At 43.1% G+C, this 58,206-nt stretch overlaps 1 protein-coding gene and 1 pseudogene across 1 annotated transcript; both read right to left on the minus strand.

Moving 5' to 3' along the window:
• Positions 1–10,036: 10,036 nt before the first annotated feature.
• On the minus strand, positions 10,037–28,391 carry LOC115142829 (3'-5' exoribonuclease HELZ2-like; annotated as a pseudogene).
• A 4,891-nt stretch (positions 28,392–33,282) lies between these two features.
• On the minus strand, positions 33,283–42,187 carry LOC115142828 (3'-5' exoribonuclease HELZ2-like). The gene is made up of 4 exons (XM_029682594.2): positions 41,318–42,187; positions 40,884–41,067; positions 40,349–40,456; positions 33,283–33,564 (listed from the first exon to the last, which is right to left on the minus strand). The coding sequence occupies exons 1-4, from the start codon at positions 41,617–41,619 to the stop codon at positions 33,394–33,396; spliced, it is 765 nt and encodes a 254-aa protein (XP_029538454.1). The 5' UTR covers positions 41,620–42,187; the 3' UTR covers positions 33,283–33,393.
• Between the last annotated feature and the right edge of the window lie 16,019 nt (positions 42,188–58,206).

Consider the following 58,206-nt stretch of genomic DNA (forward strand, 5'->3'; position numbering starts at 1 on the left):
AGAGAAGCATGCTACATGGCAGACCAATCTGAACTCACCTCTCGGCATGTCCAGCCCATCCATTATTTCAGTCAATCGTGGGTAGCGGGAATGTTCCTCTCTTTTTCTGTGGCTATACCAACTAGGCCCATAATTTAACAATTTTATTTGTCTTTACAAATGGCATACAAGTTTATTATTAAGGCACATGAAAGTACACATGTTCCAGGAAGCATTTCTACCATAAAACGTATTTTGATTTAAAAAAAATACATGTTTACGTTCAAATGCCTCTCCTTCGAAGTAGTGACACACGACATACGCCTAGTTTCCTGAAACGAGTAACATATACAGCATGCTGCTTTTGCTCCCTTTATTGATTTTGTCTGTCTTGCTTAGGTCACTCATAGGAACACAGTATTTATTTGAAGGCAGTCAAAGCAACAGCTCATCATCCTCCTCAGCATTGTGCATTGTGCTCTAAATAACTCAAACTGGCTAGTTTGCCTGTTTGTAAAGAGAAGGACGGGCTGTACGCTGACCTGCTACTCTGATTGGATATAGCGAAGCAGTCTCTTCACTCGCTTCATATTTCACCCCAAGCTGTCTAGTACACTCGTTTCATATTGACCCGACTTCTTATCGCATGTTTCGGTCTGATCATTTAGTTTACTGCCACATCCTGTTAGCCTGCTAGTATGATAAATCAATAGGCGAGGATATTTGCTAGCAAGCTATCAATGTGCATAATATCTAACAAGCAAAGTGAGAATAAGTAAAGAAGAAACGCTTATGCGCTTTCTGACTAAGTGATAGCAAACTTGTCTGCCCGCTGCCAGTTTTGGGGACAGGACACACACACAGTCACACACACACAGTCACACACACACACACACACACACACACACACACACACACACACACACACACACACACACACACACACACACACACACACACACACACAACACACACACACACACACACACACACACACACACACACACACACACACACACACACACACACCCTGCTCCTAATCTGCAGCTTTTTTGTCTATAAACCTGCATGTCCAGTAGATCGTTTTTTTTACATCAACAACTAACCTTCAATTCATTGCATTTTCATATCTTATCAAAATGATGAAAAAAGTATATATTTCACTAACAGATTTTTTTCAAATATAATTTTTCTAATGATCTTTATCAGAGAAAATGGTGTATTGTCCCATACAATAACCTGTGCTCTAAATGATTTGTTCCTAAAATGTACCAGGATTCTGATTGGCTGGCCTCATCAACTGTGATCTTCATACCGTAGCCGGCTCTCGATAGCTTGTGGAGTTCCTCGTTGTACACAGTGGCTAGCTCAGGGTTGTGCATTAGGTGACGCTCTATAGCTCCCAGGAGGGCCATCACAGCTGTGGGAGGTGCTTCCAGACTGAGTAGCATAGCGGGATACTCCATCCACTGGAGTCTTGGCCTCTAGCACATCCACTGCAGCTTTGCTTAGAGCGGGTCACCTTCTAATTTCTGTATGAGAGTGTGTCGAGCTGCCACAGTGTCTCAACATTCTGGTGGGAGTTATTTGAGAGGGAGAGAGGAATGTAGTGAGCAGGCATGAGATCTCACCTGACAGATGCTGTAGGAAGCTTATGAATCCCTGCACAGCCCAGCTGTGTGCACACAAATACTCAGTCTTGCCACTTCCACACTGCCATATTGTAGTCTCTGCCCAGTCAGTCCATGGTTCTAGCTGTTTGATCCTTTTGTGCCTGGTTTCCCTTGCCTGATGCTGTTTTCCGATCCGCTACAGTTCTGCCCGCTTTGACTCTGGTCCCTTTCTCCAGTCTGACTTATCATCAGTCCTGCTACTCTGTCCTGGATTCATCCCACTCTACGCTCCCTTGGATTACCCTCCGGACCTGCTTACCCTCTCCCCACACCTCTCGCTCCAGCCTCAGCCTCCGCACCTGGTTTCCAGCAACCCGCCCGAGCTTCCCCTGGCCGGCAATCAATCCCCCCCCCCCGTGTTTCAATAAATACCTTGGTTACCTTGGTCATTCCAGTCTCCTCGTCTGAGTCTTCTCTTGGGTTCAACTGTTCCGCTCCATGTGACAACTGTAGGTCTGTCTGCTGCCTTTTTGTTGACATAGCCTAAATGGCAATCACCAAACGAGAGGACTAATGTGGATTAAATCAACTAGTGTATGCTGGCAAAAGGCTGCATTCTACAACAGGGATGGGAGTAATCGAATTTTGTTGACACATAAAACAGTTCTACCATGCTGCTCTTTTTACAGTTTTATACACTGAGCAGAGAAAGGTGTCTCTTTAAAACATGCATCCAATCCCCTTGATTCCTTACATAACTAGACCAATCATATGATTACGTGTGCCGTGGTTCAGTGCTCTGGCAAGACAGGAAAATGATTGAGTTTCCGCTCGTGATGTTAAACTGCAGGCGCAGATGCTCTGATTTCAAAACCATTTGGAGCATATTTGAAAAGTTAACACGCTGACTATACAATGGACCAATTAGGAAAATAAAAGCAGTACTTTTCAATGCGTGTCATATAAGAGATGTGCTGTGAGATTAGGGTCAAATGCATGTGTCTTGCGACCAATGTGTGAGAGTTGGCAGCTCTGCATTGGGGCATGCAACGCTGAATGTGTGTTTTCGACATCAGCCAACTAACTAGCTAGCTAGCTAACATTGGACACTAGCGATAGCTAGCAAGTGATCTCGTCAGCTGTTTAGACAAACAACCAATGTTAAACTAACTAGTTAATTCAGGAATGTGTCCATTATGAAGACCCGCACAGATTTTTAAAATCCTGAATTGGTGTTCTGGCTAGCCAGCTAATGAAAATTATGCAAATCATGTTTTTTAATCTGTTTTCTATTAGGGACTAAACAGGGCAATTCATGCTTTGGCAGGAGACAACAATCCTTTACGTGGACACAAAAAAATATTAAATACTTAGGATGCTTAATTGACAACGAACAACAAATATATATAAAGTTAACTTTATTCCATTACTCAACAATATGAAAGCAGATCTAATTAAATGGAATAATCTTCCCATAAATCCTACAGGTAGCATAAACCTCTTTAGAATGGCATGGTCCCAAAGATTTTCTATTTATTTTTGCTAATACCAATTTAAAGACATTCTTTAAAAAAGTATACTCGGTCATAAGATTTTATATGGGAAAATAGAATTCATAGAATCAAAGGAACATTTGACATCTTCCTAAGTTTGAGGGTGGTTTTAACCTTCCGTACTTGGAATTGTATCAACTCGCCACCCAAGGCTTTTACTTCCAACAAATACAGTGCATACAGTGTATTCAGATCCCTTGACATGTTCCACATTTTGCTACATGTTACAGCCTTATTCTAAAATCGACTAAATTGTGTTTTCCCCTCATCAATCTACACACAATACCTCATAATAACAAAGCAAAAACAGGTTCTTGATTTTTTTTTGCAAATTTATTACAAATAAAACATGTAAATATAACATTTACATAAGTTACATCAGACCCTTTACTCAGTACTTTCTTGATGCACCTTTGGCAGCGATTACAGCCTCTAGTCTTCTTGGGTATGACCCCAGCTAACAAGTAACTGAGACATTTGTAACATTCCCTTTAAGTCTTCAAGAGGTACTGAATGTCATAGCCCGTTTGGGACATTATAGGCACATTCATAATGTTTCCAATAAGTATTATAGAGGTTATAAATATCCTGTTGCAATACAGACATCATGGGAACATTAAAAACGTTCCTTGGTAGTCCATGAAAGGTTCTGAATATCATGTTATTTTGGAGATATCCTTGGAACATTTCATTACGTTAGATTTAGAGCTATGGTTTGTCTTCATATAACGTTACAATCGTAATGATAGAAATACATTTTGGAACGTTGTCTGTAAGTCAAGTGGTGGTACACTTGTAAAGTTGTCTTTCTAAGTGTGTAGGAACATTTGCTACGTTCTAAATAACTAATCTAGACGTTCTGAATGTCTGGCAAATTGGATGACATAGTAGTATTTGTAAAGTTCACAGAAGGTTCCTGAAATGTACTGAATGTCTGGTCACTTTGGCAATATTTTACATAACTTTCCCAATGAGTCTAGTAGATGTTGTGAATGTCAGATCCCTAAAAGTCAGGTAAATTTCGGGATATCGTAGTAACCCAGCTAAGAAAATTACGTTTGAGGACGTGACCACAAAGTAATTTTAGTCCCCACATAAGTCAAGATAACGTTATTGTGAAATGTGCCTTGCAGCTGTTGTGTCAGCTGACAAAAGTTACTTCCCAAGGCTTTTCATGACGTTGAAATGTCATGGATCTTCCCTGGACGTGCACATGTTATGTACCTTATTACTACTGCAGGTACACACTGACAAAAGTTACTTCCCAGTGGATACCAGAAACTGCATTTTGTGGGGTTCTCAATGCACTTTCTGACATTTAGCAACGTGATGTGGTTGACGTAAAAATAATGTTTTCATGAAATGTCTCCTAGATGTACCTGTGGTGTAAGTTGACAAAAGTTACGTCCCAAATATCTTCAAGACGTTGAAATGTGGGGGATCCTGAAAAGCTGAATATATTGTTAGTTATTAACGTTATAAGAGATGTCCTTGAATCTTCCCTGAAAGTGCACACTGTTACATGCCTAATTGCTACTGTAGGTACCCACTGACGAAAGTTACGTTCCCAGTTGTTACCAGATACTGCATTTTCTGGGGCTTTCTGACGTTTAGTAATGTTTGGAGATTGACCTAAAAATAATATTTTCATATAACATCTAATTTAAGAATGTTTGCTAAAGAGCAGCGCATAGTTATCTAATGTTGCAATGACAATTATAAATAGACATTATGGATCATTGTCAGTGAGTCAAGTGGTGGTGTATTTGTAACGTTGTATTTCTGACTACAAAAAATCAAATCAAATACAATTTTAATTAGTCACATGCGCCAAATACAAAAGGTGTAGACCTTACAGTGAAATGCTTACTTATGAGACCCCTAACCAACAATGCAGTAAAAAAACATGAATAAGAATAATAAATAAAAGTAACAATTAGATAAAGAGGAGCAGTAAAATAACACTAGCGAGACTACATACAGGGGGGTACCGGTATACAGCCAATGTGCGGGGGCACAGGTTAGTCGAGGTAATTGAGGTAATATGTACATGTAGGTATTAGTTATTAAAGTGACTATGCATAGATGATAACAACTGAGAGTAGCAGTGGTGTAAAAGGGGGAGGGCAATGCAAATATTCTGGGAAGAAATTTGATTAGATGTTCAGGAGTCTTATGGCTTGTGGGTAGAAGTTGTTTAGAAGCCTCTTGGACCTAGACGCTCCGGTACAGCTTGCCGTGTGGTAGCAGAGAGAACAGTCTATGACTAGGGTGGCTGGAGTCATTGACAATTTTTAGGGCCTTCCTCTGACACCGTCTGGTATAGAGGTCCTGGATGGCAGGAAGCTTTGCCTCAGTGATGTACTGGGCCGTACGCACCACCCTCTGTAGTGCATTGCGGTCGGAAACCAAGCAGTTGCCATACCAGGCAGTGATGCAACCAGTCAGGATGCTTTCGATGGTGCAGCTGTAGAACCTTTTGAGGATCTGAGGACCCATGTCAAATATTTTCAGTCTCCTGAGGGGAAATCGGTTTTGTCGTGCCCACTTCACGATTGTCTTGGTGTGCTTGGACCATGTTAGTTTGTTGGTGATGTGGACACTAAGGAACTTGAAGCACTCAACCTGCTCCACTAAAGCCCTGTCGATGAGAATGGGGGCATGTGCGGTCCTCTTTTTCCTGTTGTCCATAATCATCTCCTTAGTCTTGATCACGTTGAGGGAGAAGTTGTTGTCCTGCCACCACACGGCCAGGTCTCTGACCTCCTCCTTATAGGCTGCAGAGGGAGGTGTTTAGTCCCAGGGTCCTTAGCTAAGTGATGAGCTTTGAGGGCACTATGGTGTTGAACGCTGAGTTGTAGCCAGTGAATAGCATTCTCACATAGGTGTTCCTTTTGTCCAGGTGTGAAATGGCAGTGTGGAGTGCAATAAAGATTGCATCATCTGTGGATCTGTTGGGGCGGTATGCAAATTGGAGTGGGTTTAGGGTTTCTGGGATAATGGTGTTGATGTGAGCAATGACCAGCCTTTCAAAGCACTTCATGGCTACAGACGTGAGTGCTACATTGGAACTCAATTTGCTGATTTCCACTCAGTCAGTGTGGAATTTGTTGGCTTGTGTTTCGGTAAGGTGACTGACGGTGTACAATAAGAAAAAGCTACGTGTCTTGCACAGCTTTATTCCACTGCGTAATCACAGCCTGTATTAAAGAGTTCAGTAATCATGTTCTTAGGTCCTGATGAACAACATTGACAAGTGTTCTTGGTCTATTACTAGCATAAGCACGTAAAAATATATAATGCAAACGATGGCTTGATATATACATTTTTACTGAAGGGCTGTCTAAATTTGCACAATCCAGATTATGAAAAGTGCAATTTATACGTTCTATAACACCAACGTCAACAAAACAAATGATCGTGGACTTCAGTAAACAGAAGAGGGAGCAACCCCCTATCCACATGGATGGGACAGCAGTGGAGAAGGTGGAAAGTTTTAAGTTCCACGGTGTACACATCACGGACAAACTGGTACACCCACACAGGCAGTGTGGTGAACAAGGTGCAACAGCGCCTCTTCAACATCAACAAATGATCATGGAACCTACATGGTACAACCCTCAATCCGTAAACAAGGGTACCCTCATAGATATCATCCTGACAAACCTTCCCTCTAAAAACACCTCTGCTGTCTTCAACCAGGATCTCAGCGATCACTGCCTCATTGCCTGCATCCGTAATGGGTCCGCGGTCAAACGACCACCCCTCAGCACTGTCAAACGCTCCCTAAAACACTACAGCAAGCAGGCCGTTATAATCGACCTGGCCCAGGTATCCTGTAAAGATATTGACCTCATTCCATCAGTAGAGGATGCCTGGTTATACTTTAAAAGTGCTTTCCTCGTCATGTTAAATAAGCATGCCCCATTCAAAAAATGTAGAACTAAGAACAGATATAGTCCTTGGTTCAGTCCAGACTTGACGACCCTTGACCAGCACTAAAACATCCTGTGGCATACTGCTTTAGCATTAAATAGCCCTCGCGATATGCAACTTTTCAGGGAAGTCAGGAACCAATATACACAGGCAGTTAGGAAAGCAAAGGCTAGCTTTTTCAAACAGAAATTTGCATCCTGTAGCACAAACTCCAAAAGGTTCTGCGAACACTGTAAAGTCCATTGAGAATAAGAGCACCTCCTCCCAACTGCCCACTGCACTGAGGATAGAAAGCACTGTCACCATGATAATCGAGAATTTCAATAACCATTTTTATACGGCTGGCCATGCTTTCCACCTGGCTACCCCTATCCCGTTCAACAGCTCTGCACCCCCCACAGCAACTTGCCCAAGCCTCCCCCATTTCTCCTTCACCCAAATCAAGAAAGCTGATGTTCTGAAAGAGCTGCAAAATCTGGACCGCTACAAATCAGCTGGGCTAGACAATCTGGACCCTCTCTTTTTTCACAGAAATGGTTGCAACCCTTATTACTAGCCTGTTCAACCTCTCTTTCGTATCGTCTGAGATCCCTAAAGATTGGAAAGCTGCCGCGGTCATCCCCCTCTTCAAAGGGGGGGACACTCTAGACCCAAGCTGTTACAGACCTATATCTATCCTACCCTGCCTTTCTAAAGTCTTCAAAAGCCAAGTTAACGAACAGATCACCAACCGTTTCAAATCCCACCGTACCTTCTCGCTATGCAATCTGGTTTCCATGCTGGTCATGGGTGCACTTCAGCCACGCTCAAGGTCCTAAACGATATCATAACCGCCATTGATAAAATACTGTGCAGCCGTCTTCATCGACCTGGCCAAGGCTTTCGTCTGTCAATCACCGCATTCTTATCGGCAGACTCAACAGCCTTGGTTTCTCAAATGACTGCCTCGCCTGGTTCACCAACCACTTCTCAGATAGAGTTCAGTGTGTCAAATCGGAGGGCCTGTTGTCCGGATCTCTGGCAGTCTCTATGTGGGTGCCACACGGTTCAATTCTTGGGCAGAGTCTTTTCTCATCAATGACATCAATGACATCAATGATGTCATTCTTGCTGATTGTGATTCTCTGATCCACCTCCACGCAGATGACACCACTCTGTATACTTCTGGCCCTTCTTTGGACACTGTGTTAACAAACCTTCAGACGAGCTTCAATGCCATACAACACTCCTTCCGTGGCCTCCAACTGCTCTTAAATGCTAGTAAAACTAAATGCATGCTCTTCAACCTATCGCTTCTCGCACCCTTTCTGACTTAGAATATGGGGACAACCACAAATACCTAGGTGTCTGGTTAGACTGTAAACCCTCCTTCCAGACTCACATTAAGCATGTCCAATCCAAAATGTAATCTAGAACTGGCTTCCTATTTCGCAACAAAGCATCCTTCACTCATGCTGCCAAACATACCCTCGTAAAACGAACTATTCTACTGATCCTTGACTTCGGCGATGTCATTTACAAAATAGCCTCCAACACTCTACTCAGCAAATTGGATGTAGTCTGTCACAGTGCCATCCATTTTGTCACCAAAGCCCCATATACTACTCACCACTGCGGCCTGTATGCTCTTGTTGGCTGGCCCTCGCTTCACATTCGTCGCCAAACCCACTGGCTCAAGGGCATCTATAAGTCTTTGTTAGGTAAAGCCCCACCTTATCTCAGCTCACTGGTCACCATAGCAGCACCCACCCGTAGCACGCGCTCCAGCAGGTATATTTCACTGGTCATCCCCAAAGCCAACTCTTCCTTTGGCCGCCTTTCCTTCCAGTTCTCTGCTGCCAATGACCGGAACTAATTGCAAAAATCACTGAAGCTGTAGTCTTATATCTCCCCCACTAACTTTAAGCTTACCGATCTTTGCACCTGTACACAGCCCATCTGTAAATAGCCCACCCAACTACCTCATCCCCATATTGTTGTTTATTTTTTGCTCCTTTGCACCCCAGTATCTCTACTTGCACATTCATTTTCTGCACATCTATCACTCCAGGGTTTACTTGCTAAATTGTAATTATTTCGCCACTATGGCCTATTTATTGCCTTACCTACCTAATCTTACTACATTTACACACACTGTATATTGATTATTTATATTGTGTTATTGACTGAACATTTGTTTATCCCATGTGTAACTCTGTGTTGTTTGTGTCACACTGCTTTGCTTTATCTTGTCCAGGTCGCAGTTGTAAATGAGATCTTGCTCTCAACTAGCCTACCTGGTTAAAAAAAGGTGAAATTAAAAAATGTAAAACAATACATTTGAAAAACAGTGTTTTAATAAATTCTTTAGTGAAGTGAATATATTTAGTTTTATCTAAAAAGGCAAACATTTAATATTTTACCATTTTTATGAAATTCACAGAGGAGGATAGTCCTCCCCTTCCAACTCTGAGGAGCCTCCACTTATTATGTTGCTATTTATTCCTCATTGTCATGTCTACTCCCGCTCCTCCCCTCCTGCATTCGACGTCACCGGTTTACTAAACACCAGTCCTGGAATTCATCATTACGCGCACCTGGCATTCATCTGCATGCGCACCTGCGCTTCATCATTAGGCACACCTTGACTCCATCACTTCATTGATTACCTCCCCTATATCTGTCACCTCCTTAGTTCCATTCCCCAGGCAGTATTGACTGGGTGTTTCATGTCTATACGCTACTCGTGGTTGTTATAGTGGTCCGTTTATTATTAAACTCACCTCCTGCACTTGCTTTCTGACCCTCAGCATATACATTACACTTGTGTTATTATTTTTCAATGTTTGTACTATATCTTTTTTTTTTCAACATTGTTGGGAAGGGCCTGTAAGTAAGCATTTGACTGTTAGTCTACACCTGTTGTTTACGAAGCAATTGTATCAGGATAAAGGTAATACCCAGATGTAGACCATGTCAAAGTAACAATGTTTATTACAGTAACAGGGGCAAAGGTACAGAACGGTTGGCAGGCTCAGGGTCAGGTCAGGCAGAGGTTGGTAATCCAGAGGTGGGGCAAAGGTACAGGATGGCAGGATGATCAGGGATAGGCAGATTGGCCAGGCGGGCTCAGGGTCAGAACAGGTAAAAACCAGGAGGATGAGAACGAGAAACGGCAAAAGCTGATACAAAAATGCTGGTTGACTTGACAAACAAGATGAACTGGCAACCGACAAAAAGAGAACATAGGTATAAATGCACAGGGGATAATGGGGAAGATGGGCGATACCTGGAGGGGGTGGAGACAATCACAAGGACAGGTGAAACAGATCAGGGCGTGACAAATAACATTTATTTTTTATTTATGAATTAAAAAACCCGGTTTGGAGAGCCTTACCACATAAAATATATTGATGAATCAAAAATACAATACAGATTCATTCGGAAAATTGCCATACTCAGTTTTCAACTCATGGTAATGTTAGAAGATTACTGTACATAGAAGTATAATAGTATACAATAGTTGGCTATACTCTCGTCTATTGCCTGCACTAACTATCAGCTTCAAACTGTTATGGCTTCGTCTGCGCTCCGCGCCATATAGATTTAATTAGCTTGCATGTCCATGTTTTCTATGTTATCAACTGTTACTAATGACCCTCAGGAACACCCACATGGCTGTGATGGTGTTTACAGAGGAAGCAAATTAAGGTAAATGAAACAGTGTAATTAAATGGAATGATAATGTGTGGTTATTTAGGCCTGCTTTAGGTCGATACTGATAGTAGCTAATACACTACATGGACAAGAGTAAGTGGACACTCTTTCAAATTAGTGGATTCGGCTATTTCACCCACAACCATTTCTGATGGGTAAATACAATTTAACACACGGCCATGTAATCTCCATAGACAAACATTAGCAATATAATGGCCTAACTGAACAGCTCAGTGACGTTCAACGTGGCACCGTCATAGGGTGCCACCTTTTCAATAAGTCAGTTCATCAAATTTCTGCCCTTCTAGAGCTGCCACAGTCAACTGTAAGTGCTGTTATTGTGAAGTGCAACTGTCTAGGAGCAACAAAGGCTCAGCCACCAAGTGGTAGGCCACAGAAACTCACAGAACAGGGCTGCTGAACTGCGTAGCGTGTAAAAATCATCTGTCCTCAGTTGCTATACTCATTACTGAGTTCCCAACTGCCTCTGGAACCAACGTCAGCACAATAACTTTTCCATGGCCGAGGAGCCGTACACAAGACTAAGATCACCATGCGCAATCCCAAGAGTTGGCTGGAGTGGTGCAAAGCTCGCCACCATTGGACTCTGGAGTGTTCTCTGGAGTGATGGATCACGCTTCACCATCTGGCAGTCCGATGGACGAATCTGGGTTTAGCTGATGCCAGGGGAACACTATATGCCTCAATGCATACTGAAACTTTAAAGTTTGGTGGAGGGGGAATTATGGTCTGGGGCAATGACATTCTAGACGATTCTGTGCTTCCGACTTTGTGGCAAAAGTTTGGGAAAGGCCCTTTCCTGTTTCAGCATGACAATGCTCCCATGCACAGATCGAGGTCCATACAGGAATGGTTTGCCAAGATCGGTGTGGAAGAACTTGACTGGCCTGCACAGAGCCCAGACCTCAACCCAATCAAACACCTTCGGGATGAATTGGAACGCCGACCGCGAGCCAGGCCTAATCGCCCAACATCAGTGCCCGACCTCATTAATGCTTGTGGCTGAATGGAAGCAAGTCCCCGCACCAATATTCCAACATCACATGATCTTGGAATGAGATGTTCGACGAGCATGTAGTGTATTTAACATGATTGAAATAGTTAACAGAGAAAGTCGGGTAGCATATACAGTTGAAGTTAACACACTTAGGTTGGAGTCGTTAAAACTCATTTTTCAACCATTCCACAAATGTGTTGTTGACAAACTACAGTTTTGGCAAGTCGGTTACGACACCTACTTTGTGCACGACACGAGTACATTTTCCAACAATTGTTTACAAACAGATTATTTCACTTATAATTCAATTATCATAATTCCAGTGGGTCAGAAGTTAACATACACTAAGTTGACTGTGCCTTTTAACAGCTTGGGAAATTCCATAAAACGATGTCATGACTTCAGAAGCTTCTGATAGGCTAATTGCCATCATTTGAGTCAATTGGATGTGTACCTGTGGATGTATTTCAAGGCCTACCTTCAAACTCACTGCCTCTTTGCTTGACATCTTGGGAAAATCAAAAGAAATCAGCCAAGACCTCAGAAAAAAATGGAGACCTCCACAAGTCTGGTTCATCCTTGGGAGTCATTTCCAAATGCCTGAAGGTATCACGTTCATCTGTACAAACAATAGTACGCAAGTATAAACAACATGGGACCACACAGCCGTCATACCGCTCAGAAAGGAGACGCATTCTGTCTCCTAGAGATGAACGTACTTTTGGTGTGGAAAGTGCAAATCAATCCCAGAACAACAGCAAAGGACCTTGTGAAGATCCTGGAGGAAACAGTTACAAAGTGTCTATATCCACAGTAAAACGAGTCCTATATCGACATAACCTGAAAGGCTGCTCAGCAAGGAAGTTACCACTGCTCCTAAATCGCCATAAAAAAGCTAGACTACGGTTTGAAACTGCACATGGGGGGCAAAGATCATACTTTTTGGAGAAATGTCCTCTGGTCTGATGAAACAAAAATAATGACCATTGTTATGTTTGGAGGAAAAAGGGGGAGAGGGCAGCACGGGGGTGGCAGCATCATGTTGTGGGGGTGCTTTGCTGCAGGAGGGACTGGTGCACTTCACAAAATAGATGGCATCATGAGGAAAGAAAATGATGTGGATATATTGAAGAAACATCTCAAGACATCAGTCAGGAAGTTAAAGTTTGGTTGCAAATGGGTCTTCCAAATGAACAATGACCCCAAGCATACTTCCAAAGTTGTGGCAAAATGGCTTAAGGACAACAATGTCAAGGTATTGAAGTGGCCATCACAAAGTCCCGACTTCAATCCTATAGACAATTTGTGGGCAGAACTGAAGAAGCTTGTGCGAGCAAGAAGGCCTACAAACCTGACTCAGTTACACCAGCTCTGTCAGGAGGAATGGGCCGAAATTCACCCAACTTATTGTGGGAAGCTTGTGGAAGGCTACCAGGAACATTTGACCCAAGTTAAACTAGTTAAAGGCAATGCTACCAAATACGAATTGAGTGCCTGTAAACGTCTGACCCACTGGGAATAAATGAATGAAATAAAAGCTGAAATAAATCATTGTCTCTACTATTATTCTGACATTTCACATTCTTAAAATAAAGTGGTGATCCTAACTACCCTAAGACAGGGAGTTTTTTACTAGGGTTACATTTCAGAAATTGTGAAAAGCTGAGTTTTTAAATGTATTTGGCTAAGGTGTATGTAAACTTCTGACTTCAACTGTATGTATACAGTGTATATATTAACAAACAGTATAGTTAGCAATAAAAAATATACACACTAATACAATTGACAGATAATTTAAAGGTCACTTAAAAATGACAGTGAGTGCGGATTATAACTCATTTGATTCAACATTGCAATATAGAAATTAAAAGCACATAATACATTTGTCTCTGAAAACTAATTTTAATAATGCTATTCATAGTGCACTGATCTGCGGCCGAGACCATGTCTTTCAATGTAGACCATGCTAACAGGATGCTTTGCGCACAGAGATCTTGTCAGCTTCTGTGACAAAGTTCCTTGCTCTATAATGTTTGAGGAGCTGTCGCCAAGCGCCACTGCGGCTCAACAACTCTTGGTTACCTTTTAAGAAAGGAAGAAATGACATTTTAAAATGCCACTAGTTTAGATTAGGCTTACTCTAATGATCTTAACACTAAGCCCTGGATGAAAAGTCTTGCTCACCGATAATGCACAGTCCCTCTTTGGCCCTGGTGATGCCCACGTTGATCTGGTTGGGGTCGCCAACAAAGCCCGCATGTTTAGACCTCCAGGCCCTGTCCGGCTCGATCTCCATCTCCTTGCTGAGTAATGAGCGCACAGTGGAGAGAATGACGTAATTTTGTCCATTTTGTGTTCATGAAGTTCTTTCTTAAATTCAGACACCTGGGCGTTGTAGGGTGATAGAATTGCAATATTCTGTTGTCTTATTTGGGATTCTGTTACCAGTGCTTTGGCGAGCCGGATCTGTGATGAACAAAAAGAAAACCATAAATCATACCTTTTAGAAAAGTGACTCACCTGACTATACCAGTAGAGTGGCAAGATTTGAGCCGTATGTGTTGAAGTGTGAGTTATGTTTTAAGACAAAACAAAAAGGGTTCCTTACCATTACATCTCACTCCGCCCTATTCGCTTTGGAGTTTTCAGTTCCCTTTTCTGTGCTCACAACCAGGCTGACCTCCTCTCCAATGACGTTCCCGAAAACAATGTGCTTCTGTTGGCTGTCAGCCTGAAGGACACTGCTTGAGTGATTCACTTCAGTCTTCAGTTTTCCTCCATAATATTCCTCCGATGGGAACTTGCATATATCTTCATGCTACAAAGAGTTAAACAATGGATAATACTATGGACTTTGTCATTGGATGTCACATGTGCTGAATACAACAGGTGTAGACCTGACAGTGAAAAGCTTAATTACAAGCCCTTAACCAATAATGCAGTTTTAAGAAAATTAAGTGTTAAGTAAAAAATAGATAAGTACGTTAAAAAATATATAATTAAAGAGCAGCAGTAAAGTAACAGTAGCGAGGCTATATACAGGGGGTACCGGTACAGAGTAAATGTGCGGGGTACAGGTTAGTTGAGGTAATTGAGGTAATATGTACATGTAGGTAAAGTGTTAAAGTGACAATGAATAGATAATAAACAGAGAGGGGCAGCAGCGTAAAATGAGGGGGGGGGCGCAATGTAAATAGTCTAGGTAGCCATTTGATTAGCTGATCAGGATTCTTATGGCTTGGGAGTAGAAGCTGTTAAGAAGCCTTTTTGACCTACACTTGGCGCTCCGGTACCGCTTCCGTGCGGTAGCAGAGAGAATAGTCTATGACTAGGGTGACTGAATTTTTAGGGCCTTCCTCTGACACCGCCTGGTATAGAGTTCCTGGATGGAATTAAGCTTGGCCCCAGTGATGTACTGGGCCATACGCACTACCCTCTGTAGTTGGAGGCCGAGCAGTTGCCATACCAGGCAGTGATTCAACCAGTCAGGATGCTATTGATGGTGCAGCTGTAGAACTTTTGAGGATCTGAGGACCCATGCCAATTCTTTTCAGCCTCCTGAGGGGGAATAGGCTTTGTCGTGCCTGCTTCATGACGATCTTGGTGTGTTTGGACCATGATAGTTTGTTGGTGATGTGGACACCAAAAACCTGAATCTCTCAACCTGCTCCTCTACAGCCCCTTCGATGAGAATGGGGGCGTGCTTGGTCCTCTTTTTCCTGTAGTCCATAATCATCTCCTTTGTCTTGATCACGTTGAGGGAGAGGTTGTTATCCTGTCACCACGCGGCCATGTCTCTGACCTCCTCCCTATAGGCTGTCTCATCGTTTTCGGTGGTCAGGCCTACCACCGTTGTGTCATTGGCAAACTTAATGATGGTGTGGGAGTCGTGCCTGGCCATGCAGTCATGGGTGAACAAGGAGTACAGGAGGGGACTGAGCACGCACCCCTGAGGGGCCGCTGTGTTGAGGATCAGCATGGCGGATGTGTTGTTACCTACTCTTACCACCCTAGGGCGGCCCTTCAGGAAGTCCAGGATCCAGTTGCAGAGGGAGGTGTTTAGTCCCAGGGTCCTTAGATTATTGTTGAGCTTTGAGGGCACTATGGTGTTGAACACTGAGCTGTAGTCAACAAATAGCATTCTCACGTATGTGTTACTTTTGTCCAGGTGGGAAAGGGCAGTGTGGAGTGCAATAGAGATTGCATTATCTGTGGATCTGTTGGGGAAGTATGCAAATTGGAGTGGGTCTAGTGTTTCTGGGATAATGGTGTTTGTGAGCCATGACCAGCCGTTCAAAGCACTTCATGGCTACAGACGTGAGAGCTACGGGTTGGTAGTCATTTAGGCAGGTTAGCTTAGTGTTCTTGGGCACAGGGACTATGGTGGTCTGCTTGAAACATGTTGGTATTACAGACTCAGTCAGGGACAGGTTGAACATGTCAGTGAAGACATTTACATTACATTTACATTACATTTAAGTCATTTAGCAGACGCTCTTATCCAGAGCGACTTACAAATTGGTGCGTTCACCTTAAGACATCCAGTGGAACAGCCACTTTACAATAGTGCATCTAAGTCTTTTAAGGGGGGGGGTGAGAAGGATTACTTTATCCTATCCTAGGTATTCCTTAAAGAGGTGGGGTTTCAGGTGTCTCCGGAAGGTGGTGATTGACTCCGCTGTCCTGGCGTCGTGAGGGAGTTTGTTCCACCATTGGGGGGCCAGAGCAGCGAACAGTTTTGACTGGGCTGAGCGGGAACTGTACTTCCTCAGTGGTAGGGAGGCGAGCAGGCCAGAGGTGGATGAACGCAGTGCCCTTGTTTGGGTGTAGGGCCTGATCAGAGCCTGGAGGTACTGAGAGGAGGGAGTGAAAGGATGCCAGGTCCGCAAGGAGGCGAGTTTTCCTCCATTTCCGCTCGGCTGCCCGGAGCCCTGTTCTGTGAGCTCGCAATGAGTCGTCGAGCCACGGAGCGGGAGGGGAGGACCGAGCCGGCCTGGAGGATAGGGGACATAGAGAGTCAAAGGATGCAGAAAGGGAGGAGAGGAGGGTTGAGGAGGCAGAATCAGGAGATAGGTTGGAGAAGGTTTGAGCAGAGGGAAGAGATGATAGGATGGAAGAGGAGAGAGTAGCGGGGGAGAGAGAGCGAAGGTTGGGACGGCGCGATACCATCCGAGTAGGGGCAGTGTGGGAAGTGTTGGATGAGAGCGAGAGGGAAAAGGATACAAGGTAGTGGTCGGAGACTTGGAGGGGAGTTGCAATGAGGTTAGTGGAAGAACAGCATCTAGTAAAGATGAGGTCGAGCGTATTGCCTGCCTTGTGAGTAGGGGGTGAAGGTGAGAGGGTGAGGTCAAAAGAGGAGAGGAGTGGAAAGAAGGAGGCAGAGAGGAATGAGTCAAAGGTAGACGTGGGGAGGTTAAAGTCGCCCAGAACTGTGAGAGGTGAGCCGTCCTCAGGAAAGGAGCTTATCAAGGCATCAAGCTCATTGATGAACTCTCCGAGGGAACCTGGAGGGCGATAAATGATAAGGATGTTAAGCTTGAAAGGGCTGGTAACTGTGACAGCATGGAATTCAAAGGAGGCGATAGACAGATGGGTAAGGGGAGAAAGAGAGAATGACCACTTGGGAGAGATGAGGATCCCGGTGCCACCACCCCGCTGACCAGAAGCTCTCGGGGTGTGCGAGAACACGTGGGCGGACGAAGAGAGAGCACAGTAGGAGTAGCAGTGTTATCTGTGGTGATCCATGTTTCCGTCAGTGCCAAGAAGTCGAGGGACTGGAGGGAGGCATAGGCTGAGATGAACTCTGCCTTGTTGGCCGCAGATCGGCAGTTCCAGAGGCTACCGGAGACCTGGAACTCCACGTGGGTCGTGCGCGCTGGGACCACCAGATTAGGGTGGCCGCGGCCACGCGGTGTGGAGCGTTTGTATGGTCTGTGCAGAGAGGAGAGAACAGGGATAGACAGACACATAGTTGACAGGCTACAGAAGAGGCTACGCTAATGCAAAGGAGATTGGAATGACAAGTGGACTACACGTCTCGAATGTTCAGAAAGTTAAGCTTACGTAGCAAGAATCTTATTGACTAAAATGATTAAAATGATACAGTACTGCTGAAGTAGGCTAGCTGGCAGTGGCTGCGTTGTTGACTTTGTAGGCTAGCTGGCAGTGGCTGCGTTGTTGACACTACACTAATCAAGTCGTTCCGTTGAGTGTGATAGTTTCGACAGTGCTGCTATTCGGGGGCTAGCTGGCTAGCTAGCAGTGTTGATTACGTTACGTTGCGTTAAAAGAACGACAATAGCTGGCTAACTAACCTAGAAAATCGCTCTAGACTACACAATTATCTTTGATACAAAGACGGCTATGTAGCTAGCTATGTAGCTAGCTACGATCAAACAAATCAAACCGTTGTACTGTAATGAAATGAAATGAAAATGTGATACTGCCTGTGGAGCGAAGCGGAATGCGACCGGGTTGTTGAGTGAGGAAGTTCAGTTCGGTGGACGTTGGCTAGCTGTTGGCTAGCTAGCAGTGTCTCCAACGTTAAGGACGACAAATAGCTGGCTAGCTAACCTCGGTCAATTAAGATAATCACTCTAAGACTACACACTCTAAACTACACAATTATCTTGGATACGAAGACAGCAAAGACAACTATGTAGCTAGCTAACACTACACTAATCAGGTCATTCAATTGAGTGTAATAGTTTTTAGTGCTGCTATTCGATAGACGGTGGACGTTAGCTAGCTGGCTAGCTGGCTAGCTGCTGGGCAGATAGCAGTGTAGACTGCGTTAGGACGACGAAATACGATAATTACGCAATTATCTTTGATACAAAGACGGCTATGTAGCTAGCTAAGAAGAAATAGCTAAGATTAGACAAATCAAACCGTTGTACTATAGTGAAATGTAATGAAATGTAATGAAAAGTTATACAACCTGCGGCCGAAGTGCGAATGCGACCGCTCGCTCCAACCCCAAGACACTTGCCAGTTGGTCAGCGCATGCTGATTTTAATCAACATGCATCTTAAAGCATATCTGTGCAGTCAAAGGCACAGTTTTATAAACATTTGTCGAATTAGATTATATGATGTGAATTAGGCTGTGATAAATTCATAGCCCAAACATTTCCGGACCTCTTACCATTCTGTACTGGGTATCCAGCATCACTGTCTGGGACCGGTACTCAAAGTAACGCTCAAACAGAGACTTTGACATCCCCAACTTCCTCAGAAGTTCATTCTTAACGATGGGACGTAGCTGTTTGTGGTCACCGAGCAACACAATCTAGGAAGTGAAAAGAGGTTATTTAGCCTTTATCTTCATCACTTGCAAATGTGGTGATGACCTTTAATAAACATATAGGATGGCTGGAATGGAATAAATGTAACACAGTCAAACATGTGGTTTCCATATTTCATGTGTTTGATACCGTTCCATCTGATCCATTCCAGCCATTACAATGACCCCATCATACTAGAGCTCCTCCCACCAGCCTCCTCTGCTTGGGATGCAGTTGAGAAAACAGGGTTGCTGTTAAGGCTTAGTTTAACAGATTCTGTGTCAATGCAGTCTTTATATGCCCAAAATCAATGCAAAAAAAAAAAAAATCGACATAATTTTTACGGAAATGCTCACAGTAACACATTCTTAAAATGTAATTTCATAACACTACACTTTTAGGGAAAAAAAGGTTCCAAAAAAGGCTTCTTCTGCTGTCCCCATAGGAGAACCCTTTTTGGTTCCAAGTAGGACCCGTTTGGGTTCCATGTAGAACCCTCTGTGCAAATGGTTGCACATGGAAACCAAAAGGGTTATACCTGCAACCAAAAGGGTTATTCAATACATAAATAGGCAGCATCACAAATATACAAAAATAATTTTAATCTCAGAATCCAAACCGGTGGGGTGGGGTGGGGGGGGTTCTACTAAACTAACATATGGAATTGTTTTAAGATGATCATACCATGGATCATTTTAGCTATTTGATTTTGAATTTTAGGACCCCTTTAGGAACATCATTTTATTTAAATTTTGTATGATTTGATAAAATATAGAATTTTGACTATAACTATAGGCCATAGAAACGCATTGAATAACACAATCAAAAATGTCAAAAAATACAGAAAAAAATCAACCATAAAGAATAAGGTTTTGAAGTGTCTGTCCTAAATCTAGAAAGCTCAGGAAATATTGTAGACCCATATTTAACCTCTTATTTTTGTTGTCACAAAACTACCTCCATACTTCCATTCATTTACATTTGTTACCTACAGATGAGTCCCTTGACACTTGTAGGGGTCGTAAAGCCCAGTCAAAACTGTTCGCTGCTCTGGCCCCCCAATGGTGGAACAAACTCCCTCACGACGCCAGGACAGCGGAGTCAATCACCACCTTCCGGAGACACCTGAAACCCCACCTCTTTCAGGAATACCTAGGATAGGATAAAGTAATCCTTCTCACCCCCCCCCCTTAAAAGATTTAGATGCACTATTGTAAAGTGGCTGTTCCACTGGATGTCTTAAGGTGAACGCACCAATTTGTAAGTCGCTCTGGATAAGAGCGTCTGCTAAATGACTTAAATGTAAATGTAAATGTAAATGTAAAGCAAAATGGAGAGTCTCCCCTTTCCACAGTTGGTTCATATTAATTTGTAGCCAAAACGGTTCGGACACTACAGACAGAAGTTGGCACATCAGTGTTACCAACTTCAGAGTCCCATGGGGCATGTGGGGGTCGTAGACACTACAGATTTTAGGGATGTCTCCTGGTGCTGATGTGACAGTTTCAGATATCACTAGCTTAAATTTACAGATTTTGATGGGGATTTTTTTGTTATTTATTAGATTGACACATGGGTGCATCAATTGACTCTTAAGGATTTTAAACCATCATACATGGAAACATCATTCTATAACAAAAAGTAAATGAATACATGGATTTCAACACACCTTTTCTGGTTTGTTGCTGACCAATGGGATGAGGGCCTGAGGTTCTGTTGCCATGGCACATTCATCAATAAGAATCTGGCGTGCACTGACTGTTTTAGTGAGGTTAGGAGAAGAGGCTGCTGTACAGGTGCACAGAATGACATCGTGCCTCTGCAGCTCATGCACACGAGCTTTATTCAGAAGACTTTTGTAGCTCGAAGAAAAAACAAAAAATGCACGCACTTATATATGTACGTCAGTCAGATGTAGGTTTATATATTTATTTTAATCAAAATTGCATTACAGGAAAATTCTATACTTACTCCTCAACTTCTTCTGCTGTCAACTCCTCTCCCTTTGATTCTATTGCTAACTTTGTTCTGTGGTCAAACTCTTTTATTTCCGTGGAATGTGGATTTTGTTCTTCCCGTATGCGATGATGCAAGGTAATATTTCTACAAATGGTACAGATATGGTAAAATACTGTGATATGTTGAGTTTGTGTAATGTGAACAATTTGACAAAAACATGCTGAGACACTGGTCAGACATGATAAAGCCAGCCCTACGATCAGATGATCAAAGACAAGACAGAGATTCTCTGAAAAAGTGGCCACAACTGCAGAGTGATGTGTGTATATTTTATACCGGAGTTCTGCCTTGGACCGCTCATGGCGAAGTGACCTGGGAGAGAGCTGAAGGACACTCCCTGGGTAAGGGTACTCCGCCATCTCCAGTTGTCGGCTGTACACCCTGAGGGGCTTCAACTTGTCTCCAAACTTCACCAGGCACTCTACAGAATGTTCAGAATGAATAGAATGTTACCTAATGTTCAGAACTTGGATCATGTTTAAGCTGTGGTTGTGTTATACATTATTTTGTGGAGACAATTTCAATTAAAGTATGAAGTAACTTGCCAGCAACCACATCGACAGACTTATTGGAAGGACCACAGCAGAGAATAACTTCTTTCTTGTCCTTGTCCTTCGGATTTTCAAATATCCTGGGGTTTTTGGAGTTCATCACAAGGAACCAGTACACAATGTAAACTCCCAAAACAGTCTTTCCAGTCCCTATGAAACAGGTGTGTATTTTTTACTCGAGTAAACATAGCAATGGGCAATAAAACAGCTTCAGGTATTCTGGTAGTAGTACTGTATTTGTTAACTTACCAGGTGGCCCTTGTATGATTGTGAAGTTGTTATTCATTCAACTGAGACTGCTCTTCTCTGTATCACGGAGGCCCTCCGCACTGCTAAAGCTAACTCTCTCTCCTCTGCTCTCATCCTTCTAGACCTATCGGCTGCCTTAGATACTGTGAACCATCAGATCCTCCTCTCCACCCTCTCCGAGTTGGGCATCTCCGGCGCGGCCCACGCTTGGATTGCGTCCTACCTGACAGGTCGCTCCTATCAGGTGGCGTGGCGAGAATCTGTCTCCTCACCACGCGCTCTCACCACTGGTGTCCCCCAGGGCTCTGTTCTAGGCCCTCTCCTATTCTCACTATACACCAAGTCACTTGGCTCTGTCATAACCTCACATGGTCTCTCCTATCATTGCTATGCAGACGACACACAATTAATCTTCTCCTTTCCCCCTTCTGATGACCAGGTGGCGAATCGCATCTCTGCATGTCTGGCAGACATATCAGTGTGGATGACGGATCACCACCTCAAGCTGAACCTCGGCAAGACGGAGCTGCTCTTCCCTTCCCAAGTTCTCTCACGTCACCCCGCTCCTCCGCTCTCTCCACTGGCTTCCAGTTGAAGCTCGCATCCGCTACAAGACCATGGTGCTTGCCTACGGAGCTGTGAGGGGAACGGCACCTCAGTACCTCCAGGCTCTGATCAGGCCCTACACCCAAACAAGGGCACTGCGTTCATCCACCTCTGGCCTGCTCGCCTCCCTACCACTGAGGAAGTACAGTTCCCGCGCAGCCCAGTCAAAACTGTTCGCTGCTCTGGCCCCCCAATGGTGGAACAAACTCCCTCACGACGCCAGGACAGCGGAGTCAATCACCACCTTCCGGAGACACCTGAAACCCCACCTCTTTCAGGAATACCTAGGATAGGATAAAGTAATCCTTCTCACCCCCTTAAAAGATTTAGATGCACTATTGTAAAGTGGCTGTTCCACTGGATGTCTTAAGGTGAACGCACCAATTTGTAAGTCGCTCTGGATAAGAGCGTCTGCTAAATGACTTAAATGTAAATGTAAATGTAATTCAGAGCTTTCTCCACTGCATCAATTTGACTCTTATTCAGCTCTGGGAGACCCTCTGGTGCCTTTTCCCTAATGAGTTGGTACCGTGGTGGTACAACAGATTGCGAAGCTACAATCCCAAGCAAGACCACAAAACAATAGTTTCAAGCATATAGCTTAATTAAAAACAAGGTTGTTGTATATTCCCACAGATGTAAAATGGGGTTACTTTACCTCCTTTTGGAATGTGTTGTCCTAGGGCTATTTTCTGAACAAGCTCATTTGCAGACACAATGTTGTTCACAGCCATTTCTTTACGTCTAGACAGTAGAAATGTTAACAACCATTCATTATGTATACTGAATTAATTATGGGAACATTATGTCCATCCAATAAAAATATGAGATTTATTTTACATTATCTTATTTTAAAGAGTGCACTTAAAAATAAATCTTATTTTAAAATGTGAGTAGTACTTTATATTTAACTGAAGCAATTACCAGGTATTTACTAAAAATGGTAGTTACATTTGAAGCACCATTTTGAAGACTTAAATGAGACTTAAATAATAACGGTAATACATTTGTTCAATGACAATTGTTCAATCTCTTTTTTTTGCATACTAATTTAATAGTTGCACGTCTGTCAGAAGCTTTGGGATTATCTCAACCGTGTATGTTGTCTTTCTCTGGTAGACACACTCTGGAATGGTATCCATTGGCAAGTGGTTGATGTAGAAGTGCACTTTTCTGGCTTGATTGTGGTTGTTTTTTGGTTCTTCAAAGTTGGTTGTAAACACCATGTGCCACCCATGTGTAATTCTTAGGGTCGACTGCTTCCTCTGATTGGTCAGGGATTGAAGTCAGTTTCAATCCCCTTTTTCGGATGCACAGAAAGCACTTGCTAAGGTCACATTCAATGGCCCATTCTTTAATGTATTTGAGTGGAAGTTCGAAACTTCCTTTCAGTCTGTTTTTCCCTTGCTTCAAGTTCAGCTTCAGGTCCTCAATTATTATGCTGTCACTTTCATCCACAGCATTGTCTGCAGACTCCATCTCACAAAGTGGTCGCCAGATCTTCACATACTCTCTTGCGTTGCTATATTCACTCTTGGATGGACAGTCTGCACGTTTGGAAAAACATGTGATATGACTGTGGGCATTGTCTACACACACCTAAAATATTGGTTTGATGCACACCAACTGAACAGTGGGTGTCCAATAACCTTTTTTTCCTTCAGATGTCATTTGGACTTGAAGTGTGTCTCCCGGCTTCAAATGTAGGGTAAGATCAACATAGTGCTCCATTTAAATTTTTTCAGCTTGTCCATGTGCAGTTCTATGGGAGTCATTCCCAGCTTCAAGCAAATACACCTTGGCATGTTTTGAGAGACTCTTTACATTTTCTGTTTGCTTTGTTGTGGCATCTAGTATGAGAGACCTTGCTATGTTCCATTTTTCATGGCCCATTGCATTAACAATGGCTTGCCAAGTCTTTTGTGGGAGCTTGATGCAGGCAGCTGAATTTTGCACCTTTTTTAGCTCTTGGTGAATTTTGGCAGTGTCAATTGAGTACACTCGTCTTCTCCATGTCAGAATCATTTGGTTCTCACTTGAATCGTACAGTGGTTGATCCTTCGGTTGCAAATCTCTGTACCTAACAGGCAAACACTCTGGAAAAGAGTGCCTGTCGAACGGAAATGACAGCTTGAAACTGTCTCCTGCTGCTACACCAACAACAAATGCTAGCTTCAGAGAATTTTGTTTCTTCATGTTGATGGCGAAAGATATCATCGCAGCCTTCTTTTCATACTCATTGGCCTTCTTGTAGCTGTCTTCAATCTTCTGACACAGAATGTCAATCTCTTGTGGAGAATATTGGACCGGAGTGCCGCTTAGGACTGAATGCAAAAGCCTTTGCAGGATAATGTCCATGTAGCGACGTATGGGCGAGGATGCTTGTGTATATGACTCAAGTTTTAAGGAATAGTGCCCAACCTTTTCCCGGGATGAATTGGAGCGGATGACGTAGGCTTCGTCAAGACACTTCCTAAACTGTCATCTGTGCCAATCAGATCAATCATTGTGTCAGTGTCAACTTCCTCTTTCTTGGCAGCTGACAGGATCTCATTCCATATTGATGTTAGCACGTAGAAGCTTTTGCTCTCCATGGCCTCCTGGTCAAGTTGAATGTCATGGTCAAGGTTGTGCCTCAGGTGTAAGGACAGTGGTATGATGTCTTTGTATCGCTCTTTCAAGTCTTCTAACATTTCAGGGTCAGGGCAGAACATGGTTTCATTTGCATTGATCAAAAATTCAGACACAGAATGGTTGAACAGTACACTAAGCTCCTCAATCATCTGACTGGATCTCCTCTTCCCTGGCTTCTGGTGATCGTCCAATTGTCTATAGTTCCAATCCTGGCCTTCCTTCCTTTGCACTTTGGCAAAACGATATGCCACAGAAACACAGTCTTCTAAAGTATCAAACTTGGCCTCTTCTCCTGAACGCTTACTGATGATGTCCTCTGCCTCGTCATAAGACAACTTTCTATCGGACTTGATTTGCGAAAGCTGGAATTTCTTTTCAGTGATTTTGTGTGTTGCCTTGTCCACTTTTATCATTAACGAAATTACCTTTCGATCTATACCAGGCAGGAGACTCAAGTGGTAGATGCTAACTGGTTTTGGGAACATGTAAACGGGTTCTTCTCTAGGGCTGTAAAATGTTGCACCATGTTTTTGTGCAGCATCATCCAACGAACCGCCAAGATTCACGAAACTTGCCACATCTGCTATGTGGACTCCAACCTCATAATGGCTTTCCATGTCAATGACACTGATTGCATCATCCAAGTCTAGGGATTTCTTTTGGTCAACAGTGAAAGTAATAAACTTTCGGAGGTCCTTTCTGTTACTATTTTGGGTGTCTTTCCAGGTACATGGTTCAGCTAAAACATGGCTGGGAGGCAACGGTTGAACATTAAATTCTGCATCCAAAATCCTTAAGCCCTCCTCCAAAGATGATCCTATGGAAAGAATGTCTATCACCTTCCCTAACGGATAGGCATAGTTTCCTTTGTTTTCTGTTTTAGTTTTCCAACAAAACACTTCCACCATAAATACATGATTGCGTTTGATTTCTTCATCAAGTTGTTGATATCTGACAATCTCCCATTCTCCATCATTGTGCTTCCATATTGGAATTAAATTGTGGCTCTTCTTGCTGACCAAGGTACATATTTTGGTGGTGTTTGTGTTGAGTGGTACCATAATTTTTCTGAGGAATTGATATTCAGTCTTCGTTTTGGGTTTCTGGTAACCTTCAACTTCAAGGGTACAAGCAAACACACGACGGGATTCAGCTGCCTTGATGGTGCCTAACACTTTTCCTTGTGGAATACCCTCACAAGGAACTACTTTGGCCACCACTTCATCACCACTGAAGGACTTGCCGAGGTTACCTCTACCTTTGATGATAATGTGGTTAGTTGGGTTGTCAAATGGAATGATATAACCTGCATTATGTTTCTCCATGACCAATTCACCTCGCTTGTACACATTGGGCTGCTCTCTCAACAACTGCAACAAGGCATCTCTTTCAACTTTGGCACTATCGTATAGTCTGTTTCGTTCCAGTAGTGTGTAGTGTGCCCTGTTTTGCTCCTCTTGTAGTTCTTGGAGAATAGCATCAATGTTGTTCTCTGTATCGAACATAACTGACTGAGTGCTGCTCTCATCCAGGTATTCTGTCCTTTGGAATCTTGAGATTTCCTTGATATCGCCATCAATGAAGTCATTGGTAAGGTGTTTCGGTTCAGCACTTCCCTTGCTAATACAATGGTGAATGTAGCTTCTCCAGATTCTTGAGCACTTCCCAAAGTAGCAAAGCGCAGCAGCATCTCCAACCACAACAACCTGGGATTGAGCCCTAGTCATGGCTGTGTTCAGCATGCGAGCATCGTTGAAAAACTCCACACAATATGAGTCAGGAGGGTGAAGGCTGTCACGGGTTTGAACGGCAGTCATTACTATTGCTCTGAACTGTTTGCCTGTCAAGAAAGAATGAAAGTGTTATATGGTTAACAACCCATTATTTTGATGAATAGAAAGGTTTCAATACAAAGATCAAAATAACATAAATGAAGTCAACAAAAATATTTAAAAAATCAAATCAAATCATGTGTTAATTTCTGATTGAGTCGACATATGCAGCTACTGTGAACGACGTTTGCTCGAATGCAAGAACATTGCCTTTTAAAGCTGCATAGTTCACAAAGCGCGATCGGAATAAATTCCAGACCAAATCTTTGAGTTGTTTTCATGATAAATACCTTGAACATTGGATATGTTCTCCACAGTCACTCGGCCAAGGAATCTTTTCTGAAGCTCTTTTCTGATCATTGAAACCTATGAATACATAAATAATGTCAACCAAAAAAGTTATGGACATAACACAACATTGACTTGAGAGGTTTTTCCTCATTTTCTCAACAAATGCATTAGAATTATTAAACTGTGCATGGTAATTGATTAAAAAAATTAAATGAGGAACAACTGTTTCACCTGGCATCGTTCAGAGAGAACACAGATTGAGCTTTGGTCATGATTCCCCCATGCGATTGGCCCATCTCTGAGCAGATTTTGCACTATTTCAACCACGCATTCAACCTCGTCAAGATTAAACCATGACATGGATGCGGTGTCCAAGTGGGATTCTCCTCTGACATGGTGAAACCTCAAAGGGTGCCTGCTCGGATGAGCTGGAACATTACCAACAGCCTTGATGGCATCCGACTTGCCAACGTAGAAGTGAGTGGACACAAATTCTACTATCTCTTTTGTGTTGCGATAGTTCTCGTGAAAAAATATTCTGCTTTTCAAAGCTGTACTACTTTCACAGCCTTGATAGAAGTGGAACAGGCGGTTCAGCAAAGAGTGATTGGAGTGTTGGTCATCGTCCGTTGAAAATAGTTTTGGTCCCATCTGCATGTGATCTCCAGCTAGAACCACCCGAGTTACTGGCCCTGCCAGACCAAGGGGCATTAGGGCTTCACATTCGAGCATCTGGGAGGCTTCGTCAATCAGGATGTGGGTGAAGTAGCCATCGGAAAGCTTTAGGTCATTGAAGTGTCTTGCCATTGCAGTAGTTGTTATGACTATTCTGTGGTGATCCAAAGCAGATTTGGTAGGAGGTAGAAAAAACTGACCGTCTTTGGATAGAAGGCAGTACTTCTGTGTGATCTCATCCGTAGAACTTACTAGAACCCCTTGTTTATTTGCTTTGATTCTCAGTGGCTTCATCTCAGGGTGTCCAGAGTTGACGTATGGATGGAAATGGTCTTTGATATACAAATCTGCAGAGCTGACCAGAGAAAGAGAGGGGTTAACTATGCTTACCATTTAACAGTTCCACTAAAATGTGACTGTCCTTAAAACCAGAATGGAAAACTGGTCTCCCTACTTTTTCATGAAATGTATGTTGCACTAGTAATTAAAAAGCAGGTACATTGCAACTACAAGTGTGTGTGTGTGTTAACATTTGGATTCAAATCTGTGTATTAACATTGGGATTAATACATGGCATAATACTTATAAATGTTAATTTATAACTGTCAAACCCATATGAGGCTTACACAATTCAAATGATTGATGAGCAAACTCATGATAGCCCTATGACCTAACTGTGCTATCTTAATCATTACACAGAGGTCAAATAAAAGTATTTTGTTGCAAATCTAATGTTTTAAAAAATCTCACATATGTTATTAACAGTTTTAAGCACTATTATGTAACAATGCTTGCCTGTCAACTCAGAGCTGGGGTCAATTCAAATTGAAGAAGTACTGTAAACTTGAATACATATATTTTCAATGACTTCTCAATAAACTTAGCTATTTATTTGAAATGTTTTTTAACTTGAATTGTACATTAAAATAACTTCCTGAATTGACTGCATGTCAACTAATTGCATAATGTAAGACTGAACATACACAGCGCATTCGGAAAGTATTCAGACCCCTTTTCCACATTTTGTTGCGCTACAGCCAATATTCTAAAATATAATATTTTTTTCTATCATCAATCAATAGCTTATTATGGAAATAATATAAAGACAGGTTTGAACATGTTTCTGCACATTTTCTAAGTACAAAAAAAACAGAAATACCTTATTTACATAAGTATTCAGACCCTTCGCTATGAGACTCGAAATTGAGCTCAGGTGCATCCTGTTTCCATTGATCATCCTTGAGATGTTTCTACAACTTCGTTGGAGTCCACCTGTGGTCATTTCAATTGAGTGAACATGATTTGGAAACGCACACACATATCTACAGAACAAGTCAAAAGTTTGGACCCACCTACTCATTCCAGGGTTTTTCTTTATTTTTCCATTTTCTTCATTGTAGAATCATAGTGAAGACATCAAAACTATGAAATAACACAGAATCATGTAGTACGCAAAGAAGTGTTAAACAAATCAAAATGTATTTTCTATTTGAGATTCTTCAAAGTAGCCATCTTTTGCCTTGATGACAACTTTGTGCACACTTGGCATTATCTCAACCAGCTTCAAGTGGTAGTTACCCGGAATGCATTTCAATGAACAGGTGTGCCTTGCTGAAAGTTCATTTGTGGAATTGTTTCTTGCTAAAGTTAATTTGTGGTAAAAGACCAAGTCCATATTATGGCAAGAACAGCTCAAATAAGCAAAGAGAAATTGCAGTCCATCATTACTTTAAGACATGAATTGCAGTTGCAAAAACCATCAAGCTCTATGATGAAACTGGCTTTCATTAGGACCACCACAGGAAAGGAAGACCCAGACTTACCTCTGCTGCAGAGTATAAGTTCATTAGAGTTACTTACCAGCCTCAGAAATGACAGCCTAAATAAATTGTTCACAGAGTTCAAGTAACAGACACATCTCAACATCAACTGTTCAGAGAACACTGTGTGAATCAAGCCTTCATGGTCGAATTTCTGCAAAGAAACCACTACTAAAGGACACCAATTAGAAGAAGAGACTTGCTTGGGCCAAGAAACATGAGCAATGGACATTAGACCGGTGGAAATCTGTCCTTTGGTCTGATGAGTCCAAAATGTATGATTTTTGGTTCCAACCGCCGTGTCTTTGTGAGACGCAGAGTAGGTGAACGGATGATCTCTGCATGTGTGGTTCCCCCGTGAAGCATGGAGGAGGAGGTGTGATGTTGTGGGGGTTCTTTGCTGGTGACACTCTGTGACTTACTTAGAATTCAAGGCACACTTAACCAGCATGGCTACCACAGCGTTCTGCAGTGATACGCCATCTCATCTGGTTTACGCTAAGTGGGACTATCATTTGTTTTTCATCAGGACAATGACCCAACACACCTCCAGGCTATTTAAGGGATATTTGACCAAGAAGAAAAGTGATAGAGTGCTGCATCAGATGATCTGGCCTCCACAATCACTCAACCTCAACTCAATTGAGATGGTTTGGGATGAGTTGGACCGAAGAGGGAAGGACAAGCAGCCAAGAAGTGGTCAGCATATGTGGGAATTCCTTCAAGACTGTTGGAAAAGCATTTCACGTGAAGCTGGTTGAGAGAATGCCAAGAGTGTGCAAAGCTTTCATCAAGGCAAAGGGTGGCTATTTTGAAAAATCGAAGGAATTGAAGAAGAGCTCCGAGACAGGATTGTGTTGAGTCACAGATCTGGGGAAGGGTACCAAAAACGTTCTGCAGCATTGAAGGTCCCCAAGAACACAATGCCATCCATCATTCTTAAATGGAAGAAGATTGGAACCATCAAGACTCTTCCTAGAGCTGGCTGCCTGGCCAAACTGAGCAATCAGGGGAGAAGGGCCTTGGTCAGTGAGGTGGCCAAGAGTCTGATGGTCGCTCTGACAGAGCTCCAGAGTTCCTCTGAACGCAGCATCAAACAGCAATGGAAGGCATGCTTCATCAGCACGTCACATACTACATTGCAATGAGCTGGAGGCAGTACTCATTTTGAAAACATATATCCTACTTTATTGTTTGGAACCTGAATGCTGTAATATATTGAACAAAAATATAAACGCAACATGTAAAGAGCTGATCCCATGTTTCATGAGCTGAAATGAAAGATCCTAGAAATGTTCCATATGCACAAATAGCTTATTTCTCTCAAATATTGTGCACAAATTTGTTTATGCTCCTGTTAGTGAGCATGTCTCTTTTGCCAAGATAATCCATCCACCTGACGGGTGTGGCATATCAAGAAGCTGATTAAACAGCATGATCATTACACAGGTGCACCTTGTGCCGTGGACAATACTCTAAAATGTGCAGTTTTGTTAAACAATACAATGCAACAGATTTCTCAAGTTTTAAGGGAGCATACAATTGGTATGCTGACTGCAGGAATGTCCACCAGAGCGGCTGCCAGAAAACTATCAGAAACCATCTCGGGAAGCTCATCTGCGTGCTGGTTGTCCTCACCAGGGTCTTGATCTGACTGCTGTTCAGTGTCGTAACCAACTTCAGTGGGTAAATGCTCATCTTTGATGGCCACTGGCATGTTGCAGAAGTGTGCTCTCCATGGATGAATCCCGGTTTTAACTGTACCGGGCAGATTGGTTTGCTGATGTCAACATTGTAAACAGAGTGCCGAATGGTGGCGGTTGGGGTATTGGTATGGTAATGTCAGGCATAAACTACGGACAATGAACACAATTGCATTTTATCGATGGTAATTTGAGATCCTGAGGCCCATTGTCATGCCATTCATCTGCCGCTATCACATCATGTTCCAGCATGATAATGCAGGAACCCCTGTTGCAAGGATCTGTACACAGTTCCTGAAAATGTCCCAGTTATATTATGGCCTGCATACTCCGATGCTGTTGGAAGTGGTGTTGGATGGCCATTAGGAGGCACCCTTTCCTCTGTTCCCAAAAAAGAATATCCCAATACCCCAGGGAAATGACTGGGGACATTGCTCTGTGTAGGGTGCTGTCTTTCGGCTGGGACGTTAAATGGGTGTACTGACTATCTGTGGTCACTGAAGATCCCATGGCACTTATCGTAGGGGTGTTAACACCCTGGTGTCCTGGCTAAATTCTCAATCATGCCCTCATACGGTCACCTAATCATCCCCAGCTTACAATTGGCTCATTCATCCCCCTGTAGCTATTCCCCAGGTCGTTGCTGTAAATTACAATGTGTTCTCAGTTAACTTATCTGGTTAAATAAATGGTGGTCGGTCACACCAGATACGGAATGGTTTTCTGATCCACACCACAACTTTTGTTGTTGAAAGGTATCTGTGAGCTACAGATGCACATCTGTATTCCCAGTCATATGAAATCCATAGCTTGGGGCTTAATTTATTTATTTCAATCGACTGATTTCCTTACATGAACTGTAACTCAGTAAAATCTTTGAAACTGCTGCATTTTGTTTATATTTTTGTTCAATGTACATATTATGAGGCATGTCTCACCTTACATCAAAGTAGCCAATTAGACTTAGTCTCTCAACAGTTCGAACAGATTGTGTGCAGAGCCCTTCTGACAACTATTTCCCCCATAATTGCATTATGGTGCAAACATTCGCACCTAGCCTATTGCCTTGTGTGCATTGCTGCGCTTAGAATGTGAAGAAATAACCGTTTATCAACCTTTTAAGCTAAATCTTCTGATCTGTTGCATCACTCATTGTTTTTAAAGTTGTTGTTTTATGTAGCCTAGGCCTACTAGTTGTATGAATTTGTGGGACAGTCCAAGTCTGTTTGGAATAGGCCATTTCTTTCTTGACAAGCTGACCAATAGAATAGGTAGCCTAAACTTTTCTACTATAGTAAATTGACACAGGCTAGTGATTTGGCTGTGCGTTACTCATCTTGTTGGCTGAGAAAAAAGTAAACGTGGACAGCCATTCTAACATGTTCAAAGTGCACATCAGAATTCGGTAAGAAGAGCCGCACATCGGTCTATCCTCGACTTGCATGTTCGGTTAATATAAATGAACATATTCTAAATGTGATTGCTGTCATTCTGAGCACCGTGGGTGGACACCCTAATCAGGTTACGCACCCAATGCATGGGTCTGGTAAATTTAAATTAAAATGTTGTCGGTCAAATGTCCAGCACCACACATGTTCCTAATGGAAACTCTGGTTGAGAGAAATTTGAGCACCTTACGCTTACTAACTAGAGCTTCAGATCAAGCAAACGTTGTTTGAAAACTGCATTAAAACCATCTTGTCTCTGCTGTTAGATGTGAACTGGACTTTACAGGTAGTTTATTTGACATGTATTTATAATAGTGTTGGAGATGATTAGTTAAAAAACAAAGCCATGGAAATAATGATGTTATTACCTTGAAACTATCTGATCTTCTGCCTGCTCCTCTGTGTACAGGAAGCTGTGCATTTTCTTCTTGTAGTTCTGGTGATTCATGGCCGTGTTGCTGTCATCAAGTGGTTTATACTGAAAGCTAATCTGAGGGGGCTTGTACTCCTTCAGAAGCTCTTCCTGTACTTCTGTCTTGTCCATGCATGGGATGATGACCCTGTTCCCCCGATGCCAGTGTTCCAGGACTGTTTTCATCCAGGGAGAAAGAGGCTCCAGGTTCCTGTTTCAGTAATGCTACATGTGCAAGTAGTCTCTGTGAAGACACAGGCAAAATGCACAGGTGAGCAATGACATTAAATAAACAATGAAAGTGGAGACATCACGAACAGTAAAATGTACACTTAGCTGGAGCCACCCCACTGGGCACATACTGGTTGAATCAACGTTGTTTCCATGTAATGTCAATGAAATCCGAGATTTCATTGACATTTGTGCCCAGTGGGACCTCATTATTATTATTATTAGAGGCATGACCTCATTATTGTTAGTGGTTAGAGCGTTGGGCTAGTAAACGAAAGGTTGCAAGATTGAATCCCCGAGCTGACAAGGTAAAAATCTGTCGTTCTGCCCCTGAACAAGGCAGTTAACCCACTGTTCATAGGCTGTCATTGAAGATAAGAATTTGTTCTTAACTGACTTGCCTAGTAAAATAAAGGGACCAGGAAACATTCCCCCGCCATTAGACCAGCATTACCAGCCTGTGCCATTGACACCAGGGAGGATGGGGCCATGGACTCGTGCTGCTTACACCAAATCCTGACTCTGCCATCAGATGGTCACAGAGGTGAATGTTAGGACTCTCGTGAAGCAGAATTGATAGCAGTGACAAACGTATTTCTACAATAGAATTTGATCTTGAGCTGTATCTGTGTCCTCACTGCCATTTCCCACCTGGACAAAAGGAATACCTATGTGAGAATGCTGTTCATTGACTACAGTTCAGTGTTCAACACCATAGTACCCACAAAGCTCATCACATAGACCCTGTGACTATACACTTCCCTCTGCAACTGGATGCTGGACTTCCTGACGGGCCGCCCCCAGGGACAAATAAAGGCCACTCTAAAATGTGTAGTTGTGGCACACAACACAATGCCACAGACGTCTCAAGTTTTGAAGGATTGTGCAGAACATCTTGAATTCTTGGGGGCATGGAAACATTGCTCAATTGGTATCAAGGGATCTAACATGTGCCAAGGAAAACATTCCCCACATCATTACGCCACCCGTCTGTACCATTGGCACCAGGCAGGATGGGGCCCTGGACTCTTGCTGCTTACGACAAATCATGACTCTGTTTGACGCAACAGGAACCAGGATTCGTTGGAACAGGCAATGTTTTTTAGCTTCTTCTTGTTTTTATCTAATAGGAGTGGAACCCGGTGTAGTCGTATGCTGCATTAGTCCATCCGTGACAAGGACCGATTAGTTGAATGAAAAATTCTTACATATTGTACCTTTAAACATATAATACTGTACGTGCCAAAGTTCCAGAGCGGGATCTCTGAAAGTTATGGCTTATATTATACAGAGAAATTGGTATAGTAGGCAGTGTAACCAATCACTACTCTGGCTGACACCTAACTCAAAAGGCTATTTTGAAGGGGATGTGCTTTTTTACTGATTGTTTCTCCTCTGTGTCTTTCTCGCTCAAACAAGTGCCTGGAGAAGTAGGAATACTCTAATTTTGCCCAAAATTTACCAAACGGCCTGTCCCACTGAAGGAAAGGCTCCCTGTGTGAAAAACAAATCTGTGAGAAACCGGGACATACACTCTTAATGACCTAAAATTATAAATCCTATATTGGTCTTTCACAGTCAGGTAAAGCTATACTGTGAAAGTAGGCCAATAATAGGCCTACTATTGAAACAGATAAATGAGTCTGTCAACTCAGATATGCACAGGTTTCAGATTTTTCCAATTTTCCAATATGCTCCTAAAGTCACACTTGTGTAATAGAAAAACAACAACATTGGATGTTCTAAGTCCATAAGAATGCTTAAACCACATCAGGAGACCCCTTTTGAGGTCTAGGAAAAATCTAAGAAATTTGGATTTTTTTTAAGGGTAGTTACCCTTTAATTGATGTGCACAGGCACCTAGCACAGTTGTTTGGCTAGCGGTGTTTGTTGGACTTGAGACGGAATTTGCTAAACAAATGGCCACTGGAGTGATGAAAATAATCATGATATCATTCTTCCAGGTAGGCATAGGCTTTCCATCTACCAGAAGGTAAGGCCTATTTGAAACGTCCTCTCACTGTCAACTGATTTTATTTTCAGAAAACTAAACGTGTAATTATTTGTATGAGCATAACAAGATTCAACAACTGAGGCATAAACTGAACAAGTTCCACAGACATGTGACTAACAGAATTTAATAATGTGTCCCTGAACAAAGGGGGGGGGTTCAAAAGTAACAGTCAGTATCTGGTGTGGCCACCAGCTGCATTAAGTACTGCAGTGCACCAGATTTGCCAGTTCCTGCTGTGAGATGCAAGTTCCCGGACATTTCTGGGGGGAATAGTCCTAGCCCTCACCCTCCGATCCAACAGGTCCCAGACGTGCTCAATGGGATTGAGATCTTGGCTCTTTGCTGGCCATGGCAGAACACTGACATTCCTGTCTTGCAGGAAATCACGCACAGAACGAGCAGTATGGCTGGTGGCATTGTCATGCTGGAGGGTCATGTCAGGATGAGGGTACCACATGGAGGGTACCACATGAGGGAAGAGGATGTCTTCCCTGTAACGCACAGCGTTGACATTTCTTGCAATGACATCAAGCTCAGTCCGATGATGATGTGACACACCGCTCCAGACCATGTCGGTCCCTCGACCTCCAAATCGATCCCGCTCCAGAGTACAGGCCTAGGTGTAATGCTCAATCACTTGACGATAAATGCGAATCCGAATGAGACAAAACCACTTTCCACCAGGATTTGTCTAACTCCATCAAGGATGAACTGGCCTCTCGGGAACTGTGTGAGGACCTCGAGTCCCTGATAACACTGGCAATTAGGATGGACAACCGCCGCCGAGAACATTTTTTGATGTTGACACCACTCCAGTATCCTGGTTTCCTGAGCACCCCAAGCCCCCCGAACTCAGCATTGAGGAGCCCATAAAGATGGGACTGCGGAGGTCTCGGCCATCTCCGTGCTACATGCCCAGAACTGAAGGAAATGCCAGGGCTTGCCAGGATGAGGGGAGACCCTGACGAGCTGTGCAGTTACCTCCCTGCTACCCAGTCACTGTCTGTCATTACCCGTAACCCTCCACTAGGACAACTGTCAGCACCAGATTCAAGCCTTCGTGGACTACGGGGCCGCATATAATTTAATTGATCAGGACTTCGCCAGAGAGTTACAAATCCCCTGCGTGAAGTGTCCCATCCCTCTGCAGATTGGCTCCGGTCAGGTGGCTCTGGTCAGGTAGAATTGGCTCCGGTCATTGGAATATCAGACCAAGCCCTTTCGCAGGTTGAGGTGAACCACTCAGAGACTTAGTTTTATTTTTGATCGCTGCTCCCGAGAACCCCCTTATCCTAGTGTACCCCTGACTAGTGCTACATAACCTACTATTCTCCTGGTCTATGGGACACCTACTAGACTGGGGTAAAGACTGCCAGACTTAATGTCTAAGACCCCCACCCAGAGCCTTGCCGTGTCCTCCTGCACCCACTGAAGACCAAGACTTTTCCGCTCTCCCTCCCGAATACTTTGACCTCGGCGAGGCAAGCCGCCACCCCATCGTCCATATGACTGTGCCATAGAACTCCAACCCGGCTCCACACCTCCCCGGAGCCGTCTGTACTCCCTCTCGGCCCCTGAAGCAGCAGGCCTGGACTATTCCATCCGGGAGTCGCTGGAGGCAAGTTTCATTCTCTCCTCTAATTCCCCAGATGACACTGATATGTTGAATCGGTTTGTCTTCATTTACCTCCATGACATGCTGATCTTCTCCAAAACCATTCCGGAACACATTCTGCACATCTGGCAACTCCTGAGACACCTCCTGCAGAGCCAACTATATGTCAAGATAGAGAAGTGTGAGTTCCACGTATCCAAAGTTTCCTTCCTGGGTAACATTATCTCTACCACAGGCATCCAAATGGACCCATAAAGGTTGAGGCGGTTTCCGACCGGCCCCGCCCCGCCCCGCCCCACCTCACTCAAGCAGATCCAGTGGTTCCTCAGGTTTGCCAATTTTTATAGGCGTTTTATACGCAACTTTGGTGCAGTGGTAGCGCCTCTCAGGGTTCTAACCCGCAAGTCCCAGACCCGTTTTTGCTGGACTCCCGAGGCTGACAGGGCATTCATGGATTTCAAGGGACATTTCACCTCTGGACCCATCCTTGTTCATCCTGATCCTAGTTGTCCCTTTATGGTAGAGGTGGACGGCTTGGACACCAGAGCAGGGGCAGTCCTTTCACAGCAGAACGAGGAGGACAAGAAACTGCACCCATGCGCCTTTCTGTCCAAGTAGTTCTCGCCAGACGAACGCAAATACAATGTAGGCAACCGGGAGCTCTTGGCAGTTAAGTGGGCACTTGATGGGTGGAGACACTTGTTGGAGGGGGTACCACATCCTTTCGTGATCTGGATGGACCATAAGAACTTGGTCTCCATTCAAGAAGCCAAGAGTTTGAAAGCTCGCCAGGCTAGGTGGGCTCTGTTTTTAACAGGTTCATTTTCACACTAGCCTATCACCCTGGATCCAAGAATCAGAAATCAGATGCCCTGTCCCGCCAACATGATGTCTTTAACAAGGAGAGGGACTCCGAGCCCATCATCCCCAGCTCCAGCATTGTGGCTCCTGTGATATGGAGTATTGAGAACACAGTTCGACAAGCCCAGACCTGAGAACCTGACCCCAGCAGGGGACCCACAAACAGACTTTACGTTCCGCGTTCAGCTCATTCCTGAGTACTACAATGTGGACACTCCTTTAAATTAACTGGGCATCCAGGGGTTAATCGGACACTGGAGTTCCTGAGGTGGAAATTCTGGTGGCACAACATGATTGAGGATGTGAGATCCTTTGTTGCGGCCTGTTCCACCTGTGCTCAAAGCAAGTCCTCACTCCAGCGACCTCCTGGGTTGCTCCAACCTCTGCCGGCCCTGGTCCCACCCGTCCACAGATTCTATCACAGGGTTACCTCCATCCCAAGGGCTTGCCACTATCCTGGTGGTCGTTGATCGGTTCTCCAAGGCAGCCCATTTCATTGCCTTACCCAAGTTGTCTTCAGCGATGGAGACCTCATGATTACCCATATCTTTTGACCACACAAACCTCCCCAGGATATTGTCTCGAATCTTGGACCTCAGTTCATTGCAAGTTATTGGAAAGCCTTCTGCTCCCTGTTGGGGGCGTCGGTGAGTCTCTCCTCGGATTCTATCCACAGTTGAATGGGCAAACGGAGCGGGCCAACCAGGAGCGGGCCAACCAGGAGCTGGAGAAGATCCAGCGCTATACAAATGATCTTAATTATTTATTTACTAAATAACTAAACAAAATCACAGAAATACATAAACAATATAGTTATTGGTTACTAACACAATGCATTGATAAGTCCCTAGTGGGCTAAACCAGTATGATGACTTGGTAAACAATGGAAAGGGGTGAGGACAGATAAAAAGTGGGAAAGACTAAATGGATTCATTACACACAGTTGCTAATTATATCAATTGAAATGCTAATCCTGCACACCTGAACGGCCGCTCATTCGAAAATAATTGCAATGTATATGTTTACGCCCGTATGTCGTTGTTGTCTTCTCTGTTGAAATCGCCGGTCCATCTCTTGGGAGAGTCAGTTCATCCGAGAGTCTCTGGTTAACTTCCCCAGAAGTCAATGTCTTTCGTAGTTGTCACATTCTCAGTGGCTCTGTATAGTGTATGTTGTAATGGATACGTCAGGCGTACAGATGGTCATTGCATAGGATAGATGCTTCAGCAGTTGTAGGTATTCTCGTACTAGATTTACATCATTTCCAACTGCAGACTAGTAATTCTACGTCTAGGATTTGCTCTTATTCTGTAGTGATTGACGGTCTTGTCTCCTGGGCCTATAGAGTTGAAGTTCTTAACCATTTTAACATGTAGCGTCAGCTCCATATTTTCTGGTCTGATGGCCTATAGAATTGTAGCCATTCCAACTTGGGGACTCTGTCTCGACGTTCTCTGACTTAATGTACATTTTGTAGGAAGTGGGTATTATACTCTGTGGAAGAAGAGGCGGTTCTATGAAGCCTAATGTGATGTCTGGGCTCACGGGGGAGTGGCCACTGACTAGTTAAACATTATATGAAAATCCATAATCTTATTTAGAAGGCTAACATCACATTTCATCTTTTCACGAATAATTAAATATTTAATCATATATTTTACACAACTATCAGATCTAAACCCCATAATTTGAAGGTGTACACAACCAGAGATACAGTAATGTGGGTCTCCTGTCTTTCATAAGGTCACCACATTTTGTATTTAATTATGCAAGTCTGTTAAGAACAAATTCTTATTTACAATGACAGCCTGGGAACAATGGGTTTAACTGCCTTGTTCAGGGGCAGAATGACAGATGTTAACCTTGTCAGCTTGGGGATTCAATCCTAGCAACCTTTTGGTTACTGGCCCAACGCTCTAACCACTAGGTTACCTGCCGCCCCAAATTAAACAACTTTGACAGGATTGTTCTTTAAATACCCATGGACCATTCCCACATTCTCAAAAATAGAAATATTGTTTAATTATTCAAACTTTTGATTGTCCAATTGTCTCTCTGTGTTCCACAATTTACATTCCAATCCCGAACACTACAGAGCATAGAGGCACCATATTTTATGACCGTCATAACAGCAGACTTCCCGCTCTCCCCCATCTACTAGAGAGAGCACGCTGTAGAGCGGACCCACTGTAACCTGATCCTTCAGATCAGTCACAGGAGTGTTATGACACTGCTTACAGGGAAAGTAAACCAATGTGTTATTTAGCCATATAGAGTACACTACTTAGTACACTAGCTAGCTGTTACCTCTGTTTTGATCTGGAAGTTCCATTTGAATTCGGCATCAGTCTCCACACACTCCACACACAAATCCCCATCAAAAGTGACTCTCACGTCATCAACTTGTTCTGAAATCTGTCAAATGAAGTCATAGTTAGTTTGTTGCTTGGGGACAATTAAAATGTTACAGTAAACCAAGTTGGATAATACTGTATGTACAGTAGTAGCAAGTAGAATATCTAAGCAATCATTGCACAGGAGGACAATGTCTTACGATGTATTACAATCATATAAAATGCATTATACCAGTTGGCTTTAAGTAAAGTATTGGCTATTTGGTCAATTCTCTGTTTAATAGTAACTATTCAGAGTGCAGAAACCTGCACTGCTAAAATCATTATGTGCAGTAGTTCCTGCAAAATGTTATTTTTTAATGACACTACTGCTTTGTTCTTTTTCACACAATAAGCATTCATTAATAACCTCACTTGGTTTACTCAAATGCAGGTTTGATTTAATCTCTTGATTGAATGTGCTGCTCATCTGAACTATGATGACTTACAATTTGCACTTCATTGCTGCTCTGTCTGTACTCCTCTAAGAGTTGTTCCCTGTAGGACATGAGGCCTTGAGCCTTTATGTTGCGCCTCATCACCTTGTCCTCTTCGGCTCGCATTAGCCACTCTTCAAGCTCCTCCACAGAGTGAGCTTTCACGCAGTTGGTGCCATATTCACAGGTGTCAGGCCTGAGACGAAATGGCAGTGCAAACTATAATGAGACGCTAGAGGCACAATCTGTAAAAATGTCTTGCTGCTTTTGGTTATTAAACAAATGAAATGTATACCCCATGTTTGTTTTTTAAAGAAAATGTCTTATTGATCACTTATAGACAGTAAGGGCTGTTTACATATGCATCTCTCATACAGATGACACTTTTAGGCTTTGCAGTGTTCGCAGACATAGGTGTCTCTCCTTGTTTACAAAAACATGTTTACCTGTCGCAAAACCAAAACTCTGCTTTGTGGCTGTGAGGTGGGGGACGATGTTTCCACTCCGTGGTTGTGTCCCCAGAAATCATCTGAGAGTGCCCCAAGGAGGCACAATGTTCGCCATACAGCCAATTACACCTTGCTGTGCAATAATTGGGACTGGCTGGGGCCGTGCCAACAGGGCATACCTTGCTTGAAATAGTTGCAGTACTGGAAAGGGAAGACTGGAGGAAGAGGCCTGATCTGATTGTAGACTTCCTTCCCCTGATTTTCTGCCAGGTGATGAACCAAGACTGGGCTCCAGACATGGGCTGTATCCGCTGAGCAAGTGTTGTTCCACCGTTTACCTGTAATCTTTGTTGGAGTGCCACAGAAAGCAGTCTTGACAGAGCTCTTGAAATTCCCCTGAGAACTCAGTGAGAATTTCTTCGGCTGGGTTTTGCTGTTGGACAGCGATTCTCTTTGACTGAGTTATCAGTCTAATTCACGTGCTGTGATCTATCTTCTGGTGCTTTAAAAAGTTCCACATGGCAGCCTCCTCAAGGCTCCTTGCGAAGGTGCAGCGGTTCCTGTGCTTTGAACACCCGGACCCCTCCACAAAGTACCAACACACATTATACTGGCTGGGGTTTGTAAATTTAGGGCGGCAGGAAACAGGCCTCCATTTGCTAGTACCTTTGCCTTTAGCCAATAGAAGTTCTCTGCCGCATTGGTGTTCGACTGCTTTAAGGCTGTATGTGATTTCGTTCTCTTTGACAGAGCATGCAGAACACACAACTTTAAAGTTGTATGCCACTGAGAGCTCAGCCAGTTTGGACCTATTTGTCCCTTTGCCTGGCATTGTTGAATCTTCATAGAATTTATGTATAAAATGTAGCCTTCTTTGACTTGAGTCTAGAGGAGATGAAAATACCATTGTTAAAAATGTAAAATATGTAAATATGTGCTGCACATGTACATTCACCATTATAGCCAACACTGGACTGGAGCAAGATTGTTTTAGGATTTAGAACATAACACATTGATGTCATGACTTAAAGAAAAAAGGGTAACAATTTACATTGACTATACAGTGCATTCGGAAAGTTTTCAGACCCCTTGACTTTTTCCACATTTTGCTACATTACAGGCTTATTCTAAAATTGATTTTTTCAATCTTGATGTCATCAGACCAGAGAATCCTGTTTCTCATGGTCTGGGAGTCCTTTAGGTGCCTTTTGGCAAACTCCAAGCAGGCTTTCGTGCGTTTCACTGTGGAGTGTCTTCCGTCTGGCCACTCTATCATAAAGGCCTGATAGGTGGGGTGCTGCAGAGATGGTTGTCCTTCTGGAAGGTTCTCCCATCTAAAACTTGTTTTCACTTTGTAATTATGGGGTATTGTGTGTAGATTGATGAGGGAAAAAAATAATTGAATACATTTTAGAATTAGGCTGTAATGTAACAAAATGTGGAAAAGGGAAGGGGTCTGAATACCTTCCAAAAGCACTACATATCCCATAACGCATTCATTACACATTTTTATGAATTACACGTTATTCAAATGTGGTGTGGGCTATACTGGCATATTCACTAGGGGCTCTACTCAATCTGTAAAATGTCAGAGTTCCAGATTCCGCAATAGAAATCTAAAGGCAATGTCAGATTGAGCCGACATATGCAGTGTTTACCGTGAATGCAGTCTCTGCTAAAATGGGAACATTGCCTTCAAATTTCAATCATGGTGTAAAGCTGAACTTCCGCGATATGGATTGAATAGAGCCCCAACACTGGTACGGCAGAAGCACACTTTTGAGAACAGCCATAATGGTGACCGAGGTAAAAATGAGTTTTATATTGGAAATTCAGGGGTTATTAGGTTCTCTCTCGTCAATAGCTATTGAACCAAACCAAGCAAGTCATGACTATGGGAAGATGGTATATTCTGACTCAGGGGTGGTTGGAGAAAAATGCAATGCTTTTTTGTTGTTTAAATTTAGTTTTTTGTTTTGGGGGGGCTTTTAATTTTCAATAGCTCTTATACAAAGTGTATCATGTCTATGGAAATTATATATTCTGAATCAGGGGAGGGTAGAGAAAAATCCATGACTTATTTTGTTGTTAACATTTCAATAAAAAAAATGATCTTCCAACTTTAAATCTTCAATAGCCTTTACACAAAGTGTGCCATGACAATCCCAAAAGCAGTTGCAGTTAATTAGGGCTAGGCGTCCCACTAGCGGGACAACTTCGGGTGAAACTGGAGGGCGCGCAATTCAAATAAATAATCATTAAAATTATGGCTATTAAACATTTAGGTACATACAAGTGTCTTATATCGGTTGAAAGCTTAAATTATTGTTAATGTAACTGCACTGTCCGATTTACACATGTTTCATAATTTCACAAATAGCGACTAAATATTTGCTTTCTTTTTGAAAATCTACCTCTGATATGTCATCCAAAGGGTCCCAGCTATAACATGTAGTGTCGTTTAGTTAGATAACATCCTTCTTTATATCCCAAACACTGGAAAGAGGAACTCTGCCTAGAAGGCTATCATCTCGGAATCGCCTCTTCACTGTTGACATTGAGACTGGTGTTTTACAGAAACAAACATCTTTCTGGTAAGAAGAGGGGCGGGGGCGTATGCCTTATGGCTAACGAGACGTGGTGTGATCAAAGAAACATACAGGAACTCAAATCCTTCTGTTCACCTGATTTAGAATTCCTCACAATCAAATGTCGACCACATTATCTAGCAAGAGAATTCTCTTCGATTATAATCACAGCCGTATATATTCCCCCCCAAGCAGACACATCGATGGCTCTGAACAAACTTTATTTGACTCTTTGCAAACTGGAATCCATACATCCTGAGGCTGCATTCATTGTAGCTGGGGATTTTAACAAGGCTAATCTGAAAACAAGACTCCCTAAATTGTATCAGCATATCGATTGCGCAACCAGGGCCGGAAAAACCTTGGATCATTGTTACTCTAACTTCCGCGACGCATATAAGGCCCTGCCCCGCCCTCCTTTCGGAAAAGCTGACCACGACTCCATTTTGTTGATCCCTGCCTACAGACAGAAACTAAAACAAGAAGCTCCCACGCTGAGGTCTGCCCAACGCTGGTCCGACCAAGCTGATTCCACACTCCAAGACTGCTTCCATCACGTGGACTGGGATATGTTTCGTATTGCGTCAGATAACAACATTGACGAATACGCTGATTCGGTGTGCGAGTTCATTAGAACGTGCGTTGAAGATGTCGTTCCCATAGCAACGATAAAAACATTCCCTAACCAGAAACCGTGGATTGATGGCAGCATTCGCGTGAAACTGAAAGCGCGAACCACTGCTTATAATCAGGGCAAGGTGACTGGTAACATGACCGAATACAAACAGTGCAGCTATTCCCTCCGCAAGGCTATCAAACAAGCTAAGCGTCAGTATAGAGACAAAGTAGAATCTCAATTCAACGGCTCAGACACAAGAGGTATGTGGCAGGGTCTACAGTCAATCACGGACTACGAGAAGAAAACCAGCCCAGTCACGGACCAGGATGTCTTGCTCCCAGGCAGACTAAATAACTTTTTTTCCCGCTTTGAGGACAATACAGTGCCACTGACACGGCCTGCAACGAAAACATGCGGACTCTCCTTCACTGCAGCTGAGGTGAGTAAAACATTTAAACGTGTTAACCCTCGCAAGGCTGCAGGGCCAGACGGCATCCCCAGCCGCGCCCTGAGAGCATGCGCAGACCAGCTGGCCGGTGTGTTTACGGACATGTTCAATCAATCCCTATACCAGTCTGCTGTTCCCACATGCTTCAAGAGGGCCAGCATTGTTCCTGTTCCCAAGAAAGCTAAGTTAACTGAGCTAAACGACTACCGCCCCGTAGCACTCACCTCCGTCATCATGAAGTGCTTTGAGAGACTAGTCAAGGACCATATCACCTCCACCCTACCTGACACCCTAGACCCACTCCAATTTGCTTACCGCCCAAATAGGTCCACAGACGATGCAATCTCAACCACACTGCACACTGCCCTAACCCATCTGGACAAGAGGAATACCTATGTGAGAATGCTGTTCATCGACTACAGCTCGGCATTCAACACCATAGTACCCTCCAAGCTCGTCATCAAGCTCGAGACCCTGGGTCTCGACCCCGCCCTGTGCAACTGGGTACTGGACTTCCTGACGGGCCGCCCCCAGGTGGTGAGGGTAGGCAACAACATCTCCACCCCGCTGATCCTCAACACTGGGGCCCCACAAGCGTGCGTTCTGAACCCTCTCCTGTACTCCCTGTTCACCCACGACTGCGTGGCCACGCACGCCTCCAACTCAATCATCAAGTTTGCGGACGACACAACAGTGGTAGGCTTGATTACCAACAACGAGGAGACGGCCTATAGGGAGGAGGTGAGGGCCCTCGGAGTGTGGTGTCAGGAAAATAACCTCACACTCAACGTCAACAAAATTAAGGAGATGATTGTGGACTTCAGGAAACAGCAGAGGGAACACCCCCCTATCCACATCGATGGAACAGTAGTGGAGAGGGTAGTAAGTTTTAAGTTCCTCGGCATACACATCACAGACAAACTGAATTGGTCCACTCACACAGACAGCCTCTTCAACCTCAGGAGGCTGAAGAAATTTGGCTTGTCACCAAAAGCACTCACAAACTTCTACAGATGCACAATCGAGAGCATCCTGGCGGGCTGTATCACCGCCTGGTACGGCAACTGCTCCGCCCACAACCGTAAGGCTCTCCAGAGAGTAGTGAGGTCTGCACAACGCATCACCGGGGGCAAACTACCTGCCCTCCAGGACACCTACACCACCCGATGTTACAGGAAGGCCATAAAGATCATCAAGGACAACAACCACCCGAGCCACTGCCTGTTCACCCCGCTATCATCCAGAAGGCGAGGTCAGTACAGATGCATCAATGCTGGGACCGAGAGACTGAAAAACAGCTTCTATCTCAAGGCCATCAGACTGTTAAACAGCCACCACTAACATTGAGTGGCTGCTGCCAACACACTGACACTGACTCAACTCCAGCCACTTTAATAATGGGAATTGATGGGAAATTATGTAAAATATATCACTAGCCACTTTAAACAATGCTACCTAATATAATGTTTACATACCCTACATTATTCATCTCATATGCATACGTATATACTGTACTCTATATCATCTACTGCATCCTTATGTAATACATGTATCACTAGCCACTTTAACTATGCCACTTTGTTTACATACTCATCTCATATGTATATACTGTACTCGATACCATCTACTGTATCTTGCCTATGCTGCTCTGTACCATCACTCATTCATATATCTTTATGTACATATTCTTTATCCCCTTACACTGTGTATAAGACAGTAGTTTTGGTATTGTTAGTTAGATTACTTGTTGGTTATTACTGCATTGTCGGAACTAGAAGCACAAGCATTTCGCTACACTCGCATTAACATCTGCTAACCATGTGTATGTGACAAATAAAATTTGATTTGATTTAATGACGCTGCCAGTTGAGAAGTCCATATTATGGCAAGAACAGCTCAAATAAGCAAAGAGAAATGACAGTCCATCATTACTTTAAAACACAAAGGTCAGTCAATCCGGAAAATTTCAAGAACTTCGAAAGATTCTTCAAATGCAGTCGCAAAAACCATCAACGCTATGATGAAACTGTCTCTCATGAGGACTGCCATAGGAATGGAAGACTCAGAGTAGAGGATAGGATAAGAGCAGAGCAGAGGATAAGTTCATTAGAGTTACCAGCGTCAGAAATTGCAGCCCAAATAAATGCTTCACAGAGTTCAAGTAACAGACACATCTCAACATCAACTGTGTTCAGAGGAGACTGTGTGAATCAGGCCTTCATGTTCGAATTGCTGCAAAGAAACCACTAATAAAGGACACCAATGAGAAGAAGAGATTTGCTTGGGAGACTTGTTTGGGAGACTTGCTTGCTTGGACACTGGACCGTGGATCGTCGCCGGGGACTCCGGACCGTGGACCGTCGGAGGTTCCGGACTGTGAAACGTTGCCGGAAGCTCAGGACTGGGAACTGTCGCCGGAAGCTCCGGACTGGGAACTGTCGCCGGAAGCTCTGGACTGTGGAGGCGCACTAGAGGCCTGATGCGTGGGGCCGGTACAGGTGGCACCGGGCTGGTGACGTACTGGACTGTGGAGATGCACTGGAGGTCTGGAGCGTAGAGCTGGCACAATGTGTCCTGGACAAATGACCACCTTCACACGGCAAGTGCAGGAAGCTGGCGCAGGACGCACTGGGCTGTGAAGGCGCACTGGGGATACAGCGCGTAGAGCCGGCACAGGATATCCTGGACCGAGGAGTGCGCACTGGGGACCAGGCGCGCTGAGCCGGCACAAGCCATCCTGGACAGATACCCACTTTAGCACGACAAGTGAGAGGAGTTGGCACAGAACGCACCGGGCTGTGAATGCGCACTGGAGACACAGTGCGTATGACCGCAAAACATGGTGCCAGACCGGTCACATGCTCCCCACGGTGTGTACGGGGAGTTGGTTCTGGTTCAAAACCTGGCTCCGCCAACCACCCCGTATCCCCCAAAAAAAAAAAATGTTTTGAGGCTGCCTCTCGGGCTTCCGTCGTGGCAGCGAACCCCAGTGTCGTCGTTGTTGTTCCCTCGTTGCCTCCTGGCCACGCTGCTTGGTCCCTTTGTGGTGGGATCTTCTGTCACGATCGTTATAATGAGTGGACCAAGATGCAGCGTGGTATGGTTCCATCCTCTTTATTTTGAAGTGAAACTCAAAGAAAACAATAAATCACAAAACGAAACATGAAGCTACAATACTACTCACAGACAACTATACATAGTCAAGATCCCACAAAGCACAAAGGGGAAATGGATGCCTAAATATGATCCCTAATCAGAGACAACGATAAACAGCTGCCTCTAATTTGGAACCACACCAGGTCAACATAGAAATATAGTCACCTAGATGACCCAACCTAGTCACACCCCGACCTAACCAACATAGAGAATAAAAAGCTCTCTATGGTCAGGGCGTGACACCAACATGGCTACCATATTATTCTGCAGCGATATGCCATCCCATCTGGTATGCGCTTAGTAGGACTATAATTGTTTTTTTAACAGGACAATGACCCAACACACCTCCAGGCTGTGTAAGGGCTATTTGACCAAGAAGAAGAGTGATGGGGTGCTGCATTAGATGACCTGGCCTCCACAATCACCCGACCTCTACCCATTTTGAGATGGTTTGGGATGTGTTGGACTACATAGTGAAGGAAAAGCAGCCAATAAGAGCTCAGCATATGTGGGAACTGCTTTCAAGAATGTTGGAAAAACATTCCAGGTAAAGCTGGTTGGGAGAATGCCAAGAGTGTGCAAAGCTTTCATCAAGGCAAAGGGTGGCTACTTTGAAGAATCTAAAATCTAAAATATATGTTGATTTGTTTAATACTTTTTTGGTTACAACATGATTCCATATGTGATATTTCATAGTTTTAATGTCTTCACTATTACTCTACAATGCAGAAAATAGTACAAATAAAGAAAACCCTTGTAGGAGTAGGTGTGTCCAGACTGGTACTAAAGTATATATATACAGTATATACAGTGGGGCAAAAAAGTATTTAGTTAGCCACCAATTGTGCAAGTTCTCCCACTTAAAAAGATGAGAGAGACCTGTAAATTTCATCATAGGTACACTTCAACTATGACAGACAAAATTAGAAAAGAAAATCCAGAAAATCACATTGTAGGATTTTTTATGAATTTATTTGCAAATTATTGTGGAAAATAAGTATTTGGTCACCTACAAACAAGCAAGATTTCTGGCTCTCACAGACCTGTAACTTCTTCTTTAAGAGGCTCCTCTGTCCTCCACTCGTTACCTGTATTAATGGCACCTGTTTGAACTTGTTATCAGTATAAAAGACACCTGTCCACAACCTCAAACAGTCACACTCCAAACTCCACTATGGCCAAGACCAAAGAGCTGTCAAAGGACACCAGAAACAAAATTGTAGACCTGCACCAGGCTGGGAACACTGAATCTGCAATAGGTAAGCAGCTTGGTTTGTAGAAATCAACTGTGGGAGCAATTATTTGGAAATAGAAGACATACAAGACCACTGATAATCTCCCTCGATCTGGGGCTCCACGCAAGATCTCACCCCGTGGGGTCAAAATGATCACAAGAACGGTGAGCAAAACTCCCAGAACCACACGGGGGGACCTAGTGAATGGCCTGCAGAGAGCTGGGACCAAAGTAACAAAGTCTACCATCAGTAACACACTACGCCGCCAGGGACTCAAATCCTGCAGTGCCAGACGTGTCCCCCTGCTTAAGCCAGTACATGTCCAGGCCCGTCTGAAGTTTGCTAGAGAGCATTTGTATGATCCAGAAGAAGATTGGGAGAATGTCATATGGTCAGATGAAACCAAAATATAACTTCTTGGTAAAAACTCAACTCGTCGTGTTTGGAGGACAAAGAATCCTGAGTTGCACCCAAAGAACACCATACCTACTGTGAAGCATGGGGGTGGAAACATCATGCTTGGGGGCTGTTTTTCTGCAAAGGGACCAGGACGACTGATCCGTGTAAAGGAAAGAATGAATGGGGCCATGTATCGTGAGATTTTGAGTGAAAACCTCCTTCCATCTGCAAGGGCATTGAAGATGAAACGTGGCTGGGTCTTTCAGCATGACAATGATCCCAAATACACCGCTCGGGCAACGAAGGAGTGGCTTCGTAAGAAGCATTTCAAGGTCCTGGAGTGGCCTAGCCAGTCTCCAGATCTCAACCCCATAGAAAATCTTTGGAGGGAGTTGAAAGTCTGTGTTGCCCAGCAACAGCCCCAAAACATCACTGTTCTAGAGGAGATCTGCATGGAGGAATGGGCCAAAATCCCAGCAACAGTGTGTGAAAACCTTGTGAACACTTACAGAAAACGTTTGACTTCGTGTCATTGCCAACAAAGGTTATATAACAGTATTGAGATAAACTTTTGTTATTGACCAAATACTTATTTTCCACCATAATTTGCAAATAAATTCATTTAAAAAAACTTTCCCATTTTGTCTGTCATAGTTGAAGTGTACCTATGATGAAAATTACAGGCCTCCCTCATCTTTTTAAGTGGGAGAACTTGCACAATTGGTAGCTGACTAAATACTTTTTTGCCCCACTGTATATTGTATCATAGTTTTGTCAGAGGTTTAATCCCCCGGTGATTCCTATAGAATAAACTATATGGGGCATATAGCTTCCTGCATTGCAAGCCCAATGTGAGCTTCCTTTTATTTTGCTTCAGATCTGTATCATCAAGCGGCCATTTGATCATCATTCACACCTTGGCTGTCTCACAAAATGAACCCTGTTACCTTTATTGTGCATTTCTTGCTACTAGAGCCATATGGGCTCTGGTCTAACGCAGTGCATTATATAAGGAATAAGGTGTCAATTGAGACCCAGCTCTTGGCATGACTGAGGAAAATTCCTGAGATCTCCACTCAGCAATGGAAACGATCTGATCCTCTGAAGTAATCCAGTTCTTTAGGAACATGATACACAGCATGGTTGGTCATTTTAGACGGACATAACAAATGCAACACTCAGTTTCTACATATGACCTTTTATAAGCATTCAGAATTAAACAAATGCGATACCTAGATCCTCATCCATTCATAAATGGTCAAATTTGATGTTGCCAGACATTAGGTAAAACAAAAGATGCTCTGGAGATCTATTGTAGATGTAAAATTGTTTTATAGAAAATAAACCACCTATATGTGCAATACATCTCAGTTCATAACAAAATACCCCCCACCCATCAACACATCTTCAATAATATCTGGATATACATATTATATTAAATATTCATAGTCATGGCACGCTTTGTGTAAGAGTTTATTGAAGATTGAAAGATGGAATATTTTGGGGGGAAAGTTCAACAAATAAATAAAGCTGTGAATTTTTTTCCCATCATCCCCTGATTCAGAACATATAATTTTTATATTCATGGCTTTGTTTAAGAACTATTGAAGATTGAAAGTCAAAAATACTTAAACTGTATATCTAGAGCAAGAGAGAGCCACAGGAGAGGACCGGTTCTTTGGTTTATGGTTAATCCATATGGTGCTCTTTGATCAGGTGACGAAATACTATTGAACAAAAAGAAGTTGATGCTGGATAGTAAACAATGCCTTTGTGCAAACAACCTTCCAGAAGTAGTCAAGGCATTCTCATATAGTGGAACATTTCAAAAACCTTTATTGTTTTATGGCTTATACATGGCAATCATTTAAAAAACACTGTGTTACGGCTACAACAGCCTTCATCAGGATCATCTACTTATTAGATGGTGTGGATTTACTCTCCTCGTTCATGGTAACGATGCATCTATTAATTAAGATACCTAAAGAGCTCTTGCATAGCATTATATGAAGGCACAATGCTATGGATATATCTCATTAACCTTTAATCATGCGTTTTGGAACTGTTAGAACACATTCATGAAATGCTTATAGATATATAATGAATGTATTTTGGATATATAATCAAAGTAAATTGTTACCAAAAAAAGACTGTGTTAAATTACTTTCCCATCACATGTCACTCTAAGTCCCAACAAAATACCAATAATGTGCTTTTTTAACAGTAATTTCTGAAGTTACTGTTATGTAATTTAAGATCAAAACATTTTCTTTGCCTGTTTAATCTACTTACTTGGCTGACTTTTCACCAGGCAACAATTAGTCCATTTGTTGTCATTACAAAAAAATGCACCATCAAGTAATTCCTGGTTTGAGCTAGGAGGGGGAAGTAGCAGGAGCCTCTGACACTTCCCATTCACAGTTTTATTATATCAACACGTTCATGTGTAGGCTACACATTGTAAATGAACTCATTTTGAAAATATGAACTTACCACAATAGCTTCAGGAGGAGTTTTTAACAGGCGGTACACCACAGACATTACCCACTCAATTAAAAGTCCAGTTTTTTCTTCAGTTGTATCTCATTGTGGATGTTTGAGACAATAATCCCTCCCATCGCTGGAGGATCATTTCATTTGCTGTTGAGTTAAGTTTTGTTTCTGTCATTCTGGGCGTCGGCATCATGGAGTTACTCCAGTCTAAAAGCAGTGGTTCTCAACTGGTTTTTACCTTGGGGACCCAAATTGAACCAGGTTGTCTCAGTCACGACCCAATATTCAAATCCATTTTTATTTTTTTTTGTCAAAATGCAATCTGGAAAACTGTTTTTAATGCTATATTGATCATACATATAGCAATTATATGGCAAGGGAACACGATTCCCACCTTTATCATTGTCAATAATAACAATTTGACCATATTCTTGATGAAGAATATTAATAAGCTCACTGGTCTGGGACAACAGAATCTGCTAAATAGCACGGCTAATACAGTAGCTATATATTAAACATACTGTGATTTAAGGATTACTGGTCTAAAGCGTCGATGATATCACATTTAACATACAGTACTTTTTTGAGATTGGCCGCTTCGTGTTAGTGGGTGTGAACCTATTCAAGTAAGTAAATAAAATACATTTTTTTAAAACTTTTAAAAAACAATGTATTACTAGCTAGCTACAGCAGGCCACTATGTGTAGGCTAATGAGCTGCTAGCTAGCCAAATGTACATACTATAGCTAAGTGGAAAATCATCAGCTAGCTGGAACACCGAAATCAAAGAACGGTACAGACCACAATACTCAGGTATCCTAACCATAATAAAAAAAACTAGGCATATCCGAAGGGCGTGCTTAGATGAACAGAAGCAGAAATTGGCTAATGCATTAGAAAAGAGTCAAACGTGAAACCAGGAATTAGAGGGAGTGGTATTTTGGCCCATTCCTCCACGCAGATCTCCTCTAGAGCAGTGATGTTTTGGGACTGTTGCTGGGTGTAACGGATGTGAAACGCTAGCTTAATTAGCGGTGGTTCGCGCTAAATAGCGTTTCAATCGGTGACGTCACTTGCTCTGAGACCTTGAAGTAGTAGTTCCCCTTGCTCTGCAAGTGCCGTGGCTTTTGTGGAGCGATGGGTAATGATGCTTCGCGGGTGACTGTTGTTGATGTGTTCAGAGGGTCCCTGGTTGGCGCCCGGGTATGGGCGAGGGGACGGTCTAAAGTTATACTGTTACATTGATGCTGTTGATCCGGATCACTGGTTGCTGCGGAAAAGGAGGAGGTCAAAAGGGGGGTGAGTGTAATAGATGTGAAACGCTAGCTTAGTTAGCGGTGGTTCGCGCTAAATAGCGTTTCAATCGGTGACGTCACCTGCTCTGAGACCTTGAAGTAGTAGTTCCCCTTGCTCTGCAAGGGCCACGGCTTTTGTGGAGCGATGGGTAACGATGCTTCGTGGGTGACTGTTGTTGATGTGTTCAGAGGGGCCCTGGTTCGCGCCCGGGTATGGGCGAGGGGACGGTCTAAAGTTATACTGTTACATGGGCAACACTTTGACTTTCAACTCCCTCCAAAGATTTTCTATGGGGCTGAGATCTGGAGACTGGCTAGGCCACTCCAGGACCTTGAAATGTGGGCGGTGTGTTTGGGATCATTGTCATGCTGAAAGACCCAGCCACGTTTCATATTCAATGCCCTTGCTGATGGTAGGCTTTGTTACTTTGGTCCCAGCTCTCTGTAGGTCATTCACTAGGTCCCCCCGTGTGGTTCTGGGATTTTTGCTCACCGTTCTTGTGATCATTTTGACCCCACGGGGTGAGATCTTGCGTGGAGCCCCAGATCGAGGGAGATTATCAGTGGTCTTGTATGTCTTCCATTTCCTAATAATTGCTCCCACAGTTGATTTCTTCAAACCAAGCTGCTTACCTATTGCAGATGCAGTCTTCCCAGCCTGGTGCAGGTCAACAATTTTGTTTCTGGTGTCCTTTGACAGCTCTTTGGTCTTGGCCATAGTGGAGTTTGGAGTGTGACTGTTTGAGGTTGTGGACAGGTGTCTTTTATACTGATAACAAGTTCAAACAGGTGCCATTAATACAGGTAACGAGTGGAGGACAGAGGAGCCTCTTAAAGAAGAAATTACAGGTCTGTGAGAGCCAGAAATCTTGCTTGTTTGTAGGTGACCAAATACTTATTTTCCACCATAATTTGCAAATAAATTCATAAACAAATCCTACAATGTGATTTTCTGGATTCTTTTCTCATTTTGTCTGTCATAGTTGAAGTGTACCTATGATGAAAATTACAGGCCTCTCTCATCTTTTTAAGTGGGAGAACTTGCTCAATTGGTGGCTGACTACATTTTTTTTTCCCTCTCAAGGTCTGTCAGATTGGATGGGGAGCGTTGCTGCACAGTTATTTTTAGGTTGTCTTGTTGGATTGTGAACCTTCACCCAGTCTGATGTCCTGAGCATTTTGGAGCAGGTTTGCATCAATAATCTCTCTATACTTTGCTCTGTTTATCTTTCCCTTGACCCTGACTAGTCTCCCAGTCCCTGCTCCTGAAAAACCTCCCCCCACATATGCTGTCACCACCATACTTCACTGTAGGGATGGTGCCAGGTTTCCTCCAGAAGTGATGCTTGGTATTGAGGACAAAGAGTTCAATTTTGGTTTCATCAGATCAGAGAATCTTGTTTCTCATGTTCTGAGAGTCCTTTAGGTACCTTTTGGCAAACTCCAAGTGTGCTGTCATGTGCCTTTTACTGAGGATTGGCTTCCGTCTGGCAGCTCTACCATAAAGGCCTGATTGATGGAGTGCTGCAGAGATGGTTGTAATTATGGAAAGTTCTCCAATCTCCACAGAGGAACTCTGGAGCTCTGTCAGAGTGACCATCGGGTTCTTGGTCATCTCACTGACCAAGGCCCTTCTCCCCCGATTGCTCAGTTTGGCCGGGCAGCCAGCTCTAGGAAAAGATGTGGTGGTTCCAAACTTCTTCCACTTAAGAATGATGGAGGCCACTGTGTTCTTGGGGACCTTCAATGCTGTATAACTGTTTTGGTACCCTTCCCCAAATCTGTTTCTCTACACAATGCTGTCGCGGAGCTCTACGGACAATTCCTTCGACCTCTTGGCTTGTTTTTTTTCTCTGAAATGCACTATCAACTGCGTGACCTTCTATAGACAGGTGTGTGCCTTTCCAAATCATATCCATTCAATAGAATTTACCACAGGTGGACTCCATTCAAGTTGTAGAATCATCTCAAGGATGATCTACGGAGACAGGATGCACCTGAGCTCAATTTCAAGTCTCATAGCAAAGGGTCTGAATAGTTATGTACATTTGGTATTTCAGTTTTGTTTTTCAATACATTTGCAAAAAAAGATGTTGCTTTGTCATCATGGGGTATTGTGTGAGGAAAAAAAATGTAATGTAATACATTTTACAATAAGACTGTAACGTAACAAAATGTGAAGGGCTCTGAATACTTTCCAAATGCACTGTATGCCATGGGTTGTGTGGGCACTCTACAAATGTATTACAACTGTAGCACGCCAATCCTGCTCCTGGAGGAATGCGGGTGTTCAGGCTTCTGTTGCAGCCCAGAACTAACACACTTGAATCAACTCATCAAACCCAATGAGTTGATAATAATGTGTTTTATTACTAGTCTGTAATAGAAGTCTGCTCACCCAGTTTTACATTTTTATTTAATCCTTATTTTACAAGGTAAGTTGACTGAGAACACATTCTCATTTACAGCAACAACCTGTGGTATAGATACATGGGAGAGGAGGGGGGATTAATGAGCCAATTCTAAACTGGGGAAGATTAGGTGACCGGGATGGTATGAGGGCCAGATTGGGAATTTAGCCAGGACACTGGGGTTAACACTCCTACTCTTACAATAAATGCACTGGGATCTTTAGTGACCACAGAGAGTCAGGACATCCGTTTAACATCCCATCCAAAAGTCAGCATCCTACACAGGGCAGTGTCCCCAATCACTGCCTTAGGACATTGGGATATTTTTATTTCTTAGACCAGAGGACAGGGTGCCTCCTACTGGCTCTCCAGCAACACTTCCAGCAGCATCTGGTCTCCCATCCAGGGACCAACCCTGCTTTGCTTCAGAAGCAAGTCAGCAGTGGGATGCAGGGTGGTATGCCGCTAGATCAGGGAGTGGAGCAAGGTTGGCCACCTTGTTGGCCACCTCACCTTGTCTAACATTTACAAACAAGTTAGCTTATTTGTACATTTTCAATTGATATGTTGATTCATTAAATGTTTATTCATTGAAGTGTTAACCGAAAAATATTATTCCAGCTTTTATTTTACTAGGCAAGTCAGTTAAGAACAAATTCTTATTTTCAATGATGGCCTAGGAACAGTGGGTTAACTGCCTGTTCAGGGGCAGAACGACAGATTTGTACCTTGTCAGCTCAGGGATTTGAACTTGCAATCTTCCGGTTACTAGTCCAACACTCTAACCACTAGGCTAGGGGATCTGTCTGTAATTTGACTGATTCTGTGTTGATTTCTAAAATGAACAGTAACATTTTATCCAGTTGTGAGCTCTCCAATTTGTTTTATTTGATTGTCACTCTGTCTAAGGATATCAGCCATGTGAACCTAGTTTGCAATTTATCATAATGGCATGCATCCCCATTGCAGCCATAGTCCTACAGTAGGATGACAATTCTCGTCTAACAGGCATGTGCAATGTGCACTTTGTCATTGTACATCTGAAGCAGAGAATAGCTAGCTATATGTCCTCAATATAACATGATGCCAATAGATAATGTGATGCTAAGCCAGATTTTCCATAAACCAGATTTTCTACAAGATTTTTCTGACATATTCCATTGTTTAGTGCAAATCCAACCCTTGTATTCTAGGTACAGTACTGTACATGAAAATAAGGAGCTGACACCATTTGTAGGCTAATTTAAAAAATGTACAAAAATAAAATAAAATAATGGGGCATGGGGAGTGTTGTAATTCTATTTATTTGCTGAGAATGATTTTAGAACACAGAGACAAAATCAAAAGGTCAATGGCATGGAGGAGGATTGCAGAGATTGTTAGTGTTGATGCTGGGTGAAGAGAGATTTTAACAACAATGTTTGCAAATCAAAGCCACAATTTCCTTTACCCAAAGTACCCATTCATGTGCATTTTACATGTAGGCCTATGTATTTTACAGGAAGTGAGCTATAATCATCAATGTCATGACACAGTATAATGAAATAGCCATAAACTATAATATATGACAATCATGATGTTAAGATACCATAATCCAATACCATCTTACATGGGAAATTAATGCTTGCTGTGTCATTTACAATGTTATAATAATTGTAATGCGTCTGTGTGTAGCTGGTGTAGATGAGTCAGGCGCAGAACAGCAGATATGAGTAATGTACACAATTTTACTCAACAATAATCACAATACACGTCAATTAAATCAAAGGACACAATAACGGACCGCAATACAATGAACAATCACTCACAAACACACATGGGGGAACAGAGGGTTAAATAATGAACAAATAATTGGGGGATTGAAACCAGGTGTGTAAGACAAGGACAAAACAAATGGAAAATGAAAAGTGGATCGGCGATGGCTAGAAGGCCGGTGACGCCGAACGCCGCCCGAACAAGGAGAGGGACCGACATCGGTGGAAGTCGTGACAACAATGAAAAAGTGTGACATTATAAGGTAAGCTATGCTAAGATGGTTTGTTCTTGATCCTATTGTTTCATCATCTTGGTGAACAACAAACAATGACTAATTCAAGTTACTCATTACATGTATCTATCCTTATACAAAGCCAACAGTATGTCATTTTAGTGTATTTGATCAATCAGTTACAGGATATGACCCATCTCTGAGTCCTGTCCAATTCTTAACGTCCAGATAACCTCTGACCTCTAGGCCCTACCC

Source organism: Oncorhynchus nerka, linkage group LG15 (genome assembly GCF_034236695.1).
Source record: "Oncorhynchus nerka isolate Pitt River linkage group LG15, Oner_Uvic_2.0, whole genome shotgun sequence".
NCBI lineage: Eukaryota > Metazoa > Chordata > Actinopteri > Salmoniformes > Salmonidae > Oncorhynchus > Oncorhynchus nerka.

Coding starts and splice junctions, on each gene's coding strand:
- LOC115142828 (XM_029682594.2), bottom strand. CDS start 41,619: ATGTCTGGAGCCCAGTCTTGGTTCATCACCTGGCAGAAAATCAGGGGA. Junction 41,068..41,317: donor GAGTTTTGGTTTTGCGACAG/GTAAACATGTTT, acceptor ATTTCGTCTCAG/GCCTGACACCTGTGAATATG. Junction 40,457..40,883: donor GCAGCAATGAAGTGCAAATT/GTAAGTCATCAT, acceptor TTCATTTGACAG/ATTTCAGAACAAGTTGATGA.